Source organism: Cydia fagiglandana, chromosome Z (assembly GCF_963556715.1).
Source record: "Cydia fagiglandana chromosome Z, ilCydFagi1.1, whole genome shotgun sequence".
In the NCBI taxonomy this organism is placed as follows: domain Eukaryota; kingdom Metazoa; phylum Arthropoda; class Insecta; order Lepidoptera; family Tortricidae; genus Cydia; species Cydia fagiglandana.
In genome coordinates this window covers 10,699,043-10,771,131 of record NC_085959.1, presented here as the reverse complement: position 1 = coordinate 10,771,131, position 72,089 = coordinate 10,699,043, and the positions used below count along the sequence as shown (strand labels likewise).

General features: G+C 39.6%; 3 protein-coding genes across 6 annotated transcripts in view; 2 read left to right on the top strand and 1 right to left on the bottom strand.

Moving 5' to 3' along the window:
• LOC134678311 (UNC93-like protein) overlaps nucleotides 1–5,085 on the top strand; it is a 118,176-nt gene extending 113,091 nt beyond the window's left edge. For both annotated transcript variants that reach the window (XM_063536817.1, XM_063536816.1), the window contains 2 exons: nucleotides 1,611–1,807; nucleotides 2,647–5,085. In XM_063536817.1, the coding sequence (XP_063392887.1) occupies nucleotides 1,611–1,807; nucleotides 2,647–2,769 (320 nt within the window). In that variant the 3' untranslated portion in view covers nucleotides 2,770–5,085. The remainder of the gene's footprint in view (nucleotides 1–1,610; nucleotides 1,808–2,646) is intronic.
• A 4,305-nt stretch (nucleotides 5,086–9,390) lies between these two features.
• Nucleotides 9,391–28,313, top strand: LOC134679167 (peptidoglycan recognition protein-like). Of its 3 annotated transcripts, XM_063538041.1 has the most exons (6): nucleotides 9,391–9,880; nucleotides 22,823–22,921; nucleotides 24,588–24,749; nucleotides 25,554–25,761; nucleotides 27,076–27,188; nucleotides 28,011–28,313. In XM_063538041.1, the coding sequence occupies exons 1-6, from the start codon at nucleotides 9,688–9,690 to the stop codon at nucleotides 28,280–28,282; spliced, it is 1,047 nt and encodes a 348-aa protein (XP_063394111.1). In that variant the 5' UTR covers nucleotides 9,391–9,687; the 3' UTR covers nucleotides 28,283–28,313. The 3 variants fall into 3 exon arrangements, with proteins under 3 accessions (XP_063394111.1, XP_063394113.1, XP_063394112.1); XM_063538042.1 differs by lacking the exon at nucleotides 22,823–22,921 and having other exon boundaries at nucleotides 9,393–9,880; XM_063538043.1 differs by lacking the exons at nucleotides 22,823–22,921; nucleotides 24,588–24,749; nucleotides 25,554–25,761; nucleotides 27,076–27,188; nucleotides 28,011–28,313 and adding exons at nucleotides 14,805–14,957; nucleotides 17,039–17,609.
• A 5,666-nt stretch (nucleotides 28,314–33,979) lies between these two features.
• Nucleotides 33,980–67,908, bottom strand: LOC134678328 (cold shock domain-containing protein E1). Its single transcript, XM_063536860.1, has 17 exons — nucleotides 67,733–67,908; nucleotides 66,927–67,406; nucleotides 64,706–64,938; nucleotides 59,809–59,988; nucleotides 58,758–58,954; nucleotides 57,627–57,834; nucleotides 53,227–53,412; nucleotides 52,686–52,837; nucleotides 50,632–50,815; nucleotides 47,774–47,965; nucleotides 43,412–43,537; nucleotides 42,190–42,374; nucleotides 39,416–39,633; nucleotides 39,048–39,224; nucleotides 37,539–37,716; nucleotides 36,934–37,100; nucleotides 33,980–36,096 (listed from the first exon to the last, which is right to left on the bottom strand). The coding sequence occupies exons 2-17, from the start codon at nucleotides 67,042–67,044 to the stop codon at nucleotides 36,080–36,082; spliced, it is 2,718 nt and encodes a 905-aa protein (XP_063392930.1). The 5' UTR covers nucleotides 67,045–67,406; nucleotides 67,733–67,908; the 3' UTR covers nucleotides 33,980–36,079.
• Nucleotides 67,909–72,089: the final 4,181 nt, after the last annotated feature.

The following is a 72,089-nucleotide window of genomic DNA, read 5'->3' as shown; positions in this document are numbered from 1 at the left end:
AAAAAAGGTTTAAACCATTAAAAAAAAAACATTCGGGCGCCTGGCAGAAAGCACAGAAACAGATTTAATAACCAGATAGCAAGTAGTGAGCAAAATGGAATTTTAATACTAGGGAGGGCTAGGAGAAAAGGAAAACAAACTTATTGCCTTTTAACTTGTATTAGGTTAAATAATGCGGGTTACAGTTACTTTTACAGAAATTTGGAGTCGCAGTCCCACAGAAGGTGGTTACCAATTTTAAATCTCACACACCTCTATCTGTCGATTTAATACCTACCAAGATCCATAATTGCTTAAACACTCCAATTTAGGTACATTAAGTCAGCACAACGGTACCTACTTTAATTATAATACACGAAGTATATAATTTCACTAGAAACAAGTAACAATAATTGAGTACAGTGCGTCAAAGGATTCATTGGGCTGAGTATTGAATGTGTTTCTCATTGATGACGTGCGTTGAGACGGCAGGGTTGCGCCACAGTTAAGCCGACCACTGACTAACAGGCCGCCGGACGGTGTAGGCCTGTCAGTTAGAACAAAAATTTGACAGTTCCGAACAACTGACCGGCCGATATCGTCCGGCGGACTGTTAGTCAGTGGTCAGCTTTACTCGCAACAGCCATTTTTCTGTTTCATATGATAGAGTTAGACCGTAAAAAGTCTGCAGCGATTTTGATAGCCCACGCAGTGCAAATGTCATTTTAAACGTCAAACTTCTATGAAATTATGACGTATAAATAACACTTACATCACTGCGTGGGCTATCAAATCCGCTGCAGACTTTTATTGGTGCGACTAAAGGACTCTTGTCATCTTAACAGTATACAAATGTCTTTAAATTTTTAAAACTAGGTATAATATAATAAAAACAAAATAAATAACGTAAGATATGTATTTAAAGTCAAGAAAAAATACGGGTATTAAATGGAAGTTCTTCGGATTTGTTTCCCTTGGGTTATCCGTTATAAGTACGTTTCACATTTTGGTTACTACTTATCTAGGTAAAACTATATCAAGACTGTTTATAATTTTTTATATTTCTAAGTTATTAGGACATGCGTCTCGGTAATCACGGAAAACTCTTAGCTAGTAGTAGTATTAAAACAACCGAGACTTCGTCTAATGAAAGGAGGTAAATGAAGAGGTTCCTTGTATTTTGAGATACAAACTTGCACAAAGAGGCGTTCTTCTGTGGTTGACACCAACCTACTCTTATTCTATACTCTCAGCTACCAGTACATGTTGCCTGCGCAACTGTTGGACTCGAAGAGAAGCCTATGAAATGTTGATGATGACGAGTCTTAGCAGTGGGGAGACACTCCTGACTTCGGTCAAACTCGGCTCCGTTCGGCTCAGCATTGCTCCGAGCAATTATTAGGGTTGGCACCACTTGACTTCCTTTTGTGTGCACGACCACAGATAAGATAATCACTTGAATTTTGACAACCCTAATAAATAACCGAAATGGATAGTGCCATATATTAGAAAGAAATAGCATGCTTCGACCCTGAAGTGCTGTCAAACTTCGGGTTTGTAGGAGGTGTCCTTTCTGTACGGTAGTACTATTATTTCTTCTGTGGTCTTACCTAGTGTCTCCGCCTTTCCAGGACTGTACGGCGTGCTGTTCCGGCGCAACAAGGAGGCCGCCTTCTCCAACTTCCGGCTGTGGGAGAGCGCCGGGTTCGTGGTCGCGTACGCCTACTCCACGCACCTCTGCGCGCGCATGAAGCTCTACGTCATGATGGTGGTGCTTCTTATCGGCTTCTGCGGGTACATCGTTGTCGAGATCCTGCACAAGAGAAAGGTAAATTATCTAAACAAGCCTTTGATCTTTTAGGACCTGTATCTATTATCTATTTTAGAGTTATGGAGGGCTATGGACCGCGCGCAACGCGCCACGTCCGTCGGGCTACGCCCGACTCTTATAGTATGAGGGCGCCTTCGGCGCCCGGCTTAGGACCGCGTGCAACGCGCCACGTCCGTCGGTCTACGCCCGACTCTATTATCTATTTTAATTTTGGAGAAAACTCATATTTGTAATGCGTTTTGCCACTCACGCGCATTTGAAATACGAGTGTACCTAATCGTGGACGAGCAGTAGATAAATATGTATAAGGTCACTGTACGAAAGTCTTCGCGCTCAGCGATAATGCTTTATTAAATTATTGGTATTATTACCAAGAATAACTATTAATTACATTTACATCTATCTTTCAGCTACTATGTGTTAGTTATCCTAGTCCTGTGCACCTTTTTAAAATATTAATTTCTTTAGGTATTAAGTAGTATAATAATATTTATACTGTCAAATACTCACAACAATGTTCTTTAGGCCGATGACAATAGGTTACTTAGAGTCAGACCAAGAATAGTCTGCAGCGGATTTGATAGACCACCCAGTGAAAGTGTTATTTTAAACTTCTATGAAATTATGACGTATAAATGACGCACTGCGTGGGCTATCAAATCCGATGCAGACTTTTTCTGGTTCGACTCTAAAATGTAAATTCGTTTGTGTTACAGTCAAGCATTTAAATGGAACATAGCCCTTCGTGGCGTGATCAGCGTTGATATTTTATTATTAGCTGTATTATAAAGGACAGTGCAATGTTTCAGTAGCATTAACAGCATGTTCGTTCGCAGGCCCGCCGCCTGAAGGCGATCGCCGAGGACCCGGCCGTGGCCGCCGAGGCCGCCAAGCAGCCTCCCGAGGAGGACGACGAGAAGGACGAGATCGACGACGAGATCGTCATCACGCACCTGTGAGCGCCCCAACACATCCATCTTTGCCCTGGGGAACTTGTGTGTCCACACATCAAGTACGAAAAGCAACGGACGACTTGGTTCTAAAATTATCCCCGGTAGAACGTGAGCGTGAAACCGTCCAACACTTATGCAGTTATTTATATTTATACATGTTTTTTCAATGGACAAATTTCCTGGGGTAAAAATGGATAGTTTCGTGGTGCTAATCGACACGGACCAAAAGGACACACAAATCTTTACAAGTATTAGGTTTAACCATAGGAAGGTACAATTGACTATCTGAGACAAGGATACTCATCGCGCGTCCACATTTTATATAATTGCGTGACAGCTATTTTTCGACACCTACTTTCTAATTGTTCTATAAAACAGTGAAATTCATTAGGTACTAAAATTAGTTTTATAGAACTCCCGGAAAGTAGCCCTAATGATAAAACTGCGAGTGCCATGCCCAGCAAGACGCTTGCCCGTAAATATTTGTCATTTCATTTCTTTAAGCAAGTAAGTGTCGAAATGGAAAGTGATTTTTAATACTTTAAACAAAACTTTATTTACCCAGTCCGATTATTTGGTCCGTCAATTAAGGACGAGCTGTATTAAAACTCGAATTTATTTAGAATTATTTATATTTCCAATAGATGAATGTTGATGAGTATTAAAAAGTACAAATTTTCTCCATTTCGGGTTCGACCGAATCGGAAAAATATCAAGTGCCAGCGCAAGCATTTAAAACTACCACAGGGGTCATCTCTACTGATTGTGGCAATTTTTTTCACGACTTCTATTAGACCAGTGAGCCTTTCCGGATAACTGGTCTTGTAGGATGTTATTAAAATTACTCAGAAGTTATTATAGAACGACTCGAACCATTTATTTATTAGAAAAATATAAAAGTTCTGTTATCGACTATGCGGTGCAGATTATAATTGAAAGCAGCTGTTCAGTGGTTCGGCACAATGAATTGCTGATTGCGAGCGAGCATAACCAACTGTGTTGACAGTTCGTGCGTAATTGCGCGCTTTATTCTTCTGTTCCAATGACTGTGGTGTTTATTCGACTCTTTTGCGTGTTTTGTGAGTAATTAAACAATAACAAGTGGGTGCGGGTAACACTTCCACCTGCGGGAAGTGGAGGCCCTCGCTCTCGTCTATTGTTGAGTTGGTATTATTTGTATTTTACTTGGATCATGCTCAGAAAGATGAAGTGGCTTCACTCGTATTATTATAAATATGAATCGATTCGACTTTATATTATATTATTTTATTTAAATAATTGATAATTCTAAATATTGTTGTTATTTCTAAATACGAATGAAGCAATATGATATAGACTGCTCAATTCGTTTAAAGAGTGATTTTATATTACATTATTGTATTAACAATAACTGTAATATATGTATTTCCAGCTAAAGACTTAGAAGCGAAAGCATTGATTCCAATAATATACAATCCATAGCTCCATTCATATAATGTTAAGTTATGTAGGTAAGATTGTTGATATTATTTTTAATTATTTTTGATAATATCGTGAGACAGGTTTTCGTGTACAGAAATATGTCAATCGTAAACGACTCGGGCGGGTGTAAGAGCGGCCCAGGTCCTATTGTAGGTACCTACTTAGATCAAATAAATTAATTGTGTAACCCTTACAAGCTTATAAATACTTAGGTAGGTAGATATTTAAGTTTGTTAGTATGTTTTGTGAGCAACTCACAGCGCCGTAGAACCTGTATGTTTTTTGACCGAAGCAAAGAGCCTGTGGAGTGGAACCGTAGGTTTCAATATGTTGCTGAACTTTAATATACTTCCCAAGTGCCGGAGAGGCCAATAAAGAAAATATATCAAAACAAGGATGGTCACAATTTGAAATGAAAATGAAAATTTAATTGTTAATAAATATTATGAATCATCAACTAACTAAACAATGCAATGAGTATTACTTATTTGGGCATGTGATAGATGCTGAAATGTATTGTGACCACTTACAATTTATCGGAGTTTGTAAGATTTATACAAAATCTCTTCTTGGCCTTACACAGCTTTATATAATTTAATTTATAATAAAATTATATAGTAAGACGAGGTGTGTACCGATTGCTAGGGTAACAAAACCACGTGATAATTACAGTAAAATGTATAAATATAAGCATATTAATATTTTAATGTAAATTTAAATTAGTGGTAGTCTATAATATAAATAAAATTGCTCTATTTTTGAGATAAACATTATTATTTGTTTGATTAAATATTACTTATGTTATATTATTAACGATGTGAAAGAGTTTGTGATGAAAATAAACATAGAAATTGTTTGGTCTTTGCGTGTTTCTATTATATACCTTAAAATTGTCATTGTGTTGTTGGCAAGGACTTAAGCTAACTAAGCTTGCTTTTTGTGAAACCGTAACAACCTTTACCAGTGGGTAACAACAGAAAATAAGAGAAAAACTTGGCGGTAAGAACAGAAATTAACCCAAAAGACCCAATAAAACTTACATTTCACATAAACCGTCTGAATATTTTTCTAGCTATAATATTAGGCAATCCCTACCTAACAAACATTTGACATTTTATATTAATCGCAATTATTATTTAAAAACATTTGCCGGGTAACACCGCAAGGCGTTCAAAAAATAGTGTTAGACCAGTTAGAACCAATTGGCGTGAGTAGTTTACGAAAAATTAATCGCTGCCATTTTAGTGACGTCAATGAAGCATGAAATTTTTATTTGCATTTTATACAAAACCAACTTTTTAGCCTTTTAATTCAACTACGGAGCCTTATGGTTTCGCGATGTCCGTCTGTCTGTCCTTCCAGCGGCTTTGCTCCGTGATCGAAAGTTCCAATTTAGCATGCCGACAGAATGGTAAATTAAAAACTGAAAAGAAACCGGACAAGTGCGAGTCAGACTCACCCACCGAGGGTTTCGTACTTTTTAGTATTTGTTGTTATAGCGGCAACAGAAATACATCTGTGAAAATTTCAACTGTCTAGCTATCACGGTTCGTGAGATACAGCCAGGTGACAGACGGACGGACGGACGGACGGACAGCGGAGTCTTGGTAATAGGGTCCCGTTTAGGGGACGATAGCTACCGTATGAAAGCTTGTGTAATGCTGGCTGGTGATGAGTATTAGCCCACAACCACATGTCTGGTCTGTCGTCTTTCCACGACAAACGCCATGTACTTAATGTTACTAATGTAATGAGATATGTCACATTCTGGCCTCTTCTAAGTTTATTACTTTAATTCCAAACATGTTCCCTCAAGTTAAACTAGAATATCGTGCCAGTGTGTGAATGATTTCCAAATAAAAAAAAAACTGGTCAAGTGCGAGTCGGACTCGCCTTTCAAGGGTTCCGTACATCACATAATTTTCAACATTTTTTGTACGTGAAACGTCTTGAAAAACCCGAATGGGTCAATCAAAAACCAGATGTAACATGAAGTTTTCTGGCGTGGTGGCTTATATCTTTACATCTCTGAAGATTAAATGCAGAACAATAGTACAAGTGTCCAAATGCGTAGAGCTGAAAACAGTGAAAACTCGAGCGTCCGACGGGTCGCGCTTCCTACAACTTCCGAAAGTGTTTTAAAAGCGAAGGCCGAAGAGAGATAATACCTACAGGATGGCCAAAAATAAAAGTGTATTTCCGTAGCCAGGGAGGTTTTGGGATTATACTGAGCGACTTTTAGTATGGGACCAACCCCAAAATCGCGAAAAAAGAAGTATCCTCCCATAGAAAACGGACCAGCCTAAATGTATGAAACAGCCAAATTGACCATAGTTCTGTAGAAAGCGACCAACTTTTTATTTTTGTCAAAGTGACTTACACCCTAACTCAGTGGCTTTGGTCGCTATCTGTATTGATAAAAAAATTGAGTTGGTCGTTTTCTGCATAACTACGGTCAATTTTTCCTCGCGATTTCAGGGTTGCACGTTGGCAACGGGAATACACTTAGTTTATTTTTTAGCCACCCTGTATACCTAGTGCTTTTTAAAACACGTAACAATAGTAACCTAATCAATCAGTACAGTCAGCAACAGAAGTTGCTAAGCTAGTGAGTGGTTTAAAATGATCTGGACGCGACTTTATAGTTAAGACAATAAGAGCATGTCAAGGTAATTTCGAACACCTCGCCCGCTTAGCAACTTCTGCTGCTTATGTGCCAGTTACAGCCTAGTCGCATTTTTTGTCTTCAGTCCGACTCACGCTTGAAGCTAAAGGAACGCCACTTTGGGACGCTTCGGGCCTTCGGCCTTATGCGGATATCGGCCTATGGCCTTCGCAATAGCTGTCTACATCACGTTTCACTTAAACCATTGCGGCTGTGTCCCTAAAAAAACGTTAACCGCATTTATGTTCTTAAATCCGACTCACGCTTGACTCTAGATTTCTCATAGGTTTTCCTGTCATCTTTAGGTAAAGGACTATTTTGTGTATTTTTTTCAGAATTTTAGACCCAGTAGTTTCGGAGATAGAGGGGGGGGAATGGTCATTTTTTGTCTATTTTCTTGAATAACTTCTAAAATTTTTATCCTAAATTTATAACAAAAATATATTTGAGATTCCCAAAATGAGCTCTTTTGTTTGATATGTAACACGATATAGTTTTCAAAACTTTGTTTTTTAATTTTATCGTTTACCCCCCAAAAGTAGCCCCTATGTTTAAAATTCATTTGTTGACGTTACATATCCGTCTTTGGGTCACAGACTTACATATGTGTACCAAATTTCAACTTAATTGGTCTGGTAGTTTCGGAGCAAATTGGCTGTGACAGACGGACAGACGGACAGACAGACGCACGAGTGATCCTATAAGGGTTCCGTTTTTTCCTTTTGAGGTACGGAACCCTAAAAATTGGCTGTGACAGACGGACAGACGGACAGACAGACGCACGAGTGATCCTATAAGGGTTCCGTTTTTTCCTTTTGAGGTACGGAACCCTAAAAACCAGCCAAGTGGGAGTCAGACTCGCGTTTCTAAGGTTCCGTACATAAGTCCGACTCACGCTTGACTGCACATTTCTAATAGGTTTTTCTATCATCTATAGGTAAAGAACTAGGTATTTTGTGTATTTTTTTCAAGATTATAGACCCATTAGTTTCGGAGATAAAGGGGGAATGGTCATTTTTTGGCTATTTTCTTAAATAACTTCGAACCTATGTATTTTAACATTATAAAAAAACATGTCCATCTTTGGGTCACTAATTTACATATGTGTACCAAATTTCAACTTAATTGGTTCAGTAAGTTCCGAGAAAATAGTCTGTGACAAACGAACAGACACACGCACGAGTGATCCTAGAAGGGTTCCGTTTTTTCCTTTTGAGGTAGGGAACCCTAAAAACGTGCGTTATAAATATGAATCCCCATTTACTTAATCCTTTTTACTTAGCAGTTTGATAGATAGCTAGTGAAGAAACATAATCAACGTGTTTAATAAGTACAGTAAAATTATACATTTTGCGTTTGCGTTTGCGTCAAATCCGGTAGTTCTGATTTTTTGCAGACTTATTTATGATGTTGGTCCAATGAATAATCCAAGTTGGTGACCTCGAGCAATTTTGTCAAAAATCGAAAAACCTGCGAAAATTTCGCTTTATGTATAGTTTTGGGCGATTCTAACCCTAAAGGACTAGTTTTTGATAGTACCTTCCTTAGACGTTTTTAAAGAAGACTAAATTTTCTACAATAGAACTGTCTCTGTAGATTGAATAGTTTCCGAGATAAAGGCTATCAAAATTTAGATTATTTTGAAATTAAGCTCGTAAGCTAAGTGAGTGCAGTAGGTATATACACTTTTGACTCAGGCGATGCCGCTTGGCACGATTGTTCCTAAAGTCAATCAAAGCTGATTTGGCGCGGGAGCCACGATATCGTATCGTGTGCCTACGCCCCAAAAAGGGAGGGGAAAGGGTCGGATCCCCAGGTCCAATCTAAGCTATATTTCTTCCTGCTCGAGCGGGAAGACCGAGCTAAATATAGCAAGGTATGTTAAGATGCCTTGCGATAGATATTTTTTGGTAAGATATATTATCGAACCCTCCGTGACGGGCTTAAGTATGTCTCGCGCCGGGGAATTACCTACGAATAGCGCCGCCTAAATAATTCAAGGCTACCCAATAATTTCGCGGAGAACCTTCTTACTTATCAAGTTATGTATGACACTAGCAAGAAACACGGCAACGCTAATTTAATATTGAATCTTATCACGCATCAACACACTTTATTTAAACTAAGTAGGTACTTAGGTAGTTTGCTAAGTATCGATAATACAATGAAATAAATAGGTAAGTATAAAGCAATTCTGTAATAATTATTGTAAACCAGGATGTTTAAAACAATCTGATTCGTTAAGACAGGTGTTTTGCTGTATTCAAGTTCTTTTAGATATGTTTGTCAACATTGTCTGTCTCGGAGGCTCCTCTGTAGTTCTGTTCCACACAGGCACAATTCGAGAAGGAGTATATATATAAATGTATTGCACCCATTTGTTGACCGGCTGATAAAAAGTAAATGCCCAATTCTACGAACGCGCCGACTGCGAGGTCGAGCCACCACCACGAGTCTGACGTCAGATAACTCGGGAAACCCGGCCTACAGCGCGGCCAGTGGTCTAGAGAACACACTTCATGGTACCGGCCGTAACTCACGATCCGTGCGATCTCTCATTTATTCACACTGTAATTTATTTTATTATTTTACAAAATTATCCTCAAAAAGAGACGCAAGATACTCACGCGCGGAGAATGAGGGAGACATTAATAACAATAAGTAACTAATTAGTTATAAACATTATCACATGTAAACAGGGTTTCGCGCAGATTATGTTTATCGCCGGCGTGAAGTCAGTCGCGTTCTGAGACCGGCGCAGAGACATTGTGTGTGAGTCATTGTGTATCGTTAAAGTGATGTGGTCGCCCAGTGAGCAGGGCATGTCTGGCTCGGAGATGGCGGTGGCGTCGAGCATGCCGCCCACAGAGCTGGTGGCGCGGACGACGCCCGTGGTCTCCACCATGAACATCACCAAGTCCTCGCGGGTGCACATCGGCCCGAAGTTCGTCTCGGTCACGCAGAACGTTGAGAACGCTGAGCTGGTAAAGGGTGAGTAATAGAACTATTTAGATGATGCGCCTGCGACTCTTACTTGTTTGTTTTTCAATACGCATGGCCCATTATTTATATTTGTGACAAGTACTTTATATTTTTGGCACTTAATCTGACTAAACTACTTTATTCAATAACAACATTATATCAATACAAATTATCAATAATTCGTCCTTGTTGTACGTTGTACCAATACATTAGTACAAGTGAGACAATTATATATGTATATGTATACATAGTTAGATACCGTGGGCTTGAAGAAATTGTAGTGTTGCCTTTAGGTACTTATATCATATAATTTCAGTAGGTAGGTCCTAACATACCCATTTCATTTGATATCATGTGTAAATGTGTCTTATTTCCCTTGTGTAACTAAATTGGCAAAATTGTTGCGAACACACTCCAAAACACCTTTTTAGGGTTCCGTACCCAAAGGGTAAAACGGGACCCTATTACTAAGACTCCGTTGTCCGTCCGTCCGTCTGTCACCACAGGCTGTATCTCACGAACCGTGATAGCTAGACAGTTGAAATTTTCACAGATGATGTATTTCTGTTGCCGCTATAACAACAAATACTAAAACCTACGGAACCCTCGGTAGGCGAGTCCGACTCGCACTTGTCCGGTTTTTTTAATTATACTGCTCTAACGCTTCATTCCCCATGACAAGAAACCTGCCTGTGTAAGCAAGTTTTAATTTGAAGCTTAATACCAAGTTAACCATAGAGTAACTTATACATACTAGGCCTTAAACAGTTTTTTGACAAGTTTTCACTATGACATTGATGCATCAAGGCGGTTTGTTTACAGGTGGCCTACCGCGAAACAAGCAAATCGAAATTTCGTTATCTGAAGAGGCAAGAGTGATAGAGAGGCAGAAACCGAACTTTTGATTTTCGTGTTTCGCGGTAGGCCTTGTGATTGGATAGTGATGCCCTCTACGCAGTTTTGCGTAATATTCCCTATAGCTGTTACGGCAGCCCCACCACGCATAAAAACTACCTATACAGGTATATTGATTGGCCTTTTAATTTAGAGCTTTGCGACTCTAGCATTAAGATATACTTTGCGAAGTTTAATTGATGAAATCGGCTTCTCTCTGAACACTATATATATACCTACAATTGCCACTATATTTATTTTATGTGTCGCACGCCGCATCCTTCGATCCTTTGTCCTGTTGTCCTGCTCCGATACTAAGGAAAAACAGAACAAATACGAACACATTTAACTCACAGAGATGATTATAAGTAGGTACTTACATATTAGCACCTAAGTTAGGTCTGAAGTCTGTTATAGGTATAAATATTACCTATTATCACTCCTTGTTTATCTAGGTATTTTATTATTTAGTATTGAACATTAATTAAAAAACTTTTGGTGGCAATTAGTTAGGTACGGGGATTTTTTCTCAGTTGTTCCCAATGGTGCTAGGAATAGCCCCAAATTGTCAAAATTATACTATGTACCTACTTACTTGGGCGCTTAAAAGCACACTGAATACCGCTATTCGCAAAATAAATCCATAGTCGCAGATACGGTCTACTTATGGAGCGTTGTTTCATCGGCTACTATGGCTACTGACTGTGCCTATTATTTTTACAAGACTTAACTCACAGGTTTGGGTCAAATCTTGCAAGCAAGGTTTATACATTTCTCCACGTCCAAATGACGATCTACTTACTAGGTACGAGTACTTACGTTCTTCGATGATAAAAAAAACGATTAGAGTCTGTACGGAAAAAGAAGAGTCGTGGAATGTATTATATTCCCATAAATTTCACAACTCTTTCCGCACAGACTCTATATGTACAGGTAATTATGAGTTTGGTGACGAAGACTTATTTTATCTTAGAAACTACCTATGGATTAAACAACATTGAATCTGACTGACCTTTCGAGGAGTTAAACCTCTCTATTTAACCCCTCGATTCCCAGCCATGGACGATGTCGAAAGAGGTTTTTGACTATTCGTACATTTTGTATGAAATCGCGTGTGCGACATCGTGTCGCATGACTAATGTTAACTTTTATCATATGAACTTCCGACTTATCAGCCGGCCTAGCCAAGGTTACAATCGCTATCGCTTCGACAACGAAAACCATTATGTCTCTCTATCACTCTTCCGTATTAGCGCGACAGTGACAGTTGCGTTTCGATCGCTGCGGAGCGTAAGCGATTGGCATCTTGGCTACGCGGCCAGACTCGGTAAATCGGGACTACCAACATACATAATGCTCTACAGAAGTTAGGGGGTTTGGTCACTTTTCAGTGCTTTGGAGGACAATTTCTCTCAATAGGTTGAATTTGGGCAGCTAAAAAATACGTGTCTGTTATTTTAGACTACCCACCCTATATATCTATATATATCTAATGTAATACCTTTAAACGAGCAATTCTTATTTATTTATTTAGTCGTGAAATAATAATATATTTTGGGGATATTGATTCTCGAAAACGGCTCTAACGGTTTCGATGATATTTGCTATATGGGGGTTTTCGGGGGCGATAAATCGATGTAGGGTCTTACCTCTGGGAAACGCCTATTTTTATTTATAGTATTTTATTTGTTTTTCGAACTAACCTCGGTGTCCCAGATATTTATAAAGTATATATAAAAATAAATCCAATGGGAGCCGGACAGTTGGCAGGCGTGTCTCACTCCGCGATTTCGTCGCTTTGCTACAGGTAGCTAAAAGTACATCCGTTCGGCCCCAATTTGCGTGGCGCTGTCGCCACCTAGCGGCCATATCTGTGCTGATCGTAACAGACGCGTTTTGTTAGAGAGTGACTAGAGTGAGTCTTCTGTACTTAGTACTATTACGAGTATTTATTCTGTGCAGTTGGGTCCTTGCCTTGGTAAACGGACTCTACCTATGAGTAACAATGACCTAGGTCGGTGGGTAGCTGGCTCGGGGGCTCCACAAGACGCTCAGCAAACGACTAAGGCAGGCCACAGGTGACCCTCGCGCAGCGCAGGCAGCTTTCTCGCGCAAAGAGTGGCCATAGCAATCCAGCGCGGGAATGCTGCCTCCGTGATGGGCACCCTACCAAGGGCGCAAAATTTTGATAGGTATTTTTAATTTTTTAGCTTTAGTTATCTTAATTGTAGTTAATTTTAGTTTTATATTCATTTTATAACACTTATTATTAGTTATTATACAAAAAATAGAGTTCTCTTTCCAACTAATATTGTCACTACAAAGATTGTGATTGTCATTCTACTTAGTTCTAGCTATTTTTAATTTAACTATGAACACGTTGGGGCCTAGCTTTCCTACTAGACGAACTCGGTGTACCTACAGCGTGGCCCACACCCTTCACGCTTCCACTTCAACCTAAGCCTAGAAACATAAATCAATTATTAATCTAAGTAGGTAAAGTGCCTCTTGTTCCGCGACTGATCACCAAGGAGTGTCTATAATGTAACCTACTATTAGGAACGTTTGAAGTCGGTGGCGCTGATCGTCACAAACACAGGTAATCTTATTGAATGTCCGACTTTAGTACTAGATAGCGGCAGCCGCTTGAACTAATTTTACTCCATAAGATTTAACGTAGAAATTTCGACAAAATGAGGGCAGCACCAGTCGTACACATAGCGAATAGCTACGACATTCAAATATTTAGTACCTACTACTTGGTACTACAAACCGGAATATTCGTTGCATGTTTGCTGTTCTTTGACCAAATATTTGACATTCATTAATAATAATCACGAACACTGTTCACACACGGCACGGATTCAAAAAATACTCAAAGTCAACGTATTTGCACAAACACGTGCGAACGGCTGTTAAACGACCATGTAGGTAGGCATGTGTGACCGCAATAATATAAACTCACGCTAGACAAGCCGGGGCCGGGCCGGAGCTTCCTCCGGCGCTTCGTTTTCTATGGAAAGCACCACGTGATCACCGTCAGCCGTCATAGAATATGACATGTAGGACGCCTCGGGTCGGGCCCGGCCCGGTCCAGCGTGAGTCATGCTTTATTGACAAAAATATATTACCGAAATTGAAAAATGAGCAAATAATGATAGCTTATTTACTTGGTTGATAATAAAATTTCAGCAGTATGACTTACACATTGTGTTGTAGTAGGGTCAGTAAGGTCATTTACCATGCACTTTAGTCTCAGGCGATGCCCTGTCATGTTACTGCCACGCGCTATAAATTATTTTTTTATTACAAAAAAATGTATGAATGCCTACTATAAAGTGATATTTTCCAGAATAAAGAATACATGGGCTACATCGTCCAATTTTTTATTTAGTGCAAATCGCCACGCTGTGATTGTAACATCCAAAATTGTCACAAAAAATGACATAACATTTTCATTTTTTGTACGAAAATAATTTTTTTTGTATGAAAAAGGTATAATAATTATTTCAAAAATGAATTCCTCGTCCCTAAGTTATACGAAAATGATATATAACTTGCCCTAGTAGCTAAGACTAGGAAGGAATATAGCATAGATTGGACCTGGGGAGCCGACCCTTCCCCCCCCCTTTCTTGGGGGGTCTGCATGGTACGATCTCCTGGCTACCGGGCCAGATCAACTTTGTTTGACCTAAGGAACAATCGTACCAAGCGGCATCGCCTGAGACTAAAGTGCATGCACTTCCATACATTTGTGTTCCTTACTGACCCTACTATTGAAATTGATATGCATTGTACGAGGTTCTTATACAATATTTTTTCTCTCTAATGCTCCGCCTGCAATCTTCTCTGCTTTGCCCTAAGGTTGACTGGTAGAGAATGCCTCATGGCATCAAGTTCGCCTTTTGTATACTAAGTTTTTCTTTTGTGCAATAAAGTATAAATAAATAAATAAATAAAAAGATATTAATATTTCCATTGAAATATTAAATTGATTCTTGCAAAGCGCTAAACAGTATGTTGTTTGGTAATGTTTCAGGCCGAATACTGGGCCTAGAGTTGGTGGCGCCGATGAAATCTAACGGCCTCCGCTGTAGCGTCGCCGTGTTTGTTTGCTGGGCCCTCGTGGTGGCCGTCGGCCTCGGCCTCTACCTCTTCCAACTCGCCACCAAGCCCACCAGACTAGACCTAGGTAATATTCGGGACATGGTTCCCTATTCTCTTTACATACAATAAAAAACTTTGATCGCTAATATTTTCTCAATTAATCCACTCTAATTTAATATCGATGCCTTGACACACTTGTATGTTAAGGGGCCCACTGATTAACAGTCTGCCGGACGTTACCAGCCTGTCAGTTAGAACAAAATTTTGACAGTTCCGAACAATTGACAGGCCGATACCGTCCGGCGGACTGTTAATCAGTGGGCCCCTTTACTTTTGGTTTGTTACATACCTACAAACAGTTCTTTCTGCATGTTAAATTTTCTTACCAAATAACTACCATCACTACATAAAAAAAAAATGTGTATTGCCAAAAAAAAAAAGAAAACTTACAGTATAAGTACATTATAGCTTAAAACAACAATTATTAATACTAACAAGTTTTACAAGTGCAGGTCAGCCTTTCTTTTGGTACATAGGCAATGGGCACCAGTCTCAGGTTTTGCTAGATTGGTGGTATTATCCAGCCCTGATTTTCAGCCTGATCCCTCTGGTCGGAAGGCGTTTGGCGCGACTGTGTGTGCGTGTGTGTATGTGTGTGTGTGTACCTAGAAGGTGTGATTGTTACAGGAGTGCTTGTGTGTATGCTATACATATACATAGATATCCAGTACTTTATTTTTATATGAATATATATATATATATTATTTATTATTATTTATCTATATTTTGTACACTAAAAAAGACACAAAAAAACACAACCTACTAAGTCAGGGGAAGGTTCTGTTTTTGTAACTCGAGAAGGTGTAATTTTACAAGTTTTTTAAATTTTATCAAGGGCATATGACTCGACATCGTTACTAAAAAAAAAATACTCACAGAGTCAACATGTAACCGAACTTTCAAGTCTTTCAACACCTTAATTAATCCAGTAACTTTGTCGAATTTTGTAACCTGGCTATTTTGCGTCAAATCCGGTAGTTCTGATTTTTTGCAGGGTTGTTTATGATGTTGGCCCAATGAATAATCCAAGTTTGTGACTTCGAGCGCCGAACGCAACTTTGTCAAAAATCGAATAAACCGCAATTTTTTTAGATTTGGGCGATTATAACCCTAAAGTTAGTTGGTAGTAACTTCCTAGGGCGTTTTTAAAGTAGACTAAATTTGCTACAATACGACACTAGAATTATCTCTGTACATCTAATATTTTCCGAGATAAAGCCTTTCAAAATTTTATAATTTTACATCAGTTCTTAGCTATAATTTAAGTGTTAGGTAGGTAATTTATAGGGAATTCATCACCGCCACATTTTCAATAAAATTTATTTTTTTCAAAATAGGCACTCATTCATTTTTTTATGGAATATAAATATTTTGTAGAACGTGGCGGAGATGAATTCCATATAAATTACCTACCTAACCCTTAAATTATAGCTAAGAACTGATGTAAAATTATAAAATTTTGAAAGGCTTTATCTCGGAAAATATTAGATGTACAGAGATTATTCTAGTGTCTTATTGTAGCAAATTTAGTCTACTTTACAAACGCCCTAGGAAGTTACTATCAAAAACTAGTACTTTAGGGTTATAATCGCCCAAATCTAAAAAAAAATGGGGTTATTCGATTTTTGACAAAGTTGCGTTCGGCGCTCGAGGTCACAAACTTGGATTATTCATTGGGCCAACATCATAAACAAGCCTGCAAAAAATCAGAAGTACCGGATTTGACGCAAACGCAAAATGTATAATTTTACTGTATTAAATCGGATCATTTCAAATAATTTGACACATACAATCCAAGCGTTTTTGACATTTCTGAAGCTCATTTAGAGTTCGGCCTAGAAAAATCTGCATCGATCTTGATAGCCCACGCAGTGCAAGTGTTATTTATACGTCATAATTTCATAGAAGTTTGACGTTTAAAATAACATTTGCACTGCGTGGGCTATCAAAATCGCTGCAGACTCTTCTTGGTCTAACTCTCAAAATTTTTATTATTACGATTATGACCATACAAGGCATCGCATTTTAAATAACCGATAGTCATGCTTCTTACTGTAACTTGGAACTAAACAAGCATAAAATAATGCGTATTTTTTTTTGGATTAGGTCTAAATGAAACCTGGTATTTCCGACGTGACGATTGGCAAGCAATGCCTCCGTACAACACAGACTACTTGTCCCTGCCAGTACACAACGTAGTCATCGGCCACACGGGCACAGGCTATTGTAACCAGACTCGCCGCTGCATCGAAACAATGCTAGCAATACAACAAGACAATCTACGGAGAGATTTTGACGATATCGTCCCTAACTTTTTAATCGGCGGCGAAGGAACGGTCTTCGAAGGGCGAGGAGCAAACGTAGTAGGGGCAATGGTGAAGGGGTACAACTTAAAGAGTATAAGCATCATGTTCATGGGAGACTACAATACAGACATGACAGCTGATGTCCAGTTTGCACACTTGGGGATTCTGATAGAGCAGCTGGTGAAGGACGGCGTGCTGCACCCAGACTACGTGGTGCACGCCCAGTGCCAGTTGTCGCCGGACACGGTGCAACCGGGACGACACGTGTTGGACCACTTACACCAAGTGCCGCATTGGAACCCCGCGAACACGGAACATTGTCTTAAATATTTTAGGACTTCGTAAAAAAACGCATATTGTGATCTGAAAAAGTGAAATGTTAACAGACTATAAACTCAAAGGTCCTTGGAGCTTCTAACTGGTATATGGTGCGACTACGATCGAGAGGGAATGCGATCGAGTTCACTTCACGCAGTCGCTAACTTAAATGTCAAGTGTAAACTAGAGGTAACCGTATAAATTCATGGGACTTAAGGTAATTGTAAATATTAGAAGATAGAAGATGACACGATCGGCATCACCCGTTGTATATTTTTATTATTCTTTGTTATCATAAGTTTGATGTGGGCATTGCAAAATGCCGGCTTTGTCTTTATGGTATTAGTAGATTAACTTAGATTATCTAGACTGATAGCGAACAAATTTCGCAGCCAATTGATCTCCTAATTAAATGTTGTGTTTAATTTCCCAGTTTATAAGAATCAATTAACATGGAAATATTGTTTTAAAATCATAAAGTTTAAAGCTACGAGTATGTAGAGGGAATAGGGCATCATGGAGGGCTACGCCATTGAATTTTTATTATTAGGTACTACGTTCAGAACCAGTATTTTACCATGAGTTGTTGTTGCCCTACAACAAACTATGGAAGCCGAGCGCGAATCTCATGATCCAAACGCGTAAGTTTCATGAATTTCACGGCGCTTACGATGTTTTGGGGCGCGAACAGAGGGGCTACCGCGAAAACCGAAATTCGCAAATTGCGGGGATTTTTCTCTATCACTAATTACGCCGTCATTTGCGAACTTCGATTTTTGCGGTTATAGCCCTGGTTGCGATTGCGACAATTTCATTGTTTGGTATGGCTTCTCTATGGTGATAATAACTCAATGGGCTACGCCTAGCTGTTAAAGTCTGTGCGGAAAGAGAAGTCTTGAAATGTATGGGCACCAAATACAATTCATTTCATTTATTTCTATAACAATAATACATTGTGTTAGAAAACTTACGAACAATTATGTACACGACTCTTCTCTTTCCGCACAGACTCTACCTACATATGTTTAACTACCTTATTAAGGATTTTTGAAGGAAAACTTCTTTAGCGGCGCTGGGCACTTTTTGAGGTGGGGAAAAAATGATAAGCTCAAGACAGCGATCACGTGACCGTAACGTTTAGATGGCCACTCATTTAGATGGCATTTAAATCAATAAAGAAAAACTCAATGACATTACATGAAAACGGTTCTAATCTTGTACGGGTTGAAATACGAGGATCTCACAGTTACATTCTAACTTTATATCACTCAAATATAATTCAATAAAGCTACAACTTGATGAAATCGCTGATAAAAGTGAACTCTAGTACTGGTGAATAAAACTCAAAATATCATGACCAAATATATTTAGATGCGAGGTCTGCAAGGTAACTTTACAATTTCTATTCGAATTTTAAACAAGCTCACTGACCAGCAATTTCGGAACTAAAGTTTTTCAATAGAAAGGAGGATGGGTCAATTATACATAGCGCTGCAGACATTTTGGACTAGTCATTGAGTTTTCACTTCAGTCGACACTCCCGGAATGCAACCCGTTGTTTTTTTAAAGTTAATGTATTAAGTTAGTGTAATGGTATGTATTATTTTAAGTGTTATTCCCATATTCCAAAATTTTTGAAGATAGGTATTAAGCAAGGCAGCAGTCGACTTTGTTTTTATGTTTCAACAGTGTTGTTTTGTGATTCACCATTTAGGTAAATGTCGAAATAAAAATCTGCCTTGCTAAGATTTGAATGTGTTGTAAATTTGGTTTATACAGTAAAGACAATTTGGTTATTAATTTTATGAGATGGTAAGTCTGGACCTGGAAATTATAAAAATGTAATTAATTTAATTTCTTTTCATTATTTAACAGATAATTAACACACTGGTGTTGTAAGGATTAGTAGCTAGTTAGCATTATTTAGTGTTTAACTAAAAAAAATAAGGAAGTACAGGCCGAATCGGCTCTTACAAAAAAAGTGATTTAAAATATTGTCTATGACTGTGCGTTGCAGGGTAAGAAGACTAAGAAGATAGACGTATAGGTATTTACAGTGCAGTGTAGTGTAGAGTGGCGGTATCAATGCAATATGACAAATATTAACTCTTTATCATCTCGTTCTGAGTTGCTCTGTGATTTTATTCGCCTCGATCTACCCTACTGTAGGTTTTGTCTTATTGACCTTATTGTAAATTTAATAAACCCTCGACAGGGTTATAACATCGCTACCGCACTGTAGACTGGGCACGGTCGGAAACGTGTACACACCAGGCAACCATAACTCGGGAGCAAGTTCTTAGCGCGCCATGAAGGCTATATTATTATTTTCACCACACCAGCTCGGAAAGGCTTATTTTGCACTTCGAAAACTGATAGCAAAGTTGCATTTTATTCACATGTGAGACAAAGTAACCAAATGCAAATTTTGAGTAAGTTTCTTATGTTTGCTGGTAGAATTGACTTTTAAATGATGATTTTGGATGACAAATATTTAATAACATTGATTTGGATTTGATTTGGTTTGATTTTGTTTGATATTTCACATTTAAAATTTGCTTCGGGTTGGTGTGGTGAAAAATTTTGTGTTTCATTCAGGGGCAAATTTTGTTTAACCCTCGTGCTTTGAAACCCTCGCAACGCTCAAGATTCCATTTTTCGAACCACTCGCTACGCTCGTGGTTCAATTTTGGAATCTTTCGCTTGCTCGGGTATCAATATTAGCACGAGCGGTTAAACAACAACTTTGCCCCCTTGTAAAACAAATACCTAACTATTATTATGTTCAATACTAAGTTCATAGCAAGTTTTTACGGAATAGCGGTCACTTCACTTCTTCCCCTTTCGTCTTAACCATCGGTACGTTAAGTTAGTAAATAAATGAACTCCTGATGTCTTATGTCCTTGTTCCACCTGTTGCACATAGCATCCTTGATATCATGATAACATGTTTGATATCTCACTTCCACTTCAGGAGTAGTAAATCATTGGTATAATTTAAAACGCAATAATAATTACTTTAATTCTTGTTTTGGAAATTATATCGGGAGAAAGCCTTTTATTATTTAATTTTCCCTGAATATCAACTTGAAAATCATTTAATGTGGGAGACCTATATGTTGGCGATTCATGAAAACTACCTTGGTGATGGCCGCTGCCACCTTGCCCCATTCCATTTTCCAACTGCACACATATGCAATTACGGACATCGTTCCATAATGGAGCGTACGTTCAAAAAACCGGGCAAGTGCGAGTCGGACTCGCGCACGAAGGGTTCCGTACAATAATGCAAAAAAAAAAGCAAGAAAAAAAACGGTCACCCATCCAAGTACTGACCACTCCCGACGTTGCTTAACTTTGGTCAAAAATCACGTTTGTTGTATGACTTGTATGGGAGCCCCATTTAAATCTTTATTTTATTCTATTTTTAGTATTTGTTGTTATAGCGGCAACAGAAATACATCATCTGTGAAAATTTCAACTGTCTAGCTATCACGGTTCGTGAGATACAGCCTGGTGATAGACGGACGGACGGACGGACGGACAGCGAAGTCTTAGTAATAGGGTCCCGTTTTACCATTTGGGTACGGAACCCTAAAAACGTAAAGAAAAAGAGAAAGTGCCGATTGCTAATAACTTCTTATCAGTAACTAAATGCACTACCTCCTGCCTTTTATTACAATTCTGAAATTAGTCATAATCCTTTCATTATAGTTAAGTTTCGGAACGTGACGTCGTTTGAAACGCGCGGTCGAACCGCCGGAACTCCCTAACCTCTTACCGTTTCACGAATTTTATACACCAGGATACCATTTCCGCCTAAGAGGTCGACGTAACTAAGCACGGGAGCATTGGGACACAAGTGTTGTGAGCGTTATTTGATTATAGAATTTATTACTAGACCATAAGGTTGTTATTTCTTTACGAGCCCTATAGAGTTATATCGAAATGGTTTCAAGGATAGCGTTACTAGGCCAGAGGGTGGTGACCACCCGTTGCCCCCCGTTAGCATAAATGTACCTACAAATAAACTTCCTATGTAGTCGTGAATGCACTAGACTGTCTAGACATGCGCACTGCAAGCCCTAGATCAAGGTAAGTGTGCCTTATCCAGAATAATGCATTTCGAATTAAGTATTTCAACCTTCCTTGAATCCTGGCTGTTACCATAAATACTATATACCAACTAAGACTTAAGGAGTTACTATCTGCAGTTTCCAAGTAAAAGGTACTATTGTCGTAGTCAAAAAAAGTCTACGAGGAGCAACAGCCATGAAGATTTCTTTGTATAGTAGAATAGAAGCCATCATCCTTATCGACACTTGACAATGTGGTCTCTTTCAGTCTGAAAATCGTGCAATGTGTTAACATGAACACAATATTTCATGTCAATAATGCCTCAATTTATACTTCAATGGTTCAGCTCTTGCAAGCTCCACCCTAGCAATTTAAAATTGCTGCAACCTTACTTTCTAGAGCTTTGGAAATTGAAATCAATGAGGTAGAAAATAAGACTCAAAAGTCTACATGCATTTCTCAACTACACAGTGTGCAGTTTGAACTGAACCGCTTGCAGTTATGCACTCCTGGTGGCTTGATGCACATATTTCGCGACGTTGCGTCACTGCCGGTGTGCTGCAATTGTTGCATATTGCACAAAATGTACTATGATGATGAAAATTAATTTCACACAAAACTGACATTTTGATTTTCCTGATCGATTTTCCTGTCGTTTTTAGGGTTCCGTATCCAAACGGTAAAAACGTGACCCTATTACTAAGACTCCACTGTCCGTCTGTCTGTCTGTCACCAGGCAGTATCTCATGAACCGTGATAATAACCGGACAGTTGAAATTTTCACAAATGTGATGATGTTTACAGTTTCCGCTATAACAACGAAAACTAAAAACAGAATAAAATAAATATTTAAGTGGGGCTCCCATACAACAAACGGGTTATTCGCAGACGGTCTAGAACGCAAAATGACTAGTGTAATATTTTGCCTATATCACTTCTAGTCTACATCGCGAACGCAAAATGCCTACATCATTTTCGTTGTTTTACCTTTACATAGATAGATTCATTCGGTCATTTTGCGTTCTGGACTATATGCAAAATATTACACTAGTCATTTTGCGTTATAGGCCGTCCACGACTATACCCAACAAACGTGATTTTTTGATAATGGTACGGAACCCTTCATGCGCTAGTCCGACTCGCGACTAAGTATTTAGTAATTTAATAAAGTAAAAATGCTTTGTGATAGGTACGTCGTTGGAACATCTTCTGGAAGCCGAGGACAGCGAAACAGAGTTCGATAGTTGGCGCGACTACCAAGAACACATACGTAACCCTAGATCAACCAGTAGGTGGCGAGTTCTATTTTGGGTCTACCTGTCTATACAGCCTTCAGTTAAAACCGTAAAATGCTCCTTATTTTTAATGATGTGGTTGTAATGAATAAAATAAAATAAAATGCCTAAGTACCTACAGCAATTGTTTGACATTGAATCAAAATAACGTAAAATAGGTTTCTTATTTAACGACGTCGAAGCTTTCAGTACTTACTTTTTTTTAATTTCCACATGACTGACACACGACACACCCCGCCCGCAGTCATAACACAATACAGAATTTCCCGCTACCAAATTAAAGTTGTCATTAGGTAGTCGATTGGCTAAAGTAAAATTTTATGTCAACCCCGGTCAATTAGACCCAAGGGGGTCTTATTTGATTTATAGGAATGAAATCCCAGCAAGCTGTAAATCGTTTAATACCTTTAACTGGTCCTAAATACGTGTAATCCGAGTTTGCATAATCCCAGAAGGTGTGCGTTTTTAGTAATGGTGCGTTGTATCTTTGTGATTATTTTCCATCGAGCGAAGGTATAGTAGAGAAAGGGCTCGAAATTTATTTGTATTTTTTGGCAACCCTACTGTAAAAACCGGCTAAGAACAGGTCGGGCCATGCTCAGTGCAGGGTTCCGTAGTGACCCGTCCGTCACAATAGGCTGCGTTGAACGGAGGCTATTAGTAAGTATTATGTACGAGCATAGAATAAATAATAGTACTGGGTACAGAAGACTCGATCACTCTCTAACAAAACGCGTCTGTTACGATCAGGACAGATATGGCCGCTAGGTGGCGACAGCGCCACGCGCGGCTTATAGCAAACCCCAAAATTGGGGTCGAACGGATATACTTTTAGCTACCTGTAGCAAAGCGACGAAATCGCGGAGTGAGACACGCCTGGTACGAGTACCTACAGTCTGTGCGGAAACAGAAGAGCCGTATACCATGTATTGGTTAGGTTCCCCATATCTTCCAAGACGCGTCTCTTTCCGTACACACTCTATTAAGTCAGTACATACCTACTTATATATATCACAAGCATAAGGTGTACCTTCGCAGCGCTGTGTCTTCTTTTTGCGCGATCATAAAAACGGCTTAACTGATCATGTTCGCTGTAGTTTTCATTGAATGTCTTTATTAAGCTCTATTTTCACGATTCCTGAGCGAGATTATTAGGGTGGCGAGCGAGTCGTGCGTAATTCTTTATATGACAACAATTTTTCCTTTTTACAATTAAAGAACAATTTCACAATTACACGTAGGTAGATAATAGTAGATTGTGATACAAGTGTTGGTCATTACACACGAGACGATATTGTGTGTATATTCCAAAAGGGCCCCAAATTCTGATGTATGTATGGTTTAAGACGGCCCTGGTCATAGTGCCTGCCATACCAGCGTCCCCGCCACCAACTACTTTTAGGGCCACTTGCACCATCCCACTAACCCGTGGTTAGGCGGTTAAACCATTAACCTAGTGTCAAATTGTACTGGTAACCATGGTAACACCAGGTTTAACCAGTTAACTCGGGTTAGTGAAATGGTGCAAGTGCATGGCCCTTTGGCAATAAGCTGTCAGTTACAACCTGACACTTACAGAATAGCGATTTTATTTATTTCTTGAATTATCTCCTCTCGATTGTGTTTTTTTCTCGATTGACCTGTTGTATGTGTTCGCAGCGTACTCGTGTCCGCAGTACGTGTGGACGGTGGTGCGCAACACGTCGCGCGCGGAGCGGCTCTCGTGCGCGTGCGCTGCGCTCGCGCTGGTGCTGTGCTCGGCGCTCATACTCTATTTCACGCTCGTCGTCAAGAGGGGCGAGCTTAACGTCGTCGATAGAGGTAAGGCTGAAGCATACATTATACATAGCTCGCTATTACCATGATCAACACTGTTAACCGACTACTTGTACAGTCGCCATCAGGAGTAGGTATCGGGTATATCGGGGCGGCCGTAGCGCTCACAAATATCTGAATACGCCTCTATTGTCAAGGCGTTAGAGTTCGTGTTCAGATATTTTCAAGCACCACGGCCGCTCCGATATATCTGATGGCAACTGTATAATTAAGTCTTAAAGATTATCTTATGCTATCTATTGCTGTACTAGTATCAAGTAAAAATATATTATCCGGCTTATCAATACGACTATATCGAATTACATAGATATGTTTATTTAAGTACATTGCAAATTCTTATCAATTTGTTTGGTTTGTTTACTTAATTCTTGGAAGACGATAAATTGCATGGAGTCGTATCAATGGTATTCGATATTAATTAAGGTTAAGGTAAATAATGACAAAACTTCTGCATTACAACTTCACATGAATAATATCACGAAAATTCAGGATTCACAGTAGGAGGGCAGTAAACCCTGGTAGCGAAGATTGATGGTAGGACCGGCAGTACGACTGCCGGAAATACTACCAGCATCTTTGGTACAATACCACAGCCGCCATTTTTAGAGATCCGTACAAAACTTTATTCACGGAGCTCTCATTTAATTTATTTTAGATTTACTTCGGTATAAGTAATTTTAGTTTCAGTTCAGAGTTTCCGGTTCTACTTATAGGACTATAATATTACGTCAGTATTTATAATACATATTACTTTTTAACAAAAAATGAAAAAAATCTATCATATCTCAGCCCCTCACGAGTGGAACATCACCCGCGAAGACTGGCTGGCGCGCGACATGACGGGCAACAACACGGTGGCACGGTTCGCGCCGCTCAAGCTGGTGGTGGTACAACACACCGTCAGTCCCGAGTGCCACCGGTTCACCAACTGCGCCGCGGAACTGCGGAACTTGCAGAACTACTTCTTGGAGTCGAAGCATCTTGGATACGATATACCGTGAGTGTACTCATCAGCCGGCGTAGCACATTGGTGCGACAGTATCTCGCCGCGAGAAAGACTACCCGTCCCTCCTTAATTAATATAGTTAGACAATGACGGGTAGTCTATCTTGCGGCCTACTGGTGGTATCAGAACTAGACCTTAATAAAAAACCGGGCAAGTGCGAGTCGGACTCGCGCACGAAGGGTTCCGTACCATAATGCAAAAAAAAAGCAAAAAAAAAACCGGTCACCCCAAGTACTGACCACTCCCGACGTTGCTTAACTTTGGTCAAAAATCACGTTTGTTGTATGGGAGCCCCATTTAAATCTTTATTTTCTTTTGATTTTAGTATTTGTTGTTATAGCGGCAACAGAAATACATCATCTGTGAAAATTTCAACTGTCTAGCTATCACGGTTCGTGAGATACAGCCTGGTGACAGACGGACGGACGGACGGACGGACGGAGAGCGAAGTCTTAGTAATAGGGTCCCGTTTTACCCTTTGGGTACGGAACCCTAAAAATGTGGGTTATAAACCTTACTTGCTTAAAAACAAACAACGAACAGGACAAAATCGCCAAACGTAAACTATGCGTCGTTGCAGAGTTCCGTTCTAATCGTCATCAGCAATTCCACTTCATCAAATGCAAGTTCTTTTAAAATGGTTTTTGAATTTTATGTAAACAGGTTTACATAAAATTTACAGAAATTGAGGTACAGTCGCCATCAGATATATCGGAGCTACCGACTGTACAAAAGCGAACTTATATTTCTATCAGTATCAGTTATCTTTGCTATCGCGTTGTCGCATTTGTCGCTTCTTAGAATAACGCCAGACGAGGTAGGTACGTACTTCCATATCGAGTACATGCGCGCATTGGTTCCGTTACAATATTAAAGCATGGCAAGATTATATTACGCCTTCGCCATTCAACTTTTAACGAGCAATGCAAGTATGTAGAAGTTTTACACCTACCTAGATATCAGTGAAATAAAAACCGGGCAAGTGCGAGTCGGACTCGCGCACGAAGGGTTCCGTACCATAAAGCAAAAAAAAAAACGGTCACCCATCCAAGTACTGACCACTCCCGACGTTGCTTAACTTTGGTCAAAAATCACGTTTGTTGTATGGGAGCCCCATTTAAATCTTTATTTTATTCTGTTTTTAGTATTTGTTGTTATAGCGGCAACAGAAATATATCATCTGTGAAAATTTCAACTGTCTAGCTATCACGGTTCGTGAGATACAGCCTGGTGACAGACAGACGGACGGACGGACGGACAGCGAACCTATTTCAGCTTATTTACCTTATAAATGTATTTAATCAGGTACAATTTCTTGATCGGCAACGACGGGCGCGTGTACCAAGGCCGCGGTTGGAACCGCGAGGGCGCGCACACACGTGGCTACAATCGGTGCTCCCTCGGCGTCGCTTTTATAGGTACCTACGTGTTGACGTTGTATTTTTTAGCAGTTATTTAGCTATACAGGGTGGCTATCTTGGTGGTATACAACTTATTTTTGCCGCCTTTTGTTTTGGCGGCAAATATGACAGTAGTTGCATGAAAATTACTTCGTGTAGATACGGCAAATTTGTTAAGGAGCGTTTACAAGACACGATGCAAGACACATGGCACGAGCCGCAACACAATAGAAACATTAAAAAGAACGTTTCCCGGTCGATTAATTTCGAGAAACGATTGATGGGCCCCCAAGATCGCCTGATTTAACAGCTCCTGAGTTTCTTCTGTGGGACTATCTTTAAAGGACGTCTACGCTAACAGGCCAATTTTAACAATTAAAACAAAATATTCGAGACAGTCACTGAGAAAAAAAAATATAAAACATACAACCGAATTGATAACCTCCTTCTTTGATATTTGGAAGTCGGTTAAAAACGCAGGAAATGTGTGAAAATGTGATTAAAAGGGTTCATATCTGCCATGCTGCTAGAGGTGGACATTTGTTTGACATTATTTTCCATATTTAACAGCCGGCACTAAATACTATATTTAACAAGAAGTACTTAATATTTTTTATATTTCAAAGAAATTACAAAAACTAAAGTGTATACCTGTTATTTGGCCACCCGACATAGTTACTTCGACAACGCAAGCATTTAAAAGGATACATCTTGTCCTGTGAAGACATCTTGGCCCCGCGGATGTTTGCGTCCACAGCACGTCTTCACAGACCAACTTGTACCCCTCTGTTGCCTCTGCTGTTGGCGTGCAATGTCCCTGTGACAATCGAATCATTACAGGAGACTACAGGGAAGAGCTGTCGGTCCACAGCCGCGTGACCGACCTTCAGCTGCAGCGGTTCGACATGCTGCTGGAAGACGGCGTGACCCTGGGCTTCCTTCGCCCGGACTACTCCATCCTACCTGCTAAGGACGTCCAGGAAAGCGCCAGCCCCGGGAGCAACCTCTACCGCGCTTTACAGAAATTAGATCACTACGAGAGAACCTATAGCTTTAGGAACATGACCTGTGAGGCGATATACGATAAATTAGGGTTACCTTATCATTTGTGAATTAGTTTATTAATATAATTATGACTTTTGTACTACCAATAATATTATTTTATTGTTTCGCCGGATTTACTTGAGGACGTCACAATCTGAGTGTAGGTACCTATGATAATCCGACGAAATAAGAATCCGGCGAAACGGAAACTAACCTTCGCATCCTATGTCCAGAATTATAGGTATAGAAAGTATCTGGGGCACTGCCGCCAAATCGAGCAAAACAAAGAGGCACGGCCGTACCATCCTTTTCCCGAAGCGATTCAGGCGATTTTCAAGAATAGTCTGCAGCGGATTTGATAGCCCACGCAGTGCAAGTGTTATTTTAAACATCAAACTTCTATGAAATTATGACAAATAATGGAACTTACACTGCGTGGGCTATCAAATCCGCTGCAGACTTTTTTTGGTCCGACTCTAACGCCAGAATGGTTTGCCTTAAGAGTCGCAGCAAGCTCGGTTCTCCATAGAAACGTAGTTACGCTCTCATTTTAAAACGACTAGCAAGATTACTCTGAAACTTTGTACTTACATTATGATAAGGTATATCTATGCCTGCAGGGGCCACTTACACCATTCACTAACCCGGGGTTATCCGGTTAAATCTGGAGTTATCATGGTTACCAGTACAATATAACACTGGGTTAACGGTTTAACCGGTTTACCCCGGGTTAATGGGATGGTGCAAGTGGCGCCAATTAGTTTAAGTAGCTTCAGATACCATAGTAAAAAATATAATAATATTTTAGCTCTATATAAATAAATAAATAAATAATATTATAGGACATTCTTACACAGATTGACCAAGTCCCACAGTAAGCTCAAGAAGGCTTGTGTTGTGGGGAAATATATATGTATATATAAATAGAGCTAAAACAAGATTTGTATACAAAACTTAAATTATTATATTTTTTACTATGGTATCTGATATATCAGGGTGGAAAGGCACGACGATCCTTCCCGGAAGTATTAGGTCGTTTAAGTGATACTGAGCAGATTGGTAATGGTAAGAATCGTTAATTGATTAAAAAATAAAAATACCAAATTTTCTACTTTTTAACTCTGGTGATAACCCTATAGCATGTGCACATGACGGCTAGGTTAAGGATCTCCGTCGGGAATAGGGTTTCTGCTCGAGAATTCCCGAGGCGAGAAATCTCGAGAAATTTGTCCTAAGTCGAGACGGGAAAAATATATTCAATGCCTCGAGAACTCGAGAAATAAATCTCTACTAATAAGTAAAATAAAACACGCGTATAAACACATGATGTGTCTATGATGTATTTCTTTAGGTAGTTAAATAAATATGAACAATGTTTTTCTTACATTTTCAGGTAGGGTAGGAACCTACTTAAAACATTTATTACCATCCAAATAAAAAACTACCGTGATCCGTCCCCTGTCGTTCTAGCTTTAACCGATTTTCATGTTTTGAAACTTTTGAACTACATATTCATGACATTCATGTAGTGTCTTTTTTATTGAAAAACGCTTTAAAAAAAATTGTAACGAATTATAGGACCATGTAATAAGTGTAATAACAAATATTACAAAAGTAAATTACTATTGATAAATCAAATAATCCCGATATATTCCTATTAGCAAAATATTACAATTTTAACAGCTTTATTGTTACGTTGAGTAAGTACGAGTAATTAATATTACGTAGTAAAATTTCTGTTAAAAGTTGTGTCACATCGAGTTTTTTAATACAAAATTTATTGACTTGAATATTGCTGCCTGATAAAATACCATATTGTGGTTTGTTTACATTTTGTTGAATACCTAAAGAAATACACTATAGCATAACACATCACCGGTGCGCACGCGTGCACCTATAGTTTTTTTGTTGTTGTATTTTTGATTATTAAGTGCAATTTATGGTGACTAAAAATGTACCATATGTTTGATTATTGATCTCACCTACGATTCCTACGAGTTTGATTTGTAAAAAAGCAAAAAAAATCAAATAACATGTTGTTTTTTGGAGCTTTCAAAATTTCTCGAGATACTCGAGAAACTCGAGAAATCTTGGTCGAGAATTCCCGTGCCTCGAGAAATTAAAAAGTTCGAGAAACCAGAAACCCTAGTCGGGAAAGCTCGGGACTTTACGCTTTTTTCCGATCGTTGACAGAATCGCAATGATGTATGAATGACGCATAAATGACAAATAAATCAAATGAATGCAAAAATATTATAAACAATTTTATTATTTCCTTACTTTTTGCCAATATTTAACACTATCTTGGTGATGCTCTTCGTCATTTTTCCTCCGCAGATTGTCACAAGCAGCAATTAGCCTTTAATGTCTCATTTCGTCCGCAGTTTCACATTTCGTTTGGTACACCATATCTTTTACACAGCTCCACAAATTTAAATAACCACGAGCATCTAACAACGGCATTTTTATTTGAAGAATATGAAATAAAGTAAATATGAAGTGAAGTTCAATGACAATTTAATTTCAAACATCAGACGTCTTGTCTATTTCCTACCACGCAAGAAGGTTTGTTAGTTAGGTATTTAAGAGTATTTATTCTTGATTTATTCTTAGTATTTCATTTTTGCAAGTTCATTTGCTGCATCAAACACAACCTACTTGTAATTTTTAATTATTTTAGATAGTTTCCAATTATTCGAAAATAATTTTGTGAAACGTGTTAAGAAACTAAAACCTTTTCATCAGTCAAGGAAACCAGAGATATTTATAAGACGATTGCGTACTTTTGAGTGGTTGTCAATGTCACAATTTGAACTGTCGTAAACAATGTTGTGGTTAGTATTATTAATATTAAGGAATAACATAACTACTTCATTCAAGTATTGAACAAGTGGAACCACTAAGAAAGCGAAAATCCTGCTACGATTCTTACCGTGTTGTAAGCAGACCTAAGAATAGTTGGATGGCAAAAAATTACTACAATTTCCTGTCGTATATTGATTGTTTACAAGTAAGTTCATTGACCCTGTCACCTGTTAGGGTTAGAACAAAGTAGTTTTTTGCATGGATGTTTAAAAGGCCATAATTTAGAAACGGTTGCCCATATTAACATAGTTTCTATGGAGAAAATATAGAGCTTAGGCTAAACAATCCCCCTTTTGCGGAAAGGATCGTCGTGCCTTTCCACCCTGTATATATATATAAATTAATTACAGGAATCATTTTTTTGTTGTTCTGGTTTAAATAATAAAACTGTAATGGCGTAATCACATCGTTTATTGGTATATGTATGTACCTATTCGCACGAGTCGTACAAGCTATAAACATGGTGTGCCGGCCCGCGGGACAGGGGCCGGGGCCGGCCGACGGCAAACAATCACAAGAACTTTAGAATATGCAATCGTTCCAACGTATAGAGCGTCATAAATGTCCAACGAGCTAACCAACGTGGCTACGTTAACCCTTCGGCTGCTGCGCCGCGTCGGCGGCAGGTAACCGGGCGGGGTGAGAAGGCCTGCGCTCGGGGGCACGGGTTAGACATCGCTGACGATTATGATCAGTGAAAATCGCAAGACGCGACGCCGTCGAGCCGTCTCACTTCTATTCTATTCACTTTCTCAGTGGAATGACAAACCTAACTATAAAAGAAAGTCCGGATTACACGATTCTGAGAAAGTAATAGGATAGTGAGACCATTTCTTGTCCCCGATTACGATTAATTTAGGCCCGAGCGACACCGCGACCGACATTTTTCACAACAGCACGTTAACGGATCGTGTAAAGTAGCCAGTTCATCAACAACTCCTATAAAGGCATCACATATATAAAAATTATCACGTTAACATTAAAATTCGAAAGTTGTACCGTGTTAATGGCTCCTCTACAAGAAACTCACGTAGTAAAATACATCTGATGGTGAAACTAAATGGACAGTCGGTATGGGGTGAGAAGCTTGGGTGGCCCACGGCGCTCCTCGGCGGCTCCAGGGAGCGCGGTGGGTGCCCGCAACGTGACCTACATCCATTACATTCACGCTCCCAAAACCGTATGGGGTTGTATAAACATTTGGCATAGATAACTTGACTAACGAATACATTCCAACTAAATTAAAATAAACTCTTATGATTACTTTAAAAGTTTGTAATTCTGAAAGGCTTATATTTTTTATAACATTTTTTTTTTGTTAGACATACATATTCTGTTTCAGAGGTTCTTTTAGGCAATGGCATTTCCGAGTGGTTCGCCAAATTACAGCTACGTGTGGTGGCGTGTCACAGAACTGGTGTGGTGGTGAGCTCGCGGTCACGCGGCCGCGGCGCGGCGGCTCCCGGCGGCGGCGGCGACGGCCGTCGCTAGCACTACATCTATCGTCTGCGTAGTATGACAATCGGCGTAATCGTTTAAGACTAGTATAATAATAATACCTATACCCGAACAGACCCGGGGCTTACCTTCGTACGCTACAACACCAAATATCCTGATTATTATATTATTAAAACTATTACTAAGTTATGGTTACATGAGCATTATATATGATACAGCAATTAAAATCTTGTATTATAAAGCGCAATTTTTAACGTTTGTTCAAAATTCCTTTCTATATATTTTTAATTCTTTAATTCTATACATGTTTATTTTGACTTACAGGTTAAATTTATTTTACATATTTTCAAACAATACTCGCACAATTGATGTACCTAATCAACAATAAGCGCAGTGCAGTTTATTAAGCACTAGCAAAGTAATTGATAGTAATGATAATAAAGAGGGAGGAAAAGAGGGCCGCGGTGTAGAGGAAGGCGGGGAGGGAAGCGTCCTACCGTCGCCAGCTTATACTATCCCCTCGTCTCAATACGATCATGAACACATTATCGTATTGCTTGGGTAACTTCAGTCTACACAACTGATATTTAGGCGCCGCTAGATGCATCTTAGACAGCATCTTCCACACGAATTGATTCCAAAAAAGCTACGTTTAATGCCACATTTAGACGGTTCAACAACTCGCATGCAATATTTGATACATTGCTAACTACAATGAATACAGTCGATCGACCAAATCCCGCAATGTAATGAAAGTCGCATGCAAGTTCTTGAACCGTCTAAAGGGGCTTAATGAACGTAACAACGCGCCACTCATCCGCCAGTCATAGATACTCCATTTGCCATAAAACAATATCGAACAATGACAAACTATAACATTACTACGACCGCAAAGTGAATGTTCACAACATACCGTTAATTAAAATAATCTAACACCAATATTATTATTGTAATAAATATTTTTTTTTTTCAGTCTTTGGTTCCATTCCAGTACATTGCATACTTCTATAAATGCTTTTTTTATCCGATTAGTTTGATTTTTGTTCATTTCGTTTTTAAGTAAAGTATAAGGTATAGTTCGTTTTTTTTAGCATTAGAAAGAACTTGCAAGAATGTAAGCGATCTTACCATGTCTTTTAATTGAAAAACGCTTTTTAAAAATCAAAAACTATTAATACGATCATTTATATTCTTCTGCTTTCATAATAAAGCAGAAGAATATAAATGATCGTATTAGATTCATAATTGTTACATATTTGCCGTAAAATATTTTTAAAATGTGTTTTTCAATTAAAAGACACATCAAGATTGTTTACCTTATTTCTAATGCTAAAAAAACGAACTATAGAGTGGGATTAGCCATCGGCACTTGTGGATCGGGCGACACATACCAGATGAAGAGGGGCCGCGGCCTGGGTCGCCGCCCCGGCGCCAGCCCGGTAACCGACGCTGCGGGGGCGCCGACACACACCACCGGACAATTTTTACCTTTCTTTATATACATTCAAAACGAACTCAACGTAATATTCGTCACATAAACAACAACAAAATATAGACAACAGGTATAGATATTGTAGATTTACAGTAATGTACACTGGGATTTTGACAGTTTATAACACCTTATACTCTGAAGTTTTGGTGTAAGTATTTCCTTTTTTTACAATACCAGTTGTATTACTGTTTGGTGAGGGCCACTCTATAATGTAATGAAATGAATTAGAACAACATACTAAATAGGCAAGGTGTAACGCAATAATTAGATAGGTATAATAAAAGCGGAAGTTCGCTAGTGTCGTCGCTCCGTGCACAACAGTCACTGTGGCGCGCGTACCTAATCTAATTCATAACTTATAAAGAACCTACCGCTTTTTTCTTTTTACGAATGCGAATGCGAATTTTAACTCGCCATTATTGAACGTGTGGTACTATCTTAGAGTACACACTGATTACAATGCGATCTTAATGTTTTAAATACAGACAATATGCATTTAATTTGATTCAGATCGAAAAAACAACGATATACCTACAAAAGTGATCTAGAGTTTTAATAAAAATAATCTTTGTTTTTATTTTTAATTTGATTTGAAAACAAAATGTTCAATAATAAAAATTTTATCTACTTACACAACATGATTCAAATTCCACTGTTAAATTTTATAGAAAATTATTAACTGTGGGATTCAGGAAATCATATTTCATAGATTGTACAGTTTGATTTTATTGATCGACTGACCCAGACACGTAGTCACACCAAGTTAGAGTATTCCATGATACTCTAGTCCTTTGGTAAACATTGATTTGGTATATAACAAGAACCTATCCCCATCACCATAATTTACAAACAAAATATTTGCCAATTTCTTTAAGTGAGTTAGGCAATGCAAGCAATACACTACTTACTCGTAAATACATGCATCCAAAAAGGCAAACTGTATCTTATAAGACTTATATCGGCAAGGAACCTGTTTTCATAGTTAGGGTTCATCCATTTCGTGAATTAATATTGTTGACATTCGTGATTCGGCGCCAAGTCTCACAAATGAGTCAAGCACAATTGATTAAAATATAACCATGAGCAGTAAAGTCGGGTAAACTGTGTTAAATTACATTTCTCGTAGATATACATACATATAATCACGCCTATTTCCCGGAGCGGTAGGCGTAGATATATTTAAAGATTAATTCACAAGGTGGAGTCGCGCCCTTTAAGACTTCGAAAATAGGTCGCCATCGCTCGGGGCTCGTAAGATCGGCGAAAATAATTTACAAAGCATCAAGCGACGCGCCATACCGCCCTAAACGGGCCAATTTTGTTTTACAAATGTATTGCACAAAAAAATATTACATAATCACAGAAGAGACTAAACCGACAGAGATCCACTTGCAATAAGTTACAATAGCGTGAGATCTAGAAACCCTCATTTGTTATGTGTCACCTACATACAGACAGAACGCGTCCTGGGTACAGAACACTCACGAGTCAGAGATGATTTTTCTCCTTACAAATAAGCACATTATTATATTCAAATGGATTTCCAACGCAGCAGTCAGTCGGTTACAGATCAGGCGGCTGACTGCTGGGGTGGGTATTTACAATAGTATTCGAGAGCTCGGTACCACGGGAACTGAACTTGGCAAACCATAATAACAGCTAAAGTACAATATGTCAAACGGAATTTTGAACAAAGTAGCCATGCTAAAAAGAACCTCTTACCTACGTAATAAGGAAACTTGTAATCAAGCAAATAATAAAGGTCCGGTTAAAGTTGATATGTTCATCGCTCATTGATCACAAGCCGCAACGTGGATGTCACTTGATCGGTATCATGGCAGCTGCCAATTTATTAACAGTGTTTTTTTTTTCTCCTACAATTAGTAAAAATCACAAAACAATTTCTCTAAATGCTGCTAAAGAAAAGAGAATCAGTCAGTCTCTCGTGAATACAATGAAACAATTTGAATTGAAAATCAAACCATTAGGAGGTTTACCTACAAACGTAGCTGCCGGTGTCCAGAGGCCGCGGTGCGTCGCCCGCTGATGTTCACTCGGCTAATAATTCTGAAAACAACCAATACTTTCATTAAATATTAACATAATTTAAAAACTAATTAGTACTCGCGAAACGTTCACATCATTCAGCGTGGTCACACACACACGGCAGTTAATTTAGACGCTGCAAACTGACTGACCGGATTTCATAATGATCTTAGAAAGAGATGATTGGCTCTGATTTTAATCGATAGTCGTACTTATAGTGTCGTTTCTTAACAAATATATTTCGGTGAGTTATGGCACTTATGACACATTATAATTTCTTGTTATACACCGTGTTTTTATTGAATTCCGTTAACTTCGGGGTATGGTTAAGTACGTTTAAGAGAACTAAATGGCAATAGTCAATTTAAAAAAAAAAAAATTTTTTTTTGCTTTTTCGAAAAAATAAATTAAGTTTAAAAAGTAATTAAATGTAGCATATAGCGTTGTTGTAACACGGGCATTACATTTAACTCAACCAAACAATTGAAATCTGTGACATATCAATGTAATTTCGAACATCGATCGGCCGAGATTGTACTTAAGTTTAGTAGCAAATGCATGAACTCATTCTTAACACTAATCAATATGTAAACCGGCCTTAAGGCAAGTGTACACGCTTGTAGAGGCCTTATAGGAAAAAAATAAATTATTGATTACCTCCGAAATGGAGTTAATTGGAATATCGGTGTCTTTGAGAAAGTTACTTGATTTAAGCTCAGGAATGCACCCCTGAAATTAACGGAAATAAAAAAAAACACGGTGTATATTTTTGGGTGTATCGGTTTATTCAAGTGTTAGTTATTGCCAGAAAAAGTCTAGAGCTAATTGTAAAATATGTTTTATGTGAATGGTGCGTACCTGCGATGGGTCGGCGCGGACGGAAGCCCCGGGAGCCGTCGGGCCCGCGCGGGCCGCGCACCACGATCACGCGCGGCGCGCCGGACTCCTCCAGCGAGGCCGTGCGCAGCCGCGCCAGCAGCCGCTCGGGCCGCTCCGGGCGGGGCTTCGCGCCCGTCTTGCCACTACTAAACACAACAATCCATAGTCTAATAAAACATGGTCTTCTCTTCCCAGAGCGACACAAGCCTACGTCACTTTATATAGCGCTATCGTAGGCTTGTGTCAGTCTCGTGGTCAGAAGAGAGTATCAAGCGGAGTATATTATTATACCATGCAACAATAGTAGTTTATGTTATAAGGGATCAAAATGATATATTTCCGTCAAGGGCGTACATTGAATCCTGAATACAGCAATGGATTCTATTGTAGAATCCTGAGCGTAGTGAGGGATTCGAAAGTAGAATCCTGAGCGTAATGAGGGAAGCATCACCCCCGCATTTTTGGCATCATCGGTTTTATGAAATAGTTGCTCTAAACACTCGGTCTAGAGGACTCCTAGTCTATGGTCTAGATTTAACCGCTTTACCCCGGGTTAGTGAATGGTGCTAAGTGAGTGAACTCACGAGACTTTGACGACGTTGCATGCGCTGCTCTTGCCGTTGCGCGGGTTGGTGAGCATGACGAACTCGACGGTGTCGCCGGGCTGCAGGTCGGCGGGGTTGCCGCGCACCTCCGACATGTGGAAGAACAGCCGCCGCTGCTCCTCCGCCTCCACCGACAGCGACAGGAAACCGAAACCTCCTGTATACATTCAAATCTAACATCAATATCACTATACAACATAAACCATACCACCATATATGAATTGCCTAATACGCTTCATCATATTTGATAAAACTAACTCCTTTATTCATTCAAATGTAACATCACTAGAGTCGGTCCAAGAAAAGTCTGGAGCCGATTTGATAGCCCACGCAGTGCAAGTGTCATATGAATCATAATTTCATAGAAGTTTGGCGTTTAAAATAACACTTAATAATACTTTTCATGACGTTTCACGTTTAACATAATACTTTTCATGGACCTATACTTCATAAAACTAAAGGGCCCACTGATTAACAGTCAGTTGGACGGTATCGGCCTGTCAGTTGTTCGGAACTGTCAAAAGTTTGTTCTAACTGACAGGCCGATACCGTCCGGCGCGGCGGACTGTTAACCCCTCGAACGCGAGTGTCAAAAATTTGCTACTGAATTAATAACCAAATTATTAATTTTATTACAGTCCAAATTGTCTGGGACGGATACGGGACAAGGCAGTTGAGGGGTTAATCAGTGGGCCCCTTAACCCCTCAACTGCCTTGTCCCGTATCCGTCCCAGACAATTTGGACTGTAATAAAATTAATAATTTGGTTATTAATTCAGTAGCAAATTTTTGTGGTTAAGGGGCCCACTGATTAACCCCTCAACTGCCTTGTCCCGTATCCGTCCCAGACAATTTGGACTGTAATAAAATTAATAATTTGGTTATTAATTCAGTAGCAAATTTTTGTGGTTAAGGGGCCCACTGATTAACCCCTCAACTGCCTTGTCCCGTATCCGTCCCAGACAATTTGGACTGTAATAAAATTAATAATTTGGTTATTAATTCAGTAGCAAATTTTTGTGGTTAAGGGGCCCACTGATTAACCCCTCAACTGCCTTGTCCCGTATCCGTCCCAGACAATTTGGACTGTAATAAAATTAATAATTTGGTTATTAATTCAGTAGCAAATTTTTGTGGTTAAGGGGCCCACTGATTAAGTCCCCCGCCGCGTCTGTCTGTTTGTGTGTATGTATATTCGCGATAAACATTGTAACCCGTGCGAAGTCGGGACGGGTACATAGTTATTAATGTTTGCGCACCGAATGGTGTAAAGTATATTCTCCTATATTTCAATGGAGTCACAATTTTGATATAGTATAAGACAAAGGATGTGGGTGAAACTAACGGGTTAAGGGAGTGGAAAGGTCCCTTTTTTAGACTTTGGTAAATGACTCCTAAACGGTGGTCCATAGCATAAAATGTTAATGGAAAAGTTTGGGATGGGTTAGACCCGTCTATAAATGTGAGTTAATATGTAATATGAATGACCTTTGATGGCGTCAACGGTGGCGCGTCGCTTCTTGCGCACAGGCACGATGTTGGTGGCGCGGCCCTCCGCGTCCGCCTGGAAGGTGACCGGGTCACCGACTTGCAGGATCTCGCGCTTGCACGCCAGCCCCATGATTCCGAACTCGTATGACGTGCCGCCCTCCATTTGAATCAGACCTGAAATTAGTTAATGTTAGATTTTGTATTAAAAAAAAATACATTTATTTCAAGCTTTCGCTCATATCACACTCAGGTCCATAATATTTACATTATAAAATTCGGACCAAATTCGGCACATAAGTTAACATACTAATAATGTGTAATGAGTAATAATGTGTGTGTGTGTGTGACACACACACATAACATACCGCAATATTTAGGTTGATCCGGGTTAAGCGCCCGCAGCGTGCGGGTGACGGTGCCGTTGAGGGCGGGCTCGAGCGGCTTGGCGAGCGGCACCGTGCCGCGCGGCAGCACGCGCACGAACTCGGCGCTGGCGCACCCGCCGCCCGACCCGCCCGACCGACCCAGCCCGTACTCCACCTCCGTGCCTAGCTCCAGGTTGTCCGGGTTGCCCTCCAGATTGCTGTTCATATATCATATTGTTTATGTTCATATACGAAAATATATACAGTATGATCAGAACGAAAGGCAAAGAAAGAGACCCATTCATGTTTACGTCATACTGAGCAACTTTTACTATGGGACCAACCCCGAAATCGCGAAAAAAAAAATTGACTCTCCTGTAGGAAATTTCAACATCAGACCAGCGAAGTGTATGAAACATCAAATTTTTTTCCGCGTTTTCGGGGTTGGTCCCATAGTAAAAGTTGCACAGTATTACCTAAACATTAAGGGATCTCTTTCTTTGCCTCTCGTTCTGATACATACTGTTTTGTGCAAATATCACAATCACACTCATGCGAATCTGCACGCCACTCTAGTGTGTGTTCGAGACAGCGCTATGCACGCATATAGGCGATGTCACGCTCACAAACCAGAGCGGCGTGCAGATCGGCATTTTAATGTGAAGACCGCCTTACAAGCTGATTCTAGTAGTAATATATGATATGAGAAAATGGTTCACTTCGCAATACTAAAACAGCAGATGCGCACTGAGAATGATAAAATATAAATATGTAAGTATATACATATATTCGCTAAAAGCACGTAAGACTCTTGCAAGCAGAATGCGAATATTGCGCAAAACTAGATCTTAAATTACTGACCCAATCACATAAAATAAAGGAAGGACAAAAGCAACGCAATACTATACAATAGAATAAACGGTTCGTTTAATCTTGTAGCTGTTAGTAAAAATATATATTTGAGAAATAAAGATATAATTGGGTCACTCGTTTTCGTGTTTCAAGAATATCGATGAAATTTATAATTCTAACTTGGCCGTACATCATACTGCCGTGTCTCGATTTGTTACTTCTGAGAGAAAAAAATGATAATTCAGAGTTCGCTACATACATTAAACGCAAAATGAATAAAATAGATTCATTATGACAAAATGGTGAAATAGGTCTGAGTAAGGATGAAAAAACTAGAAAATAGTTTTCGTCTCAAAGACTAGCAGCGCCATTATCCTCTCGCTCGTCTGATTTGACGCTTGTGATCAATATGAGGACATATAATACGCGTGTCTTGAGGTTCATGTACAATACAGTACAATGAATGGCGATCGTCAAGCTTGCACAATAAGGTATTATACTGTATATGAAATAAATTATTTTACACCATGCATGAAATAAAGCACCTGATAATTATTAGTAAAACAGATATAGGAGTTATTTTTAAAAACAAGTTCTATTTAATAAATCGGATAGAAATATAAAAAGTAGGTGAGTTGACCGTGACGTCACGATGTAATGTTTCATATAAATTCCATGTTAGCAAATCGCTTTGACAGTTCTAAAAAAGTACTACCCTATTGCATATTTCGTCCTTAAAACAATTCTGGGAACGTAAGGTTTTTTTTTATAATTCAGGGTGTTACAGACAATTGTATCTTTGTAAACCCTTTTATTTCCACCATCTTTTGATGCTTACAGAACTTTCCCATTATAAGCATTTAAGCATAATTGAACGCAAGGTATTCAATTCAAATTTAAGTTCTAACATTAACCTAACTCCATGTACCATGCCAAAATTATACACAAACAAACGAGGAGAATTAAATAAGAGAATTGTTTGTTTTTATGGCTTTCCTCTTTTAGAAGCTCGCATTTCGCTAAGTCAAAGCAATTGCGCAAAGCTATTCAAAATAAACATAAGCTATAAAAAGAAAAGAAGAAATCGCATTGCATAATACATTTTACTTTCGACCTTTTCCACTGAATCAAGTTTACTGTGTTACTTAAAGAACATTTCCAATGAGTCGTCGGTGCTTTTTTGTTGCTTTGGCAAGAATATTCCGTGCTCAAGCTAAGCTAAAGTAAGGCCGACATAAGGAGATACAGACCGTAGTCAGTTTTCAGGGAATCGTAACAGGATTATTTATACATCAACTATCAAATAGTTCACAAATAGCGGCCCAAATGTTGATACTTGATATCCTCTATATTGATTGGAACACGATTATACAATTTAGGCCCAAAGACGCCGAGAGATGCACGAGCCTTGGCCAGCCGCCTTCGCGGGGGCACGAGGAGATTTTTCGCACGATACCTCTCGCTTCTGAATCCGTACGCCAAGTATTTATGCTGGTTAGCTCTTACGTACCTGCATATGCTTATTGGTTTAGCTAATAATCAAAGACATATGTAACTTCGTATAAGATGAATAAAGTCTAAGGAAAAAACGTGCCTCGGGAATTAAGAAAAAGTCATTCTCGGATAGATGGCGCACACACCTTTGGCCTATGCTCGGCTAGATGGCGTGACGACACCGTTTCATATTTAACAATTTTAACACAAAGATATCAGTTAATGAACATGGGTCTAAATGATATAAAAATAATATAATCATTTATCCATATACATATATAATTTTTTTTGATAATTTTATTCGTTTTATTTTGAGTTTTAGTCGTGTGTCGATAGATGGCAGTAAATTTACTGTGACTACAAAATTTACTATGACAGCACCCTTCTATACCATCTATTCTCTCTGCTAATAATGAAGAGAAGGGTACCTGAAGTGGAAGAACACCTCCTTGCTGTGGTCGGAGGTCTCGATGAAGCCGAAGCCGTCCTTGAGCGCGGCTATGAACCCGTGCAGCACGCCCCGCGAGGAGGCGCTGCCGTTGCTGGCGCCGCCGTTCGTGAGGCTGTGCTGGATCGTCACTGACATCGCTACCAGCTCCTTGGTTCTCTTCACCTGGGCACAGAAAAAATAATAGTACTACCGTACAGAAAGTACACTTCCTACAAACACGAAGTTTGACAGCGATTCAGGGTCGAATCATGCTATCCCTTTCTAATATATAGCACTATCCCTTTCGGCTATTTAGGGTTGTCAAAATTCAAGTTTAAAGATTATCTTATCTGTGGTCGTGCACGCACAAGGAAGGCAAGTGGTGCCAACCCTAATAATTGCTCGGAACAATGCTAAGCCGAACGGAGCCGAGTTCGACCAAAGTCAGGAGTGTCTCCCCACTGACCTGGGGCAATCCGTACTAATATTATAAAAATATTATAAAGGCGAAAGTGTGTCTGTCTGTCTGTTACCTCTTCACGCTTAAGCCACTGAACTGATTTAATTGAAATTTGATATGGTGAAGAGAGTGCAAAGGGGGGTTTGAATGATTGCTATTAGCATTATCCAGGCGCTATACCTGCTTAAGCTGCTATCACTAATCGGGTAAAAGCTAGTAAGTATATATGAGTACACAATCATCAGTAGACATACCAACAGAGTGAATGTAAGCTAACCGGGATTGACAAAGTCAATTCACACAATCAGTTATATGAGAGTGGGCATGGTGCTCGAAATTATTTAAAGATGCACACTATCGCCTAAACAATACAGGCATGTTGCACAAGTATATGTTGCTTATGAAAGCACATTAGCTGATGGCGACTGTATATCAAGCTAAGCACGTGTAGAGTCAAGTACGAGTAGAACTACCCGCCACTTTCTAATGATAAAAAAAAATTCAGTAGCTTGAAAAACAAATTACGGTATCTGCACTGGTGTCTCTTTTTAAGTGAGAAGACATTGTGCTAAGAGAACACCGCTCTTCCACGCGGTTAATTCACAATAAATTTAAAAAATTACAAAAATTACAGAAAAAAATACTTAAAAAAAATTAGCAGTAAACAATAACAAAGCGTGTAGAAATCTGAAGGCAGTCACAATATTCACGAAAAGTACAGGACATAATTTAGGTAATGAGAAAAATAATGTGTAGGTACCTGATAAATATCGAAGATGATCTTATCGCCAACTCGAGGCAGCATCTTGGAGTCGCACTTCTTGGCCATGTAGGTAAGATTCTTCTTAGCTCCGTTGATTTGACAACTGATAACGCCATTATATTCCTGGACAAATACACACGCCATTATAACGACAAATACACACGCCATTATATATAGGTACGTCTAGTGTTCATTCAGTTTACGTAAATGCAGTATCCCTTTGGTTAAATAAAGTTAATTTCTTTAACAGATTATAAATTGCGTCGTACTGGTTTGGTCGTTCCATGCGCATGTATCTTTCTAGATACATGGGCATACGCATGCATACGTATTCCTTTGTACATTGCATCATATGAAAGTTATTTGATAATACAAGTGCAATCTGAAATCAAATTACAGAATATAATATGAAAAGCAACTGACTGCTGGGAATCCCGTACAAAGACAGACACCGACTGGAATACCGTTATTTTCATACACATCTCAAGGTTATAAGAATTATAATAATTCCAGCCTATATACGTTCCACTGCTGGGCACAGGCCTCTCAAGCGCGAGAGGGCTTGGGCTAGCCCCCACGCTGCCCTCATGCGAATTGGGTACTTCACATACACCTTTGAATTTCTTCGCAGACGTATGCAGGTTTCCTCACGATGTTTTCCTTCACCGAAATGCTGGTGATAAATATCAAGTGATATTTAGTACATAAGTTCCAGAAAATTCATTGGTACGAGCCAGGATTTGAACCCGCGACCTCCGGAAAGTCGGGCGTCATATCCACTCGGCCACCACCGCTTGTCACTTAAAGCTAAAGGCTATAAATATCTTATTTCTAATTAAATTAGAAGAGTCTAAAAATAATACAGTATGTATTTGTAGGTTCTTAAAACGTGTGTCAGGGAGCATGACTAATAAATTACAGACAGATTTCCCAACCTCGTATATCAGGAACGCCGCTTCGGGCCCAAACGTTTGAGTAGTATAAGCGCAACGGGAAGACGTATTTGTTGACGATTCGTACTAGGTACTCAGCAGACTCAGCACAGGAGCGCCGCGACAGTATCTCGCGCGCGAGATAGACTCCCCATCTTTTTCTAACTGTACCCCTCGTATGCTTAGACACGGATCCGTGCGTGTGAATTTAAATCTATTGTTTTAAATATCAAGGTCACTTTTTCAATGATTATATTTGACAGGCCGCATACGAGGGGTAAATAGGTTTAGGTAGTCCCGTCAACTCACTGGGGGCGGGTTCCTAGTAGGGCTCGAGTTGGATGTGTAGAGCTGCGCCTCCTTAGTGACGACGCCGCGCACTCCCCGCTCGACCAGGGTCTCGAAGTGCACGGAGCCGGGCGGCAGGTGCTTGATGCGGAGGGCGCTCTGACGCGTGTTCATGGTGGTGAAATAGGGGGTAGATTAGCAATCCCGTCAACTCACCGGAGGCGGGTTCCTAGTAGGGCTCGAGTTGGATGTGTAGAGCTGCGCCTCCTTAGTGACGACGCCGCGCACTCCCCGCTCGACCAGGGTCTCGAAGTGCACGGAGCCGGGCGGCAGGTGCTTGATGCGGAGGGCGCTCTGACGCGTGTTCATGGTGGTGAAATAGGGGGTAGATTAGCAATCCCGTCAACTCACCGGAGGCGGGTTCCTAGTAGGGCTCGAGTTGGATGTGTAGAGCTGCGCCTCCTTAGTGACGACGCCGCGCACTCCCCGCTCGACCAGGGTCTCGAAGTGCACGGAGCCGGGCGGCAGGTGCTTGATGCGGAGGGCGCTCTGACGCGTGTTCATGGTGGTGAAATAGGGGGTAGATTAGCAATCCCGTCAACTCACCGGAGGCGGGTTCCTAGTAGGGCTCGAGTTGGATGTGTAGAGCTGCGCCTCCTTAGTGACGACGCCGCGCACTCCCCGCTCGACCAGGGTCTCGAAGTGCACGGAGCCGGGCGGCAGGTGCTTGATGCGGAGGGCGCTCTGACGCGTGTTCATGGTGGTGAAATAGGGGGTAGATTAGCAATCCCGTCAACTCACCGGAGGCGGGTTCCTAGTAGGGCTCGAGTTGGATGTGTAGAGCTGCGCCTCCTTAGTGACGACGCCGCGCACTCCCCGCTCGACCAGGGTCTCGAAGTGCACGGAGCCGGGCGGCAGGTGCTTGATGCGGAGGGCGCTCTGACGCGTGTTCATGGTGGTGAAATAGGGGGTAGATTAGCAATCCCGTCAACTCACCGGAGGCGGGTTCCTAGTAGGGCTCGAGTTGGATGTGTAGAGCTGCGCCTCTTTAGTGACGACGCTGCGCACTCCCCGCTCCACCAGGGTCTCGAAGTGCACGGAGCCGGGCGGCAGGTGCTTGATGCGGATGGCGCTCTGACGCGTGTTCATGGTGGTGAAATAGGGGGTAGATTAGCAATCCCGTCAACTCACCGGAGGCGGGTTCCTAGTAGGGCTCGAGTTGGATGTGTAGAGCTGCGCCTCTTTAGTGACGACGCCGCGCACTCCCCGCTCCACCAGGGTCTCGAAGTGCACGGAGCCGGGCGGCAGGTGCTTGATGCGGATGGCGCTCTGACGCGTGTTCATGGTGGTGAAATAGGGGGTAGATTAGCAATCCCGTCAACTCACCGGAGGCGGGTTCCTAGTAGGGCTCGAGTTGGATGTGTAGAGCTGCGCCTCCTTAGTGACGACGCCGCGCACTCCCCGCTCGACCAGGGTCTCGAAGTGCACGGAGCCGGGCGGCAGGTGCTTGATGCGGAGGGCGCTCTGACGCGTGTTCATGGTGGTGAAATAGGGGGTAGATTAGCAATCCTGTCAACTCACCGGAGGCGGGTTCCTAGTAGGGCTCGAGTTGGATGTGTAGAGCTGCGCCTCTTTAGTGACGACGCCGCGCACTCCCCGCTCCACCAGGGTCTCGAAGTGCACGGAGCCGGGCGGCAGGTGCTTGATGCGGATGGCGCTCTGACGCGTGTTCATGGTGGTGAAATAGGGGGTAGATTAGCAATCCCGTCAACTCACCGGAGGCGGGTTCCTAGTAGGGCTCGAGTTGGATGTGTAGAGCTGCGCCTCCTTAGTGACGACGCCGCGCACTCCCCGCTCGACCAGGGTCTCGAAGTGCACGGAGCCGGGCGGCAGGTGCTTGATGCGGAGGGCGCTCTGACGCGTGTTCATGGTGGTGAAATAGGGGGTAGATTAGCAATCCCGTCAACTCACCGGAGGCGGGTTCCTAGTAGGGCTCGAGTTGGATGTGTAGAGCTGCGCCTCTTTAGTGACGACGCCGCGCACTCCCCGCTCCACCAGGGTCTCGAAGTGCACGGAGCCGGGCGGCAGGTGCTTGATGCGGATGGCGCTCTGACGCGTGTTCATGGTGGTGAAATAGGGGGTAGATTAGCAATCCCGTCAACTCACCGGAGGCGGGTTCCTAGTAGGGCTCGAGTTGGATGTGTAGAGCTGCGCCTCCTTAGTGACGACGCCGCGCACTCCCCGCTCGACCAGGGTCTCGAAGTGCACGGAGCCGGGCGGCAGGTGCTTGATGCGGAGGGCGCTCTGACGCGTGTTCATGGTGGTGAAATAGGGGGTAGATTAGCAATCCCGTCAACTCACCGGAGGCGGGTTCCTAGTAGGGCTCGAGTTGGATGTGTAGAGCTGCGCCTCTTTAGTGACGACGCCGCGCACTCCCCGCTCCACCAGGGTCTCGAAGTGCACGGAGCCGGGCGGCAGGTGCTTGATGCGGATGGCGCTCTGACGCGTGTTCATGGTGGTGAAATAGGGGGTAGATTAGCAATCCCGTCAACTCACCGGAGGCGGGTTCCTAGTAGGGCTCGAGTTGGATGTGTAGAGCTGCGCCTCCTTAGTGACGACGCCGCGCACTCCCCGCTCGACCAGGGTCTCGAAGTGCACGGAGCCGGGCGGCAGGTGCTTGATGCGGAGGGCGCTCTGACGCGTGTTCATGGTGGTGAAATAGGGGGTAGATTAGCAATCCCGTCAACTCACCGGAGGCGGGTTCCTAGTAGGGCTCGAGTTGGATGTGTAGAGCTGCGCCTCTTTAGTGACGACGCCGCGCACTCCCCGCTCCACCAGGGTCTCGAAGTGCACGGAGCCGGGCGGCAGGTGCTTGATGCGGATGGCGCTCTGACGCGTGTTCATGGTGGTGAAATAGGGGGTAGATTAGCAATCCCGTCAACTCACCGGAGGCGGGTTCCTAGTAGGGCTCGAGTTGGATGTGTAGAGCTGCGCCTCCTTAGTGACGACGCCGCGCACTGGGCTCGACCAGGGTCTCGAAGTGCACGGAGCCGGGCGGCAGGTGCTTGATGCGGATGGCGCTCTGACGCGTGTTCATGGTGGTGAAATAGGGGGTAGATTAGCAATCCCGTCAACTCACCGGAGGCGGGTTCCTAGTAGGGCTCGAGTTGGATGTGTAGAGCTGCGCCTCCTTAGTGACGACGCCGCGCACTCCCCGCTCGACCAGGGTCTCGAAGTGCACGGAGCCGGGCGGCAGGTGCTTGATGCGGATGGCGCTCTGGCGCGTGTTCATGTTGGAGAACGACGTCACCGGGTCCACGGTGAATTCCACCTGGGGAAGGCATATCGGGGGTAAGACAACAGCTGATAGAGAGAAACAAACATTGGGTCTACAATTTAATGCATGTTAATATAACAAATATAAGCCTCGGTACAGAGTACCATTTTACAATACAATACAATACTCTTTATTGCACACCTCACATACACGTAGTAGGAATAAAAACTGATCCAGTATTGCACGTTTACCTGGTTAGGACAGGTGTGTACAATTTACTCTCGTTTTTTTTTTAATTTAGACACGTATAATTCGTGTTCTTCCCTATTCTACATTACCAATACATTTATATAAAATAGTTCACGTAGTATAGCAATAAATAAATTCAATATATAGTTCAATTAGTAACGACTCATATAAAATGTATATGACGATGCCCTATTAAGCTCGGGCCGTGGTATGAAGTACTCTGTAACTTGATAAAAAAGGTCTAATATCGATTACGGTCCCCGCTGGTGTGACAGACGTATGTCCGTATTAATATTAAATGTTTAAACGCCCTTTGTAACTGAAGCAGCTGAATAACCGAGCGGCCGGACGCTCGGCGATGCATAATTGTGGTTATGAATAACTATGTGATAATTGAATCAGTCGCAACTAACTGCGTTTTAATGTTATGTATTTACGAGTGCAGACTCTTGCATAGCTTTCTAATTAAATGTTATTATCTTCTTGCGTGAACCACATTTAAGCGGATTTTAAAAATAGGTGTATAACCGAACCTATGCTGGATTTAAACATTTTAAACTATTTGTGGTCAATTAAATCGTGGAGTACTCGCAGTAAACAAAAACTTATAGTTCAATATATGCTAAATCGACAATTACTGGCCCCCCGTTAATAACTGGCCACCTTATATTAAAAATAAATTATATTCACCTATATAAACAGATTTCATTTTAGTATAAGGTTTCAATAACTGCTCGCCCTTCAATAATTAGCCATCTTATACTAATGGATCATGTTTATAGGTGAATAGAATTCAATTTTAGTATAAGGTGGCCAGTTATTAAACAGTGGCCAGTAATTGACGAATTACCCTACTTTATACATAGTTATGAAATCGAGTGTATAGAACGCCGTGAGCTCCGTGACCCGACGCACCCTCCGCAAATTTCGCCGGCGATTGTGTGCATCAGCTTTAAATAACCCGCGACAAGGGAGCTAAATTGGTAAATTAGCTTCGATGCAAACTAAATAGGATGGAAGGCGTGACCATGCCGAGTATTTGGTTTGACAGTGCAGTGTGATGTTTTACAGTACTATTTCACCTATTGACCGTATGTTAGCCATGTTTCTCTACTTCCCCATTTGTTCATAAAACTTTACGGGCCTAATTTAGTTAAATAATGTTATGACTTATGTATGTTTTTCATACAAATACATACATAAGTCAAAATAACAAACAAACGACTCATAGTCTGGCTAGCCAAATATTGTTGACAGATATTTCCTTGTTGTATCACCAATTGTATATGATTAAAAAAACTAAGTCTGTTGTCGATTTATGTCACTCATTCAAATTGTTTGCGGTTAATAAGGGGTTTATTTTAAATATTCAAATTCATATTGTATGGCTATTAATATATTTAATATTCTCTCAGATACATTTAAAGAAATGGCTTTTAATATTTTTAAGAAGAAATTATTTAATTATTTAATTGAACATTGTTATTATTCTGTCGATGAATTCATAAACAAATGTAAATTGTAATGTTAGATATTTGTCAATTGTAGGTACTACTTATTCATTAATTTTATAAAATCGAATTGGAGAATTATTATTGTATATAAATTGCATGAATTGCATGAAATTAAAATTAAATCGTAGTCTATAAGTTTCGGTTTATTCTTGTACATAGTCAATTTAGTACAAACAATATTTGTACGCCAGTCATGGCAAAACAAGGATCGTACAAAAACAAAATGTAACACCTATATATACGCTTGTTTGAAGCAAATAAACATTCATTCATTCATTCATTCACATTCATTCATTCATTCAATAATATTAATAATGACTACATCGAGTGAGGTCCGCAAACTATTATTTAAGCTCGTAAACAATTACTACGATGTGCGAAGTCGACGTGAAATGTAATAAACGTTTATGGAAAAGATGAGTTTAATAAAAAAAGGGTATATTACTCAATTTTTAACAATGTATTTTTTTATGTAGAAACTGAATGAAATATCTTTAAAAAACTCGAAATCATAAACTAAGTACTTTAAGGTACGAGTTACGCTTGACTGCACATTTCTAATAGGTTTTCCTATCATCTATCTAAGTAGTACTATTATGTGTATATTTTTTTAATTTTAGACCACGTAGTTTCGGAGATAAAGAGGGGGGAATAGTCGGACAGACAGACACAGACGCACGAGTGATCCTATAAGGGTTCCGATTTTATCCTTTTGAGGTACGGAACCACAAAAATATAATTTAGAAGCAATTTTCACGTTTATAGCTTTTTTGCAAAGACAGATGTGTAACTCACCTTTAAATATTGTTTTTTTAATGGTGATGCCTCAAGATTGCTATTCATTTTGGCAAACATATACGATCTGAAAAAAATGCCTACGATTTTTCATAAACTGCTGGCTGAACCTCTGCACCTTAATGAAAACGTTTAGTTACATTCCGCAAAAGCAAGACGTACCTCATCACCGACGCTGAGTATATACTTGTTGGCGTTGTTAGGGTCCTTGGGGTCCTTGGGGTTCTCGGCCATGAGGCCGAAGCGCAGCACCTCCGCGAAGTGGAAGAACATGGTCTGCTCTCGCTCCACGCAGCGTAGGAAACCGAAGCCTTCCCGGAGAGAGCACACCACGCCTTGCTCCCGCCTGTACATGTACAATCAGAGACACGTGTAAGCGATGGTACACATTTTAAGTTTTGAATTGTTGTCATTACATAACGGTTTAACGTCAGGCTTTAAGTTGTAAACTGAATAATATCGCCAGATGGCAAGTACAATATGCAGCGAACTGTGGCAGGATGCTTAATAAACACCTGTAGCAGGGATTTCTCAATATTCAAGACGAACAACCTCCGTATGACACCGCATTTCTCGCGTGGCTTTTTACTATTTTAACTTTAAACGTATATAATCTTAGCGGATGGCGCTGGAGCTAATATACGGCGTTGCATGAACAAGAGATTTCCTTTGGCAGGATTGGTCCTTAGGACCCAAGGATGGATTCAAGAAGTGGAGCCACCGAGATTTTTGATGCAATTTTTAGGGGGGGGGGGGCTCTCAACTTGATCTTGATATCTGTATCATTTAAGCTAAGTTTGGTATCGTTTCCGTATAAATCGGGGGTGCCGAATTCATTTCTGATATCATAATGACACCATTCCGAAGTAAAAACACATAAAATATGAAAAAAATACTTTTTTTTTAATTCCTCTTCACGCTTAAAGCAAAAAAAACGCGTTAGATATAAATTACTCCTTTAACGGGCAACCAATAGAATGTGTAGATACATTCACCCTCCTTTGTTTGAATATCGATACGCACATAACTTTCGACATTTATACATATACGCTCTAAGAGAATTAAAAAGATCAACGAACTTCGAATGCGCTCTAGCGGCTTACTACGCATATGCCTTTTCGTGGTTTAATTACGGGATAATCCTTTGGGGAAACAGTACAGATATATAGGAAATATTCTTATTACAAAAAAATGCATACGAACACTAGCTAATATTACAGTACCAGACAGTTGTAGACCCTATTTTATGAAATATAAAATCCTGACATTACATCAATCTACATATTTGAAATTTGCAAGTTCGTCAGAAAATATCCTCATTTTTTTCCAAAATTTGCCGACCGTCCTCGACGATACGAAAGTAGATATAAACATAACTTGGCGCCACCCGAACGTTCAGAACTACAGCTACACAAAACAAGTCCAAAAATGATGGCCATCAAAATATATAATACACTCAGCGACGACATTAAACTTCAGACATCAGATAAACAATTCAATAAACTGTTGAAGAACTTATTAGTTAACAAGTGTTACTATAAATTGAATGATTTCTTAGAAGATAAAAATGACCACGAATGTTATTAGTTTTTATTATTACTCATTTTATTATTTTTAACTCATTTATTTTTTACCTACTTATTATTAAACATTGTGTGACATAAAATTACTTATTCCTGACATGACTATTAAATAAATTAATATTATATACATAACATAGCATACTTTTAATCTCAATAATCATCACTTAAGCGTGTGAAAAGGGAGGAGGAAATTTGTATGGGGATTCAATAACCGCTGAACAGATTTAGTTAAAATTTGGTATAGAGATAGTTTGAGTGCCGGGGAAGAACATAGGATAGTTTATATTCCAAAAAAAAAACTTAAAAATGAAAGGTAAGGTGTAGGATTGTATGGGAAATCAATATCTATGTCTACATCTTTGATTTAGTTGAAAATGATACTGAACCTAAACTTAAAAAATTATTAACCTCAAACGTCGCAGACGCTTCAACCCCCCCCCCCCCCCCCCCTGCATAAAAATCTGAGTGGCTCCACTTCTTAAATCTATCCTTGGGAAAGGAACTCTCTTGTTCATGCAACGCCGTGGTTGACCTTTTTTTGCTCTGAGCAAACACAACTATCTGGCATTTACTGGTTTTATAACTTCTAAACGTAAAATCCGACTTTCCTGGCGCTACAAAGCCCCAGTTTACCTCTCTCCAGAAACGTTGAAGGACTCATCCAACAAGGAGATATTGGTGGCGCGCTTGAGTTGATCCCTGCGGTCCGTGGCCACTTGGAACTGCACCCAGTCGCCATGCTTCAGCGTGAACTCGCCGCACTGATCCTTATCGCCGAACGGCACCTGGCAATACCAATCTTATTTAAGCATAATCACTCCGGCCGGATCAATTGGTAGACAAATTGGTCACCGATTTAAGCTTGAAAACGGAGCGGAAAATTTGAGCTTCGCTCGCTATGGGCTAGAGCTAGTGTAGTGTAGTTTTGTAACTGATAGTAAAGTTTTGTCAGAACTGCACAAGTCGTGCCGTTACCTACGTGCGTAAAAATAGTAAGTAACAAGTATTGTGATCTATTCCTGTTTAAAATGGCGCGGGATGAGACTGATAATAGTTCATACCCGACATGCCATTGGCGGGTTTTTCAACAGAAGCTGCAGTGATACCTGGAGTCCCGTCTTCAAACACAGTTGGCTCCTCTAGTCCCACTAGTAGACAGTGAGGCAGTACTGACCTCGACCTCGGAGTGGTCCGCGGCGCGGTACCGGATGCGGCCGGGGAGCGGGTCGTTCTGCGGCGCGCGCGCGGCGCCCTTCTCCAGCGGCTTCAGCACCTGCCCCTTCATCATCTCGGGGCTCACGTCCTCGAACACGACCGAGCCGCTTGGCAGCTTCGTTATGTTGCAGGCTACTTCCTTTCCCTGGATGGACAACAACGATATTTTTGGTCATTTAATTTATTTATTTGATGTTTTACTCAAATGATTTATAGAAGAGATGTATCAGACTTTTGTCATAGAATAATATATGTATATAAATTAGTATTTAACACACCATATGTATATATAGCAAGCATATTATCCAAAAACAAAATGTTGTCAATAAACACGCAAAAGGCAATACTTAAGTAAAAAAAAAGTTTACTCTAGTCGCCCTATTAATGTTACAATTTTAATGCGCTTAAACGGCGCAGCCGGTCGATTCCGAATACATATCGCTGCTTACAGGGTTCTATGTTTCACTTTAATCGAATTGAAATTTGAACTTTGTGATAGTGACATTAAGTCGAATTTCAACTATCTTGTAAATGTAACATAGAACCCTGTAATATTGGGCCAGGGATATGTAATATGTTTAATTGCGCCTTATGGCTTCGACTCCTTAACAGTTTTCCAAGTCAAAGAATAGCTTCGACTCCTTAACAGTTTTCCAAGTCAAAGAATACTCCAACTTGGACCAATGCAAAAGTAAGTCAAAACAATTTCCGTACCTACCCTTTTATTTTAAACAAAAATAATACTAGCTTATTATTTACAATTACATTTACAATACGAATAAATACGATTAACAACGGGGCAAGTATTTACCCTGTTTTGCGATATTTTGGCACAGTTGGACAGGCCATATTTACGAAATACCCTATGTGCAGCGCGTAGACTCGGACACGAGAAAAATATCGAGAACACGCAATACAAATATACATGGAGTATATTAATAATATTTATAGTAGTCCAATAATCCGTTTATGATAAACTCATGTCATGTCAAACGCATGCCTACTAATTAATGACGATTGAATTTATCAATGAAGTACCTGTGGTTTCATAAAATCTCTCGTATTTTATTCAAAATAATAATACATAATGACCTTTACAGAGAAATTCGTTAATATAGGACATGATCTGACTCAGTACAAATTCGCTGTGAATCGGACAAATTGGGAAAGGCCGGGATGGCAAGGATTAGTGACAGAAGTCAACAAAACACTTCGAGACGGTCACGACTTTCAGCAATAACAATAAAGAATTGGATGGATATAAACTGGTTTTTGTAAAAGTAGATCATTTTTTTGACATTAAGTAGCCGCCGTGCTTTTAATTTCGACAAATTTAAATATTGCGTCAAAACGCCTTCATTTTTTCATGACATGCCATGTCACTCGATATAATAGAATAATAATAGTATTATATAGTCAGCAGAATATACAGGGTGTTACTGACCATGGGGTTTTAAATCCAGGGCTCGATTGTACTCGCTAAACTGAGCTACTTTTATTAAGGCACCAACCCCGAAATCCCGAAAAAAAAAATTTTCTTTTTCATACAGTTTTGCTGATCAGATGTCGACGTTTTCTATGGAAAAGCCAAAATATTTTCCCCGATTTTAGGGTTGGTCCCATAGTAAAAGTAGCGCAGTTTAGCGAGTAAAATCATGCCCTGGAATTAAAGCCCCATGGTCAGGCACATAGTGTATGTATGTAAATGTAGTTTTAGACTAGATTTAATATTATAAGTATAAGACATAGAGATTTTACTAGCAGGAATGAGACAACGCTAGTGACATCCTATTTAGTTTGTGTTATAAGTTTGATACAAAGGCCACATGGCATTTTATTAATAATATTTATAGTAGGGGCCGCTTGTATCCGACCGCTGCTGTATAGCATAGTAAATATTATGGTAAAATAATCCACATTACGTGAATTTTTTATAATTTTATCAATAAATGTATCTTATCATTTAGGAATAAATGAACAAGAACAATGGTAGGATATTTAGTTTATTATTAAAATCAAAAATATCTCTATGTCTAAATATACTAACTATTCGACGCGTCAATACAAAAATATCGGTTCGTTAGTTCATAACAGCTCAGAGATAGCTGTCGTAGCTATTATTACGTATACGTTTTTCCCAGGAAGCCGGTTGGTAGCCTAGCAACGCGGCCGTCTGTTCAGGTTCAGGATATTAATTTTGATGCACACTGTGCACACTATATTTGTATTCGATATTACAATATTGCGTTATTCTAGATTCTAGGAATTTCAGGATTCCAATATTGCTCAATCCATTGTATCGATCTAGCTAGATCTTATCTCTGGGAAAACAAGCATTTTTGATTTTTCTATTTGTCTATTATTTAAATTTGATCCACTTTCCGTTTTCCGATTGAGCTAAAATTTTGCATACATACGTAAGTCGGATGACAATGCAATATTATGGTGTCATCGAGCTGATCTGATGGTGGAGACCGGAGGTGGCCATAGGAACTCTGTGATAAAACAACGAAACCTAATTGTGTTTGGGGTTTTTAGAATTGTCTCGATAAGTATTAGTTGCCTGTGGAAATAGTAGATTGTTAACCAAGGGTGGAAAGCGAACCATTTCACCCGAGATATTTTGGCGCTCGAACGAAGAGAGAGCGCCAATAGTTCGAGGGTGAGATGGTTACTTTTACCCGAGTTAAACACTCTACTTTTCATTACGACTATGAGGAAAGTCAAACACGAGAAATGTAGGTTTATTATTGGTAAGTATAATAATTTAGAACAAATTATTAACAGATATATAGGTAAACCACATAACTATAAGTCACTCGAATCACTTGAAAATGTAAACGGCGCCAATTTCAGTCATGCAGAAGCTGATATGAGAGCTTATAATATGGCATATATTGCTGTTAGCCGTTGCTCGAAGTAAAAATAAAAAATAAAATACTTTCCACCCTAGGCTGGGAAATGCAATTTTCCACCCGGTTATCAGCTTATGAAAGGTAAACTTTCCGAACAGGAGAGACGAAAAAGTACTTTTCGAAGAAGTCGGCGATAAAAGCTTGTACCAAAAATGAAATTTTTGCCAAAAACTTATTTTATACAAAGTACTAATCACATTAAAAGGGATGATCCATTTATAGCACGTGCAATTAATTTCTTAGTCTAAACGAGATTATAGGCAAAAAAATAATAATAATACATTTTTCCTCGCTGCCTCTGTGATAAGTTTGAAGTTTATTTTTATACTTTTCTTTGGCTGTCTAGGGTTTCCTGTACCTACATCCTGTGTACAACGAGTGGAACATTGAAGAAAAGTTTATATTTCTAAATAACCATGTCGCTTTTTACCAAGGTTACATCGTAGGTCAATATCGTCGGAAACCAGAAATACTGATACTGATACATCGTTGTAACAGCGAGAAAGGGGTTCCCGTCTCTGTCAACCTTCATGGTAACGTCGTTCACGTTCTAAACATGACAGCAATGCGGCATCGACAGCAAATCGTCTCGCTGAAATTAATAGGGACATAACCCGCTGCCGCAATGCTGCACCAAGGGCGCCTCCAGTGGGCGGCCACGAGGGGCAGCTGATTTTGAAGCTTTTTCCCATTCTATTACAAATTCCGAATGTGTAGGTTTAAATGTATGGAACAATTGGCTCATTTATCTCCTTCGTCCATATTGTAAAATAATAGAGGGTTATTATTGTTTAGAAATTTACGTTAATAGTGCCTGATTAATCAAACACATCTCTGGAAACAATAACGGTTCAGTTGGAAACAAATTTCGACATCCGAACTGCAAAAAAATATCGCACAGAAGTACACATTTGTACCGAAAACAAAGGGTGAACTTAAACTTTTGACCGGTCCTGTATACGACATGTTGTGAATTGCTTCCATGTTCCATGGATCAATACCTATTAAACATCCCAGTAGGAAACCTGAAATTGAACAACATCAGGCGTGGCTCACTCCGCGATTTCGTCGCTTTGCTACAGGTAGCTAAAAGTACATCTGTTCCACCCCAATTTTGGGGAAAGCCATAAGCCAGGCGTGGCGCTGTCGCCACCTAGCGGCCATATCTGTGCTGATCGTAACAGACGCGTTTTGGTAGAGAGTGAGTCTTCTGTACCTAGTACTATTATTTATTTTGTGACAACATTAAAAACAACCTACCATAGTGGATGCCAGAAGGAGAGCGCGGACGCGGCAGGCCCAGACGGAGATGGCAGGATGACCTAGACACCTTTCTCAGTAACTGGCCAGAGCAGGCGCTATGTCGGGAGTCGTGGAAGACAAGGGGAGAGGCCTTTGCCCAGCAGCAGCAAAAAAAAAACATCAAAAACAAAATAGCACTTACATTTCTAGTCTGAATGATGAACTCGACGTCGTCGCCCAGCGCGAGCTCCTCTTTGGTCTTAGTCTCCGAGTAGTGGAAGAAGATCTCCTTGACCACGTCGGCGCGCTCGATGAACCCGAAGTTGTCCTTCATGGAACACACCACGCCGTGGTACTTCACCGGGTGCACGGGGTTCTCGAAGCGCACGTGGCATGCGCCCAGGGTGCCCCTGTAGGCGGAGGGTATATTCAGCAAACAATTAAGTCACAAGGAATACATATTATATATTTTGTAGATCCCCACACCTTAAATAAAAGGGCGTGTATCAGTAGCGGCGCGTCAAACATATCTATAGGCAAGCCGGGGCTAATTTGGCTTAAGATAAACGTACTAGTGCTCGACATGCTAATGCCCAATAAATGACACCTTGCTGTCACCTCTATTGACATTATTGACAATGACTTAAGTTTCAAGATGACATGTACTAGGACCGTGTCCAGCAGCAGTACGTTTACATTACATATTTCCTTTACAACTCTGCTCAAACGTCCAAAAACAGGCAAGCCGGTGGGAATCGGCTTTTATGGGCGCGTCGCCACTGGCGTGTATTCAAAAACCGGGCAAGTGCGAGTCGGACTCGCGCACGAAGGGTTCCGTACCATAATGCAAAAAAAAACAAAAAAAAGCAAAATAAAAAACGGTCACCCATCCAAGTACTGACCCCTCCCGACGTTGCTTAACTTAGGTCAAAAATCACGTTTGTTGTATGGGAGCCCCATTTAAATCTTTATTTTATTCTGTTTTTAGTATTTGTTGTTATAGCGGCAACAGAAATACGTCATCTGTGAAAATTTCAACTGTCTAGCTATCACGGTTCGTGAGATACAGCCTGGTGACAGACGGACGGACGGACGGACGGACGGACGGACGGACGGACAGCGAAGTCTTAGTAATAGGGTCCCGTTTTACCCTTTGGGTACGGAACCCTAAAAACGTGCGTATTACATAAACTGGCGAGAAATCGTACGGCAAGCAACATCTGTGCCTGATTCAGCAGTCGAGTCGAGTCCAGCAGTCGAGCCCGACACTCAACAAAGAATATAACGACAAAGAAGATTCAAAAACGCTGTAAAAGATATCACCGATACTCGCCTCTGATTGGTAGCGATTTGAAAGCTGACGGCATCGCCGGTGTGAAGCGTGACGTTGCCTTCGACGTCATCCTTCGTGTAGGGCAGGAAGAAGCACTCGCCGCGGTTCTCGTACGATATCCTGCCCGTATTGTCGCCGGAGCCCTCGCCCTTCACTTCGGTGGTCACGGTGCCCGTTACTCGCGCTTCGCTCAATACCTTGGCAAACAAATACAACAGTATTGACTTTGGTTTGCTTTTTTTGATTTTTTAGCGCTTCGGTACGAACAACGGCAACATACGAGTATTCGTCGGATTTTCATGTTTTACTTTTATCGATAGAGAAAAAAGGCATACAGTAATTCGAAAAGCTCAATTCGTAAAATTAGGGCAGATTCAATCGTATGTAATTTTTTAAATACCCGCTAACATTACGGAAAATATCAAGTATTTGATCGACAATGAAAATTTTAACTTGCGCATGTATATGTTAAGCCAATTAAGTTAAATGAAAACAATAACGCTATGCGCTTTGTTGTTTTTATTTTTATTAACTGTGCTATTGTTCGGTAAATAACGATTCAGGATAACTTTAGTGATATCTGGTAAACCGAGCTTTGCTCGGAAAACATAAAAACTCAAAAATCGTTTTATCGCCCCCGAAAACCCCCATATGGCAAATTTTATCGAAATCGTTAGAGCCGCTTCAGAGTTCCCCGAAATATATAAACAAGAATTGCTCGTTTAAAGGTATTATATAGATAAGCCTTAACATTGCGCTTGTTGTTGCTAAAACTGAGTACAAAAATAAAACAAATCTTGAAACATAACTCGAAATTCCTACATGATCATTGATCAGGAAAAGCAGTGAGTATGAAGGTATCGTCTTGGGTGGTTCCATTCGTTTTTCGTCAAGTTCTTAAATCAGTCCTATTCTGCTTTCGTCACGCATTCTACATTGAAAGTCACCGACGATTGTGAGTTTAAGAAGAATTTAAGAAGTTGACGAAAAACGAATGGGACGACCCAAGACGATACCAGTATGAAAGTAAACAAGACTTGTATGAACTTACCACTTCAGGTGCTATTTTGGTGACTGTGGAAGCAATAGGCTTGCCCGTACGTCGATCGTATGTCATCTCAAACTCCACGGGATCCCCGATCTTCAGATGCTCAATATTTCCACTAAACTGGCTAAAATGAAAGAACAGGCGCGCCTGCCTCTCACAACACTGTATGAATCCGTAGGAATGCTAAAACAGGAAAATAAGAATCAATACGAATTCACACAAACACAAACCGATGTTTGCAATTCACAAGGTTTTTATAACGCTTCCCAAATATGTAGAAAGCCGTAACATTCAAATTTCAGTGTATTCAATAGATTTCAAAAAGGGATGACTATACACATTTGTTTCCTCTGTGTGATTGGTACATGGTATTGCAAGAAGGTATGGGTTTAGTTTGTTATCAAATGAAAGATGACTGTTCCGTAAACTTTACGACGAGTGATTCGTTACATATGTAAAAAAACTATGCCATTCTTGCTATGAAACCCTAAAAATTTTAAATATCTCCGTTTTTTTTAAATGTGCGGTTTAGTCAGGAGCGCTTAAATAGACAGACATCACGGTACTATAAAGCGACCCGCAAATTACCAGTTCGCCGCACGGAATCAGCCTGTCAGTTGTTCGGACGGTACAACCACCTATTGCTATTAACTGACATGCTGATATCGTCCGGCGAACCTGTAATCTATGGGCCCGTTTAAAAACACAAGCATTGTTCGATACCGATATTTTAATGTTTGAAAACAAATCGCTAAATGTGCGGTGATAACTTGATAAGCGAGGTCACGATGCTACGTTTGAGATAAGAGATAACGCGTAGTAAATAGGTATATACATGCACTTGAACAAGTAAGGAATCTTATTTGTTGTTTACTTAACTCTTTTTTTTTCACCTAGTTAGCCGTAGCTTAACTAACCACAACGCCACAGTGTAAAAAGTAACAGGGGCCCGACGGCCTTTGACGTGTACCGAGCTACTAACAATGGCGATGACGGCGATGTATGCAACTCGGGTGCGCGCAACGCCACCCCGTCACCTCTCGTCAAACGGCTGTGTATGTAGACTGAGACAATAAAGCTCAAAATTACACTAACCATTTGGAGCCACTTTTGACTTGACTCCCACGTAACTCAAAATCTATTGAACATAAACATATGAAATTTGGTTCATTGATTAAGAACTAGAACCACCAATTTCATGAATATAGCTCAAACGGTTATTAAGATACAAACATCTAAAATCAGCCAAATCATATCCTGAACTTTAATTACAACCCAATTCCCATGTGAACTAGACCTCGACACCCATATAGATCTCGATTCTTTTGCCGATTAAATCAACAACGACGCATATTCTTAATATTGAAGTTGGCTCTCATTTCACATTTATGTTTTTGGTGGAATTAAACACTACACAATAACTGTTATCTGTTACTGGAGTATTTCAGAAAAGTGCCGGGTTAGGTACAGTCAGCCAAGAAAGTGGTCCGACTCTATTATCTGATTGATAGAGTCGAAAAGTGGTAAACCACTTTCTTGGCTGACTGTATTTCTTATAAAGCTAAGCTGATATTGGCATGATTGATAACTTTGCCTTAAATTCAAAGGTATATAATAGAGATTTCTGAAGGTTATTAAGGTAGCTGCCATACGCGTCATTTCCCCGACAAAGCAAACTTATGTGTATTGTGTATAGTGCCCCTACTGTTTTAAAAACACCAAAATATTTTTTAAATGATAAATTGCCTTACGTCTATGTTTCAGTATAAAATCTGGTTGTTAATTTTTTTATGCTTAGGTAAATTCTGTAAATTTTGGAAACCCTAATCCACAGACAAAACATCCTCCAGACTTAGCATAGTCGCGCTACCCCCTCTGTCACGCATACGGTAATTTTACTAATTTTACTCCATGTTCGAGTCGAAAGTGTCTTTGTGTGACGTCCGTGTCTTTGAACGGACCAATAACGGCACGGGACTTCGCTCACCTCGTCCCGCGCACCCCCGCATTTTTGGCAGTATCGGTTGCATGAAATAATTGCTCTAAACTCGGTCTAGAGGATTCCTAGTCTATGTCCTAATCGCTATAAATAACAATAGAAAGGGTTAGTATTGTATAAAATTTCCACAAATGACCAGTTTACACATTATGCTAAATATTAAGGGGCCCACTGATTACCAGTTTGACGGACGATATCAGTCTGTCAGTTAAACGCAAAACGTGACAGTTCCGAACAACTAACAGGCTGATATCGTCCGGTCCGGCGCACTGGTAATCAGTGGGCCCCCTTTAAGTTAATACCCAAGCTCCAGGTAAACCCATATGCAATCCAATATTAATTATATTGAGTAGTTTATAGTCAGGGCATATCTGATGTACATTGGATCAGGATTGTTGTAATATACTCGTATTATATAATGTAGTAGCTAATTATAATTATCGATTAATAAAGGACTGAATGAAACATTGTTTGGTAACTACTAACTAGGTTGCTAACAAATAATTAATATTTCAATGAGCAAAACTGTCAACTTCTAGCATGTGAAATAAAAATTAAGCGAAAATAAGTAATGTTTTAATTTTAGGGCTTTAGATTCAATAAACGCGCGGCTCTCTATTAGACCGCTTACGAACACATCTATAAAATAATCTGAGTTATTTCCACAGATGCTTCAAAAATATTACGTAAATTAGAAGTGAGCTTAGGTACAGTCGCCAACAGATATATCGAGCGGCCAAGGTGTTCCCAGATATCTAAATACACCTCTATTGTCAAGGCGATAGAGTGCGTTTTCAGATATTTATAATCCCCTTGGCCACTCCTATATACTCGTATATGATGGCTGCTGTACAGTATGGTTCATCTTGCTAATAAAAAGGCGAACAACAGTACAGTCAGCAGCAGAAGTTGCTAGGCGGGCAAGGTTTTCAAAATAATCTTGACGCGACTTTATTGTTAAGAGAATAAGAGCGTGTCTAGGTAAATTTGAACACCTCGCCCGCTTAGCAACTTCTGCTGCTGACTGTACATCTTTATGAAGATACGCCTATTTTTGACCGCCACGCGCTATCCGATTAATTTTTTACGCCCTAATAGAAACCATAAGTAACAAATGAAATTTCGAATAACAATTCGTCGGCGTATCACACAGAAAAGAGCTTAATATTTCTCTATGACTGAGTTTGTTTTTATATAATCTTTATTTTAAAAATATGTATACAATATACAAAGTAATATGCTGTACATTAAACCAAACACTTACAAATCACGGATACACAAAATTACTTTCTCAGGCTAAACACCTATAAAAGAATATAACATACATTTTTGGATATATGTATTTGTTTAATATGGAATAAGTACTTATTTAAAAGAAACTAACTATAATATAAAGGTATGGACTTATTAGTATGACTGAGTAAATTCACACCAATTTCTCCGAATTCTCCGAATAATTGATTGTATACAAGGTTCAACATGCACGTGAGCGACGTACAATCGGACAAATGACGATTATGTGTAATGAAGCTTTTGTCAAAATAAATGGATAGCATTCTGCCACAATCTTGGTAATTGGAGAGCCGACTAGGCGCGTTGAAGACATCAAATCAAAGCTGGGATGGGTGGATGATGTGAGAAGTCGGTTGCGAGTTTCGTTATATTGCTCACTACTTAACAACAACACTATGTAACGAAACTCGCATGCGAGTTCTCGCCGTATAAATGAGTTTTTATTGTTGGCGTGTGCAGGCCATATGGTCTGGCCAGTCAGGGCCAGGAATGTTGTACCCCGCTCCACCACAATAGTACTCTGAGTACTACCCGGATGGTTCAGACGCAATCAGATGTATCGGCGTGGCGAATGTGGTCAAAAATATCTAAATGCACTTTAAAGAGTGATAATTAAACGTGTGCAGTGCTAACTTAAATATATGGATATTGTCTATTACTATATATATTCTATTACTTTAAAGAAATTCGATATCATGTCATTCATGTCTGATATCAAGTCTATTTAATATAATAAGCTTTAATAATAAACATCGCTTTTTTTCGCGCACCGTGCACACCTTATGCTGATATGATGTGAATAGAGGCTTTGTACATATATTTGTGAACATCTTGGCCGCTCCGATACATCTGATGGCGAGTGAAAAATCGTTTCGAACGCAGCGACCTTAACCTGCTACACTACGGGTTACGACGTAACTCTTCAAGCGTCGTTTTGCTGCACACGCACCAGTTCGCAGTAATGTAATCCAAACTAAAATTTAACTGAATCACCAATATAAAACAAAATGAATAGGATACTTTGCAAAATACGTGTGATACCTCATTGGATTCGGAATGGTGTATGGAAAAAAATATTCTAAGAGTTAACTTCAGAACCTTAAAAGCCTGTGCAGTGTGCACTTCCAACGTGACGTGCACGTCTCCAACAATTTAGCGCACGCGCACGTGCTCGTCTACGCACTAACATCCGGGCTTAAAAGATCTCTCAAAAAAGTGTCAATGGTGCAATGCTCTAAGTTTTTAACTATAACCCTTAAATGCATAGTCAAGCTTGGAAAAATCCACAGGTTGATAATTTTTAGTATGTGATTTTGAACGGTTTTTTCGGGGTATGTCATTATTTTATATTTAAAAACTTTATCATAGGTATATCACAAATAGTGTACCTTTCTAATGGTAGTTAAAAATTCCATATATCTATTACTGAAAATACATATTTACATAAATATGATTTAGCCAATTCAACTTTTAACTCTGATTCCGCAGTGAAAATCGAAGTTATATTTTTTTTACTATTCTTCCTAGAATCAGCAAACAATTATGTGACACATATATTAATTTCGGGCAAAAAGAAAAAATCATGCAAAGAAGGGATAAGAAACTTACCAGTAGCTTTTCAATAATCCCAGTTTCTCTGATAGGCGGGTGGTTGACAGAGTCGTATTGCTGGGACGATGTGTTGTTGGAGCTGGAGGAGTAGACCCCCACCGAGTCGCCCATCGGGCACCCGTCTATGTTATAGTTGGCGAGAGTGAAGCGATTGCCGCCACCCCCGCCAGTCTTTCCCACGTTGTTATAATTATCTCTTGGAGAACTTGGATAATCGCTGCTAAACGTACCTGTTGGTCAATGCAAGAGAAACAGTGTTATTGGATGTCTCCGTAGCGTATCGTAGTCATCTCTCATTATCACTCTTCTACATTAGTGTGACAGTGACAGTTGCGTTTCGTTTGCTACAGAGCGTTAAACGATTGCATGTTGGCTACGCACTCTGGTAGCCTAGCGGTAAGTGTGAGACTTACAACCCGAAGTTCTCGGGCTTATACCAACAGATTTTCGGAAGTTATATACAACATATCATTTTATACACCGTGGTTTTTTTATTGATATTCGTTGATTTCAAGGGTGCATTTGTGAACTTAAACTTAGTAACTTTCAAAAAGACAGGTATGCGGTGTTTGGCCCCTATGAGCCCGTACACTTACCTTACAGGGCCTGTTTACATATTGATTAGTGTTTAGTATGAGTTTGTACATTTTCTACTAAACTACTACTTCTTTTACTCCAATTAAGGCGAAGTTAGAGTGTACGAACTTTGGTGATCGGGGTAGGCCACCGGACCCTACCATAAATGTGCTGGGCTGCAAATACCCATATACATACCCTTACCAAATTTCATCGAAATCGGTTCAACGGTTTAAGTGTGAAGAGGTAATAGACACACAGACAGTTACTATTATAAATAAATAAATAAATATTATAGGATATTTTTACACAAATTGACTAAGCCCCAAAGTAAGCTCAAGAAGGCTTGTGTTGTGGATACTCAGACAATGATACATACTGTAATATATAAATACTTAAATATATAGAAAACAACTGTGACTCAGGAACAAATATTATCTGTATAATCATACAAATAAATGCCCTTACCAGGATTCGAACCCGGGACCATAGGCTTCATAGGCAGGGTCACTACCCACTAGCCCAGACGGGTCGTCAATCTACTGCATTACTTCACTATTGCATTAATAACATTAGTAAGGATGTAACAGATATATCTTCTCGCGGGTTTCAAACCCAGGACCTCCAGTTTTATAGGGTTATTTGAATATTATTATGGACCAGAGGTATGGTGGCAAATAGAACATACGTATCAAGTATGGAGTCTGTAAGATGATTCTTTCTAATTCAAGTTAAATTTATATAAAACATTAACCCCTTATTCATAAACATTTACTAAAGTTGACAAGCTGATAAAAATCATTTGTCCCTTGCTGACATATTGGTATGATGGAAAGGGACAAACAATTAATATCGGCTTGTCAACTTTAGTAAACATTTATGAATAAGGGGGTTAGTGTGGAATGCAAATGAGATATTATAGGGACAGATGATTAACTGATATTTTTAATTATTTGATCATCAAAGTTAACTCAAGAGAGTTGCAGAAGATTTGATGATTAATAAATGTATTGACTTGTTCTAATAAACTTAAAAAATAGGTACATGCATTTTTAAAATATTAACACACAAAATAAAAGTGTTAATAATAAAACTGTCCATTTATTTACCTATGTGAGGTGTGTAATAAACAGTATTGTATTATAAGTATGAAAGGTCTCGGAAAACTATAATCATTTAATCATAAAAAGTAACTAGGCAACTTTAATGACCTTAGCATCATTTAAGCAGTCGCTGAATGTCTTGTCAGTACACACATCCTAGGGCTATCCTAACCTCCAAAATATTAGACAAAAAACATAGCCTAATGAATTATAAGTTTGTCTCAAATCACAGACAAATTGAAACAAAAATCCAGTAAGTTACATACCCACAAAATAGAGACATACTAGGTACCAGTAAAATCTACCCTCATCAACAATTAAATCCTCATCCATTTTTAGGGAATTCCTCATTATTATCTATACAAAAAAGGTTAAAAAGAAAAAGGAATATAGTCCACATGCCACAGACTTCAGAGAGCAAGTGCCAGTATCAGCAGAAGTAAAATTGAAGGATTATTTTTAAATACTTTTTTTCTCACACCGCCAATTGCCATAATTAAGAAATATATCTGACAGTGATAATAAAATACAAAACTTACCATTTCGATAGGCCTGTTTGGCCTGCATGTTAGAATGCTGGAGATCTAGAATATCCTGCAGGGGTGATGAGTGTGAATCTGGCGGCTGGAACATCTTCCACTGAGGATTGCTTGACATTATTCCTTGTTTAGTGCTGTGTCTTCTGTGTATATGTCTCGAAAAACGCTGTATTTACGAATATATCACAGAATAATGTAATTTAAAAAGTGGTTACAATTTATTGAAAACAAATCACATCTTCATTAGTCTTTGTGTTCATTGGAACACCAACATGTCTCTTTCACAAGTGTCACAATTTCTTCACCAAAACCACTAATATTGAAAAATAAATCTACTTATGATTATGATATACTAGATCCTCAGATGTCTTCAATGCTTGCTGAATCGGAGCTCTGTGGTACATCGGCTTGTTGAAGGTAATCGTATATTCTGTTACTATCTATAGGCTATACCGTTTGCCCGAAACCGACACTCACAAGCTGCAATAGACATTCGTATTAGTAAAAATATTACTACGTATCTCCATAAGTTGAATCAATATCAAAAATGGCTCATTAGTGCATAATGGCAACAAAGCGGAGCGTCGAAATTCAGTTTTACATTTTATTATTGCTATCTAGGTAGGTATCGGCCGCACGATCAAACCGAGATCTGCACAAATTATATCGCCGTCGACCGATGCTAAACGGTTATTTATAAACTTTATTTAAGGCAGGTCGATTACAAATACACACTAGTTGCGATTTTTGGAAACGTTAATCTAAGATGGAGATATATACAAGACGACGAAATTATTAAATCTCACCACGACACAGCATAGCACTGACGACATACCGCCATATTGAATGTCAACATTCACGACTTCACTCCGGCCATACAAACTATATAAAAGTGGTTTAATAAAAATCATCCATAAGAAATATTTTAGTTGTAAAAAATTATAAATAAAATGAGAGGATTTTTAAATTTTGTCCTTATTTTTTTGTCTGAAGTTGATTTCTATCAATCAGAGAGATTTAATTTTCACGAGATTTAGGGCTAAAGATTAAAATTAGTGGCCAATATTTTATTTTATAATAATAATATTTTAAGTTTTTATATTGAGTAAATTTATGTTATGTTTATTATTTCGGGTGCATAAGACAAGAGACAAAAATAATGTTATAAGCAATAATGTTTTTGGAAATTATAATAATATGTTATTGGTATAGTGTAAGTGTAAATTAGTATTTTTTAGTATGTATTATCTCACTAAGTAACTTTTAATCGCAATAAATAAGCTTTTAATGGCAGTAAAGCTAAGTATAGGTTGGATAAAATTAAATAACGTTTTATTTTAGTGTTGGCAATTCTCCTTTTATTTTTGCACACTGGCAGCATCGCTATGGCAATCTGTCACACAGCGTTTTATTTTTGCTCAAACTATTTTGTTTTTAACAGATTTCGTGGTGTTTTTTTTTTATCATTCTGGGTTTATAATAGAAACTCTATTCTACAGTTGCTTTGAGATTTGACAGGTAAACAATACATATTGACACCAATGATATCATTATAGGCACCAATAATAGAAATAACGGCACTACAACACAATAGTTTTTATAACATCATGCAGGACTTTTTTACTTGTGTTGAATCGAAACGAATATGTTTTTAAGTGGCGCCAAATTTAAAACCATGTTAGGTGAGTACATCCATGTTATACGAAATAAAGTCATACATAACTTTAGTTTGAATTTGCACCTAAATTTAACATTGGTTTAGTGTCTATTTGACCTGATTGAGACATTGACTTTGTACCACAGTGCCGATCCAAGTCCCAAGCAAATTATCCATATCCAAGTCCATAAAATTGCAAACTCAAACTTTTCTTGATAGTTATCCCACCAAAAACATAAATGTAAAAAAGGAGAGCCAAGTTCAATACAAAAATTATGCTTGTCTGTGGGGCTCGCCGCAAAAAGAATGGAGATCTAAATGAGTGCCACTGCCAAGTTCTATGCAAAATCCAAATATGTATTTATAGGAACAAAATAACATTATAAACAAGTATTAAACTCTATTTCCTTGCTTTATTGGATACCTATAACAATTGCTGTTATTTAAAAAAATGTGAGATCTTAAAGTAGGTTAGATTTGACATGGCCAGTTTTCATTATATCAATCATTTTATATATATTGTAATTCTGATAAAACCTGGCCAAGCCAAATCTAACCTACTTTAATATCTCACATTTTTTTAAATAACAGCAATTGTTATAGGTATCCAATAAAGCAAGGAAATAGAGTTTAATACTTGTTTATAATGTTATTTTGTTCCTATAAATACATATTTGGATTTTGCATAGAACTTGGCAGTGGCACTCATTTAGATCTCCATTCTTTTTGCGGCGAGCCCCACAGACAAGCATAATTTTTGTATTGAACTTGGCTCTCCTTTTTTACATTTATGTTTTTGGTGGGATATCAATACTTTTTGTAAAGAAAACTAGGCAGGTATTGAGATTTAATGTTTTTTCTTGTGTTTCTGCTGTATGGTTTTTACTTCTGTTCTTTGTATAATTATGTGGTACCGCGCGCCGCCGACGACACACCGTTGGCCGGTTGTTTAGAGCGTATTAAAAGTTTTTTGTATGGGGACACCACTTATTTTTTGACTAAACTTTATTTTAATATAGCAAATATAATAATACATATATTGGGGTAGTTTCAAATATCTGCTTGTAACGGTTCCAACGCTACAATAAAAAAATATTTTTTTGTATGGGGACCCCCCTATTTTTTAACTTTTTTTTATTTTTAGATTTTTTCCTACGCTTACACACAATAACCGAGCTGGATTCCAAATTTCATCCTTCTAGGTCATCTGGAAGTAGGTTAGGTTTAGGTACTTATATCAGTCCCAATAAAAAATGTTTTTTTTGTATGGGGACCCCCCCTATTTTTAAACTTTATTTTATTTTTAGATTTTTTCCTACGGTTACACGCAATAACCGAACTGGATTCCAAATTTCATCCTTCTAGGTCATCTGGAAGTAGGTTAGGTTTAGGTACTTATATGTCAGTCCCAATAAAAAGTGTTTTTTTTGTATGGGGACCCCCCCTATTTTTTAACTTTATTTTATTTTTAGATTTTTTCCTACCGTTACACACAATAACCAAGCTGGATTCCAAATTTCATCCTTCTAGGTCATCTGGAAGTAGGTTAGGTTTAGGTACTTATATCAGTCCCAATAAAAAATGTTTTTTTTGTATGGGGACCCCCCCTATTTTTAAACTTTATTTTATTTTTAGATTTTTTCCTACGGTTACACGCAATAACCGAACTGGATTCCAAATTTCATCCTTCTAGGTCATCTGGAAGTAGGTTAGGTTTAGGTACTTATATGTCAGTCCCAATAAAAAGTGTTTTTTTTGTATGGGGACCCCCCCCTATTTTTTAACTTTATTTTATTTTTAGATTTTTTCCTACGGTTACACACAATAACCAAGCTGGATTCCAAATTTCATCCTTCTAGGTCATCTGGAAGTAGGTTAGGTTTAGGTACTATAAGTCATAAGTCAGTCTTAAAATTTACGACTTTTTGACCTTCATACCTTTATAACCGTTTGAGCTAGCTTCATGAAATTTGGGCTTCTAGATATCCTTACGGATATAATTAAACACACGTAGTTTTATGTGTTTACGTCAAAGATGTTTTGAGTTATAGAACGGTCAAAAGTGGCACCAAGTGGTTCGTGTAATATTACACTCGGCGCTGGCTAGCCAGTTCCTTTGCTTGAACTTGGCTTGACACGCTGCCGCGTGTCTAGATTATTCATATTGTACAGGATACTGAGGGCCTACCGCGAACCCCATTCGACTTGTTGCCTTTCTGTTGCACTTGTGAATTCGTACATAAGGGTGACAGGGAGACAACACGTCGAACGTGGTCCGCGGTAGGCCTTCTGAGAGATTTGGATTAAGTTATGAATCCTTAAAACCATCTTACATTTTAATAAAACATAAAATATGCTCTAACCTAGTACAAAGCCTATTTTTAGGGATCCGTACAGGAAAGGTAAAAAATTACTAAGACTCTAATGTCCGTCTGTCTGTTAGGGACTATTCATAAATTACGTCGTTTCAAATTAGGGGGGGGGGTCAGGACATCGGATGACGGTAGCATGAAGTAGGAGGAAATGGGGTCATTTGAAGCATGATTTTTGGATGATTATAGAGGGGGGGGGGTCAAAAATCGATGACGTAATTTATGGACAGCCCCTTACCAGGCTGGACCGTGATAGCTAGTCAATCGAAAATTTCACAGATTATGTATTACTGTTGCCGCTATAACAACAAATACTAAAAAGTTTAGAGCCCTCGGTGGGCGAGACCGACTCGCACTTGTCCGATTTTTTTTAAATTCGAATTCAGACAATTTTTTTATTTGGTAGGTATATACGAGTATGAATGGAAAGCTAGTGTCAAGCGGACACCAGGCTCTCATGAGCCGTGGCAAAAATGCGGGAATAACGCGAGGAAGAAAGAAAAAAACCGGCCAAGTGCGAGTCGGACTCGTGCACGAAGGGTTCCGTACCATTGTCCATTATACGCAAAAAACGGAAATATATTTTTTTTGTTGTATGGGAGCCCCACTTAAATATTAATTTTATTATGTTTTTAGTATTTTTTGTTAAAGCGGCAACAGATAACAAGCTGGCAATTATGTCCGATTTACTGTAATAATATTTTTAAGTGTGTTGTTAACTGTTAAATATTTATTTTGTCTTCCTTTATGTAACGTATTGGATTACAGTGGCGGGACTTCCATACAAGCCCAAAAGCCCGGCTTGCCCTAAGGCAACTAATTGCCTTACCGAAATTACGTAGTGATAAGATCAATAAAGATTATTTTGAAAATCGCGCGCCAAACGAACCCGTATTATTAAATTCAAGCCACAGCGGCCTCGAACCGCGGCACGAGCGTGTTGCAAAATTATGCCGCGGCGTGGCGCCTCGTCCGCGCGAACTAAATCAGGCGGAGGATGTTCTAGCTATCCTGCTCGAACTCGCACTCGTTGGCTTGCAACCGTGCTTGCTTTTTCGTCCCGCTCTGGGCACTATCAGCCTACAAACCGTCAAAGAACGATGTAACTATTTGTTGGTATGTATAGCAATTTTA

What these genes read in the sequence shown, in the direction of transcription:
- LOC134679167 (XM_063538041.1), top strand. Translation starts at nt 9,688, where the DNA reads ATGTGGTCGCCCAGTGAGCAGGGCATGTCTGGCTCGGAGATGGCGGTG. An exon ending in ACGTAACCCTAGATCAACCA is followed by an intron (nt 22,922 to 24,587) that starts GTAGGTGGCGAG and finishes ATGTGTTCGCAG; the next exon opens with CGTACTCGTGTCCGCAGTAC. An exon ending in GCTTAACGTCGTCGATAGAG is followed by an intron (nt 24,750 to 25,553) that starts GTAAGGCTGAAG and finishes ATCATATCTCAG; the next exon opens with CCCCTCACGAGTGGAACATC.
- LOC134678328 (XM_063536860.1), bottom strand. Translation starts at nt 67,044, where the DNA reads ATGTCAAGCAATCCTCAGTGGAAGATGTTCCAGCCGCCAGATTCACAC. An exon ending in CAAACAGGCCTATCGAAATG is followed by an intron (nt 64,939 to 66,926) that starts GTAAGTTTTGTA and finishes ATTGACCAACAG; the next exon opens with GTACGTTTAGCAGCGATTAT. An exon ending in GGATCAACCTAAATATTGCG is followed by an intron (nt 39,225 to 39,415) that starts GTATGTTATGTG and finishes AACTAATTTCAG; the next exon opens with GTCTGATTCAAATGGAGGGC.